Here is a 68039-nt window from a genome sequence, read left to right on the forward strand (position 1 = left end):
GCTCGTTGATAGCCCTAGTCATAGCCCGTGTGGTATATCAAGACGGAATCTCAGATCTGGCGAACGTAGCTTACTTTTTTTTTCTTCTCTTATATTTTTCTCCCGCTTAATCAGTTTTTCTTATACACCTATTTTTGTACGGTTCTTTTATACATTAGATTAGCATGGGAAATGAATGGGAATGATTCAGCTTTTAAGATAGTGGTGGTCAGTTTTTATTGGTACACCGGTTACGTAGAATTGCGTAGAATTGGGGTGAGAAGGAAAGTAGGATTAAGGCCCTTCTAGGTTTATAACCATCTTATGAGTCAAAAAGCTAGGTCTAAACAAATAAGTTTTTTTTGTCTTTTTTAAAGCTATAAAAGCCACTTTTACACCGTTAAGTCAAAAGTTAGGTTAGATAAGTTTTATTTGGCTTATTTGAAAATGAAGGTATGACTCTACCATTAGACTTAATGCTTTAAAGCCATCGGCTTTAATACATATAAACCAAAAATTTAGCTTAAAATCTAAGGCAACAAATCTAAGCCCAAATAAAGAGCCCATAAGACAGTAGAAAAATATATTCGGTTAGGAATAAGTTCATCCAAGGTCCCTTAATTTGTCAACGAATTCGATTTTCATCATTTAACCACAAAACCAGATACAACGGGTCCCTCAACTATCAAAACCGGTGCAATATAAGTGCCATGGCGGTTTGGAGGGTGGTTTTAGCTTACGTGGCGCCTACGTGGCTAAATTGACCCGGTCTTCATCTGACGTGGCATAGATATGGCATTGACATGGCAATTTGATTTGGAAATTAATAAAAAGAGTGACCCCACATGTTAGCTACACCAAAAGAATTAATTAAAAATAGTGGGGTCCACGTTGGCTCCACTTTTCATTCACTCCCCTCATCTTCTTCCTCCTCTCTCTCCCCATCTCCCCTCTCCTCTCTCCAGGAGCCGGCGGTTCAGCGACGCGGCTGGCCGGTGACGGCGGAGCCAGGGATGACCTCGGAGACGAGGACACCAGGGAGCTGCGCCTGTACGGGGACGCTGACGGTGATTGTTGTTACTGGACTCACGCCTCCGTCGCATGGCTTCGCTTCGCTTGCCTCCTGCCATGTTTTTACCATGCCTTCTTCGTCAGTGAGATCCTCTCTATATGTGCCGTTCCTTTGTAGTGATCTCGTCAGAGTTGGTGTTGTTGTTGTTGAGCTCACCGTGGTAGGAGCTGAGAGGGGGAGAGGGAGAGATGGGGCGGCCGCCGTGCTGCGACAAGGCAAACGTGAAGAAGGGGCCATGGACGGCGGAGGAGGACGCACGCCAAGCTGCTAGCGTACACCTCCACCCATGGCACCGGAAACTGGACCTCCGTTCCTCAGCGAGCAGGTCGTGAAAATCAACGATATCGCCATTGTTGCTAATGGGATCGAGCTTGAGGTGCATTTGATCATATCAGATCAGATCAAAATATGGTGTTTTTGTTTATCTCTTCTTTTGCTCTTTCGGTGATGCGGCGTCAAGGGAGGTTCGGCGGCCAGCGACGCCGCGGCGACCCCCCGTCCGACCTCCTCGCCAGCGTCGAGTCGGTCGCCTCCGCCACCTCCCGCAGCATCCACGTCTCCAAGTTCTCCGTCGGCTTCCCCGACGACGACCCGGACTCCGACTTCTCGCCCGACGACCCAGACCTCCTGCGCAACCGCCCCGTCCCCGACCGGCTACTCGTCGTCTCCGCCGGTGTCGCCGCCAACCTCCTCTTCGCCTTCCTCATCGTCTACACCCAGGCGCTCATCGTCGGCGTCCCTGTCCAGGCGCAGCTCCCCGGCATCCTCGTCTCCGAGGTCATCCCTGGCTCCGCCGCCGCCGGCCGGCCGCGTTGCCGAACCGCCGGATGCTGGAGAGAGGAGAGAGGAGATGGGGAGAGAGAGGAGGAAGAAGATGAGGGGAGTGAATGACAAGTGGAGCCCACGTGGGCCCCACTATTTTTAATTAATTCTTTTGGTGTAGCTGATATGTGGGGTCACTCTTTTTATTAATTTTCAAATCAAATTGCCACGTCAATGCCATATCTATGCCACGTCAGATAAAGAATGGGTCAATTTTGCCACGTAGGCACCACATAAGCCAAAACCGCCTTCCAAACCGCCATGGGACCTATATTGCACTGATTTTGATAGTTGAGGGACCCGTTGTATCTGGTTTTATGGTTGAAGGATGAAAATCGGATTCGTTGACAAGTTAAGGGACCTTGTATGAACTTATTCCTATTCGGTTATGTGCCCCTTTTCTCATGGGCTGTTAAGTGTTAACTTGCAAGAACCAATCCTATCTTTCGAGTTGGGCCTTATGCATTAGAGTGGACTTCACTGGGCTTTTGTAAGACCCACCCAACCTTTAGCCATCCAACCAATGAACTTGTAGAATGTTTTTTTTTAACGAACCGACACAAGACAGTGTCAATTTCATTGAATAGAGCATGAGGAAAAAACTTTACAGCTTATACGGAAATTCCCGCGCTTGCATTGTTCTTCTTCTTTTGGTATTCAGTGGTGTGCTCTATGAACTTGTAGAATGTGATGGACTGATGGTGATATTTGCTGAAAGTCATGTATATTCTTGAATGATCGCATCCAAGCTTGTTTAGTCAGTAGGACATTGAACGATTCCCTCATGGTTGTTCAAGTTTGAAGCTTAAATTCTACGGCCCAAATTCGAAGTAGTAATTTCTCCTTTTCGCAGCCTACTACAACTACTACTCTATGATGACTTTCAGCAGGCAGCATGTGGACTGGAAAGAAATGTTCTTCAGAATCTAGAAGCAAAGGCTCAGGTTCAGACAGTCGCCAACATCAGTCTTCAAAGTTGATTTGATGCGACGCCATTAGTCCAAGGTTAACTTTGCAAGGGTCATGTCACTATGAGAAAGAACATTAATTTAGAGAGAGAGAGGGAGAGAGATAGAAAGAACAATGGCAAAGCTTAAGGGCCCCTTTGAATCGCAGGATTGAGAAAACGTAGGAATAGGAAAAACGTAGGATTTTGATAAGAATGTAAGTGTAAAACAAAGGATTGCAAAACACAGGAAAAATACAGGAATGACTGTTTGATTGAACCACAGGAAAAACACAGGAATTGGATAAGAGAGATAGACTCAAAGGAAAGTTAGCAAGAGGTTAAAGCTCTTGCTAAATTTCCTCCAAAATCTCTATAGGATTGTCCATTCCATAGGAATTTCAAAGGATTGGATAGGATTCAATCCTTTGTTTCAAAGGGCTTCATAGGAAATTTTCCTATAGGATTGAAAACCTCTAAAATTCCTATGTTTTTCCTCCAAATCAAAGGGGCCCTAAGTTCTAGAAACAACAGAAAACTATGACGGTCCGTATTCATCTTATGCTAATGTAAACACAAAGGATCCAGGATCACAGAAAGTGATGTAAGTATGGTTAGGGATTGCTAGCCTTGACTAGTACGCAGATGTGACAATATTAGGTCTGAGTTTTTCACCGGTGGCATGGCATTCAGCACAATGTAAACTTTTCAACACTTGTAGTTGTTGGTTTCGCCCTGAACTCCAAGAAGTATGCAACATGGTTCAGAACTCTTGAACAGGTCTAAGTTGTTGTAGATTCGTAGCCTTGAACAGGGAAAAGAAGAGGAGCAGTTCAATACATTAATCTGTTTTGTGAAAATGACAGGATATCCAAATATTCGTAGTTAGAAGGCAGAATAATACAAGGGAAAAAATCAAGTCTTTTTTTTTCATAAAAGAACCCACCCACATGGCCACATCTAACAGACAGACACCAACAGCAATCTAGGATCTGGAGGGGTGTTTTCTAGACAATGGAGCAAATAATCTAGGACTTGAAGGGATGTTCCCTTTAAGATATTGAGATTAAAAAAAATCATGGACCAGTTCAGTACTCTATTGCATTTGGTCCATTCGAGGCACGAGAAAATATAGCGCATATTTCTGATTCCGTCATGTGTTTCAAATTAACCTGTCTGTCATTTGCATCAGGTAAACAAAATTGCAGACAATCTTTTTCACTTGTCAGTTGTCACACACACACACACACACAGCGCACTGCTAGATAGGATCATAAGATATAACTTATCCCCAGTGACTCCAGAGTCTAGAAGCAACAAAAAAAAAGGAATAAGAAAACGCTATAGAAGTCGATCACAGCAAATGTTCTTCATTTTCATACGTAACTGACATGCTAGTCCAGCTATACTTGACAAAGTCATATGTCACAGAGTCTAATAGTCTACGCCCCTCTTGTGTTAATTTGCACTTGTTGACCTTCTGTTCTCTCCTAAACCATATATATCAAGAAAGTAATCGGCACTTCTCAATTAATTTCTTTAGAGCATAGTATGATCTCACTGGCTACTTATTTATGTAAGTAAATAGCCGATCAGATCAGTGAGCATCCATGATCAATCCAATGGTGCACTTGCTATATTTCCTGTAAGCTGACTTTGATTTTGTTGTCATTTCTCCATTCAGAGAACAGAATCTCCATATTACACACTGGTGCTTGAAGTTGGAAGAACTAACCTTAAATGTTGAGTCAATGTTAGAGAAAGATCTCCACTCTGTTTCTTGGACAGCTGATAGAAGATCACCGATGATAGCGAATGGCAGAAAAAAAAATCTTTCAAATGCCGTCATATACAAAGAACTTGGGTTTTCCTTTCCCTATTCCCATGCTGCATTAATTGATTTTTCATGTACAGTGTGTACTCTCAGGAAATATACAATATTGTCTCATTCATGACAATGACATAAATAGTTCAATATTTCAATGTGCTACAGGAGGGCGTTTTGCATTACTCTACTACTAGTATCAACCTATCATCATTCGGAAATTCAGACAGACTATGTGGTTTTGTTTTTTCCCACTCTGATAAAACATTTCGTCATTTTTTTAGCATTACTGGACGCCAACCGCCGTTGTGTCAACATGGGAGTTTTTTTTTTTCTATGGTTGATGCGAGATTGTGCCTTTTAGGGATTTCTTTCTGTGAAGACCCTATGTTTCCAAACAAAACCTTAGAAAATATGATCCCTCTATCGTTGAATGGCACCTTGGACATTCGAGATGGTCACGCATCATCAGGCCATCCAGTAGAAGAGTTCATCATTGCATGCCTTGTGAGCTCCACAATGGTCGTTGACCGTGTTAAGTGAACCGTCTTGTGTAGATTAAACTCTTGGCAAGGCAATCCATTAACCAAAACCAAAAAAAACTCCTGGGAGTCTAGCTAATGATCAACTGATCAAGTTGGCACTGTACGTATACTTGGTACTACCTCTGTCCCATAATAATTGTATTTTTAATATTCGAATTTATCCCAAAATAATTGTCACAATATAGTACTAATGGTCTCATTAATCACTTCTCATTCAAAATTATCTCTATTTTACCCTTAACCACCCTTCCACTTTTACATATACACCATTTAATAAGGGGCATCATAGTTTTTCTTTTCAAACCTTAATATATGCTAAACAATCTAGAATTACAATTATTTTAGAATTGCAATGAAAGTAATTGTGAATTCATAATCCGAACAAAGGCCTTTTAGCAGGTTCAGTGCAAAAGCTGGATGTACTTTCATTGCTCAATGAATTATCCATTACCTAAAAAGAACCAGCCTTTTTAATTATGTTAATTAATGAAAAGAGCGTTTGGCAAGTGGACAGAAAACATAAAGTTTATTGGGCAATATTGGTGCTTACTAGCATGGTTATGTTGAGTTGTTAAGAACTCACCAAAGAGAATGAACATAGACACATTGCGCACAGTTTGTCAACCAACATGTCGCTTGCACGAGAACAACTCACTAGTGCATACAGTGGACAAAGGCACCTATTAATGGTAAGAGCTCGTAAGTTGACTACTTGCAACTATTTGAAAATTGATGACACTGTGTATCTATAATGTGGAGGCTCATCCCATCACCCTTATCTTAAAAATCAATATGAGATCAGGACAGTGGCGGCTAAGAAAACCATTATTATTTATTCACATAATAAAGAGGTTGCCTACGCGATATTTCCGTTGTTGCAAGAAACACGATCTTCGGCTACGTTCTCCATCACATCTGTCTTTGGTGCCATCACCTCGACGATTTTGCACCAGCCATCGTATTCGAGTGACGCCCACATCTATATAAGAAAATAAAAATATAAATCACATGGGTGTCGAGAAAAATTAAAAATAACAAAAAAGTGACCATGCACATGCTCATAAGGGCCACGCACCAGCGACCTGTCCAACCAAGACCCGGCTTGTTGCGATGCGAGCTGCGACGCCCGCTTGCGCCCAGAGCTAGCTCGATCAACGCATGCATCTCACCGATCGAATCGATCGGTTTCTTTCACGGCCTTTGACCCGTCACACGCGGGGTCGATTCGGTGATTTCGATCCCGTCCGCTGCACGCAGTCCCGCTCTCCCACCCGAAAGCCCGCGCCGTGCCGCCTGCGCTAACTAGCTTTGCTACCTGCTGCGTTCCAACTTTTCTTGGACCCACTCGACCCCGGCCGATCCTGCGGTCGAGCCCTTCAACCACGCAGCGCACGCACGCACGCATGCTGCTCGATCTGCTCTGCCCCGGACGAGGCGGGCGGCCAATGCGCCCGCGTCAGACGCTCGGGGTTCTGTGCGTGCCGTGTCGTGTGCTCGTGTTTGTGCTCTCGTGTCGTGTTTCGTGTGTGCCGTGCAGCGACCTGCGCTTAGGGTACCCACAATGGTTATCTATAAGCTCTCTATAAGAGATTCATGTCAGTATATTTTCCTACTTGGAAGATATTAAATGAATAGATAGAGCAAAGCTATCTACTAACTTAGAGATAGTCTATAGAGAAAAACGAGGCAATACATGAGAGAGCTATAGATACCCACGTAGACATACTATTGAGGTGGTTTACTATTAATCTAGTCTATTGCTGAGATGTACATGTTTTATAGATAACACCTTACTTTACCATTGCGGGTGCTCTTATATGCTGTGGACGTCGTCTCGTTCTCCTGGGCTCGCCCTTTCTGTCCCCGTCCGTTCTAGATTTTACTGCCTCCGTTCTTAAATATAAGAGATTTTAGTTGGATATGGCATATTCTAATACAACGAATGTGGATATAATCAAAATCTCTTATATTTAAGGATGGAGGGAGTAGTACTCCAAAGGGACGATACATACCTCCAACTTTACTTGGACGTGGACCCGACCCGATCCTGAAATTAAATTTGAAAAATATACTGTTGATTCTTTTTTTCTTAGAAATATTCGTGATGCAAACTTTTTAGCAGAAATATACCGTCGATCTCGCACAATCGTTGTGCGAAAGTGACGAGAGCGTGAGGACGCATGCGGTATCACGAGATGGAAGAACTAGAGCGAACGGCTCACATAAGAAATCAGCGAGACCGCATGTCTTGTCCATCAGTATTGCTTATTAACAATTTTCAACAGTCGCTATCGCTCATTGAGTGAGCGAGATTGCTCGGTCTCGCGGTTTGGCCGTGCGAGACCGCGTGGTCTGACGCCGCCACCACGCACGTCCTCGATTTCGCAGTTCAGTGCCGCAGTTTCATCGTGCGAGACCGTGCGGTTTCGCGCTATCACCGTGCGACACCGTGCGGTCTCACGCTGTCATTGTGCGAGACCGTTCGCGTCGTCACTTTCGCGGAACGGTTGTATAAGATCGATGGTATATTTCTGCTAATAAATTTACATCCCAAATATTTATGAAAAAAAAACGAATCGAACATTATATTTTCAAATTTAATTCCCCGATCCTGCGGGTTCGAGCCCTTCAACCACGCATCTGCGGCCGCACGAGGCGGGCGTCCAATGAGCCGTGCTGTGTCGTGTCGTGCACTCGTGCGTATGCCGTCTTATCTCCTGCATATGCCGTGGCCTGATCTGGACGCCGTCTCCTGGCTCCTGCAGGTTCCTCCTCACCCTTCCTGTGTCTCCTGCCTCCGTCCGTTGTAGTAGTAAAAAAGGGATAGTACTCGTAACTCGCGAAGGCGATAGGAGGGTGCGCATGCGCGGCTGGTGGCGAGCCGAGCCGGCACCCGGCAGATCGGGCGCGCCTCACGTCTATATAGACACTCACGGGGGCCGCGTCGTCTCCATGCCCTCACCCTCGCGCACTCCCATTCCCATCCTCCACATCCCGCGCCATCGACCTCCTCTCCCCGGGACCGCGTCGCTCGCGCGTTGCCTCCACCTCCAGTAGCAAGTATCAATGGCGGACTCCGGCAAGAAGCGGGACGGGTCGGCCAACGGCGCCGAGAAGAAGGCGTCGCCGACGCCGAAGCCGCCGTCCTCCTCCACATCCGGTTCGTCGTTCGTTCGTCCTCTCCCCTCCCTCCTTCTAGGAACACGCGTGCTGCGGCCTGCGTGCGTCCATCGCCTTTTTGCTTTGTTAATTTCTCGTGTTCAACGCAGCGTTTGTTTCGTAGTACGTCGTCGTAGCCTGTTCGTGATTTGCCACCGCTCCCTGTTTTTACAATTTTGCTGTATAATCAGCTCGGTTGCGGTCTCGATCTCAAGATTGACACTATCTCACATAAATTAATTATGATATGACCGCGTCATTGTTTAAGATCGGCCAACGGGCCGCGAGCCCGCGAGAGGTCGCGCGCTCTTGTCTGCATGCATGTCGATTGTCGGGGTACTCAATGCTGTGACCCCAATGCTTTCGGCGTTAACCATCTGTCCTTTTCGTTCATCCCGAAGCTAATTTATACGCCTCCATCCACGTTTCTTCTGTCCTCGAATAGTTGGAGTTTGCGTGTAGGTCTTGTGATTTTTGGGTGGCTTCATGAACAAGGTAAAAAGGCCTTTCCATCAAAAAGGTAGGTAGTAGTAGTAAAAAGAAAAAGAAAAACCGAAATAACAGGTGCAGATTGACCCGGTGGGCCGGGCGGCTCATAAAAATTAACGCTTCTGACTTGATCACATAAATATCAACAGTTCCGAACAGGTGACACGCAACTGTACACACCTTGATGATCGATAGGGCCTACGGCATTCACGCACGCAAGTACTACTCCTATCTACTTATCTAAAGCTGGCTGTTTAGCCCGAATTTGATTGGGCCACGTGGCTTCAATCAGTTTGCAATAAATCTATGATTTCCTGAGAAAAAAATATAAGAAATTTTTTAAGAGAAGAATCTGGAGCCATGAGGAAGAAAAATCGCAGGCTCCCAGCATGAGGAAGAAAAATCGCATGCTTTAAGTACATTGCCTCCACACGCATGAGCGAATGATGTTGGGTCTTCCTTGGCAGCTGGGCTACACCTTGCCTGGGCCAGCGGGTTGAGAAGATGAGTTACCCAACATCAAATATACTTAAAGCATTACTTATGATTTATATTTTTTTATATTTGTATAATGCTTTTAATAAGAGGAATGGTAAATATATGTATATGTGCGTCAAATATTAAGAATCGGAGTGAGTATTTTGCAAATATTGCACTACTCCAAATGTGGTGGTGCAAGTGTAACGACTTTACGTGCATATGTTCCTTGCAATATTCAAACACTGCTTGCAACAAAATTAATCAGCCGAAACAAGATTATCATGTTTTCAAGCCCATTTTAATTATCACCTCCGTAGGGACTAGAGATAAACTAGCTCATTACTTCAAATCATAATAGTATTGTCAAGACAATTATCACATACTTGGGGATGGGCGTGTTGGTCTTGTGGCAAATGGACATAGTACTGGCCACTTGGAAACGATAAGAAAACTGTCACATCAACGTGATTTTTGTTGCAATGTCGTTGTGAACATATACTTGTCTGTATTTTGAGGTAATGCCAAGTTATATATAGTTGTTCATCGAATAATAGAAGAGGGATGTATTTGATTTATATAGTTGTATGCATTTAAATCTCCAAAGAATGGCATATTAATGTTATAAAATATGTACGTATATTTGCAAACGTTAAAATTTCCACATATTTTTGATTAATCATCTGTATTATGGTTAATCGTTGGACAATGCCTTTTCCGTCCCATGATTGTATTCTGCTATTCTGTCTTCCAGAACGCACCCACGTCCAACTGAGTATATCAAAGCAGTGTGAAGTGTGAACTGCTCCTAATTCTTACAATAGTTTATAACTGCATGACTTTTCAACACATCTTAGTGTCATGTTGTAATGAATTGACCATTGATAAGGATATATTTATATAAATGCCGACATGCGACACTTGAACCTCGCAAAGTCAACGTAGTATCTTATATGACACCTTTAGGATTATAATTACATCATACTCCGTGCTACTCCCTCCGTTTAATATTATAAATAGTTTGACTAAATTTATAGTAGAATTTAGTAATATCTAAAATATCAATTAGTTTCATTAGATCTAACCGTGGATATATTTATTTTGTGTTGAAAATAATATAATATTTTCCTATAAATTTAGTCAAACTTAAACAAGTTTGACTATAAAAAAAATCAAACGACTTATAATATGAAACGAATGGAGTAGATAATAGTAGTATATCAGTACGTAGCAAGGTTTATAGTAGAACCGGTGGTAACCGGCCAATTAACGACTGGTCTGCCAGAATAAATCGGCCAAATAACCAAATTGGAATAATTTAAATCCAAATTGATTTTAATTTTTTTATAATAATAAATTTGATAGATTCATCAATATTTTCAACATACCGATGTGCTTTTTTTAAAAAAAATATATATTGATGTGCCTCTTTTCCTGGCAGGTTTCTCCAAGAATGTCCCCCTCCTCGTGTTTGTGTTATTGCTGGGGCTGCTGTACCGGCAGCTTCAGCCTCCGGTTCCGAAAATCTGTGGAACTCCGGGAGGCCCTCCGGTGACCGGGCCAAGATTGCAGCTCAAGGATGGGAGGCACCTGGCCTACCACGAGTACGGCGTCCCTAAGGATCAGGCCAAGCACAAGATCATCTTCGTCCATGGCTTCGACTCCTGCAGATACGACGCCCTCCAAGTGTCACCTGTAAGTCGCGATCGATCGATTACTGAACACACAGTAATCTGAAAATGCTGAGCCCCTGGGTTACTGAACGGAAGCTGAATGTGTATAACAGGAGCTCGCAGAAGAGCTGGGTGTCTACATGGTCTCGTTCGATCGTCCTGGGTATGGAGAGAGCGACCCACACCCCGGTAGAACGGAGGACAGCATTGCGTTCGACATCGAAGGGCTCGCCGACGGGCTGCAGCTCGGCCCCAAGTTCTACCTCATCGGCTACTCCATGGGCGGGGAAATCATGTGGAGCTGCCTCAAAAACATCCCTCACAGGTATGTATACAGTGTACATTATATACACCAACTGCCGCTTTCTGAACATTGTTGCAGGGAAAATTAACCAAAAGTGAAATTTGTCCTGTACGTGCGCGTGCAGGCTCGCGGGGGTGTCAATCCTGGGGCCGGTGGGGAACTACTGGTGGTCGGGTTACCCGTCGAACGTGTCGACGGAGGCGTGGTACGTGCAGCTCCCGCAGGACCAGTGGGCCGTCCGCGTGGCGCACCACGCCCCCTGGCTCGCCTACTGGTGGAACACCCAGAAGCTCTTCCCGGCCTCCAGCGTCATCTCCTTCAACCCCGCCATCCTCTCCCGGGAAGACTTGACCGTCATCCCCAAGTTCGCCTACCGCACCTACGCCGTAAGCAAACATGATCGATCCATAGTACTCCTACTTTTTTATGCGTGAAAATGGATGGACGATATGTGCTGAATAATTAAATTGCATGGGGGACGGATGAGATGGTTGCAGGGGCAGGTGAGGCAGCAGGGGGAGCACGAGAGCCTGCACCGGGACATGCTGGTGGGGTTCGGGAAGTGGGGGTGGAGCCCGCTGGAGATGGAGAACCCGTTCCCGGCGGGCGAGGCGGCGGTGCACCTGTGGCACGGCGCGGAGGACCTCATCGTGCCCGTGCAGCTGTCGCGGCACATCGCGCAGCGGCTGCCGTGGGTGCGGTACCACGAGCTGCCCACGGCGGGCCACCTGTTCCCCATCACCGAAGGGATGCCGGACCTCATCGTCAGGTCGATGCTGCTCACCGACGAGTGAGATCACCGACCGACCGACCGAGACGCGCATCTCTCTGTTTTTTTTGGTTTTTGGAATTTTGGGTACTGTCACGTACCGACGTACGGTGGTACGCGTAGTTGCTTGCTCCTATTATCCTATCCTATATAGAGAAATGACAATAATATTTTGCGGAGTCATTTTGCCTCGTTTCATCTACCACATTTCTTCGTGACTACTACTGGGTCTCTCAATTATCTGAGCCGGAACGTGATTATGGAGAGCGTTGGGGCCCATGTCAGTTGGGCCGTAAACGGGCCTCGGCTTACGTGCAGCCCCAATATTGGGCCTTACGGATGTGGGCTGAGAGTAGTTCTAGTTGGGCTAGGTGGTTGAGGGGACACTGGGTGACACACACCACCACAGGGAATAAGTTCACTTTGGGTCCCTCTACTTATCGCCCAGTCCGATTTTCGTCCTTGGCCACAAAACCGGGTATGACCCATCCCCCAACTTACGAAAACCGGGCAAACATGATCCCTCGGCGGTTTTGAAGGCGGTTTTGGCTGACGCGTCGCATACGTGGCTTCTTTGACTAGGTCTCCATCCCACATGGCATTGACGTGGCGCTTACGTGGCAACTATATCTCGAAAAAATAATAAAAAGCGTGGCCCCACATGTCAGCTGCAAAAAATTAATTTTAAAATGGTGGGGCCCATGTGGACCCCACATGTCAGCCTCACTCTTCTCTTCTTCCCTCTCCCTTCTCTCTCTTCTTCCCTTCCCCCCTCTCACTCTCCTTCCCGGGCAGAGGACGGCGCGGGTGGGCGGCGGAGCAGGCGAGCTCCGACAGCGGCGGCGGCCATGGTCGGCGCCGGCCCCCGACCGGAGCGCCGCCGGTCCGCGTGAAGGCGAGCAGCGCGGCGGCGCCCTGGAAGACGCCATCGACGCCGCCATCCGTGCCGCCGCCGCCGACCACCCGGACGCCCTCCGCGCGCACCGGGACGACATCACCGAGCGCCTCTACACCGCGCTCGTCGTCCTCCCGCCGCCGCTCCACAAGCCGCCTACGCCGTCTCTCCCCTCCCTCATCTCTCGCCGCTGACGCCGCGCCGCGCCGCTCCCTCTTCTCCCGCCAGCGGCCATCGGGGAGAAGGGCGGCGGACGGCTAGGCGAGCGGCGCGAGAGATGGCCGCCGCCGCCCCACACCGCCATGAGGCTAGCAGCCGACGCCGCAATCCTCCTCCCCCCGCTCCAAGAAACGCTCCTCCTCCTCCCACAGGCCGCGCTCCCTCGCGCTGGCCGTCCTTGCCACCGACGCCTCGGCGAGGAGGGGAGGAGGCGGAGGGGAGCGCGGTCAACGATGACGGATGGCCCCATCCATTGCGCCGCCCTTGCCGCCAACGCCACCGACGGCTCGCTTGCTCGCATGCGGGGAGGAAGAGGAGGCGAAAAGGCCGACGGTGAGCACGCGGGGAGAGGGAGGAGGCGGCGCGGGAGCACGCCGGGGCTTCGAGTCTGCCAAGTCCACCTCCGCGGCCGGCGGGAGGACCAAAGAGTAGCGGCGGCTCGCCGGCCGCCACCGCTCCACTCCCACCTACGGCCCCTTTGCTCCGCCCACCACCCGCCGCCCCTCTGCCCGCCGTCCTTCCGCCCACCGCCCACCACCCGCCACTCGCCGTCGCTCCACCCGTCACCCCCTCTGCGCCGGCAACGCCGCCGCTCGCCCTTCTGCTTGCCATGTAGGGGAGAGAGAGAGGGGGGCATAGAGAGAAGAGGGAGGCTGACATGTGGGACCACATGCGTCCCACCTTTTTTTAATTTTTTTACCTGACATGTGGGTCCCACTGTTTTTTATTATTTTCTCGGGATCAAATGCCATGTAAACGCCACGTCAATGCCACGTGGGTCGACGACCTAGTCAAATGGAGCCACGTCATCTAAAACTGGACACAGTACTGCCGAGGGACCTCTTTTGCACGGTTTTGTAAGTTGGGGGATCCGTTGTATCTGGTTTTGCGACCAAGAGACGAAAATCGTACTGGGCGACGAATAGAGGGACCCGGAGTGAACTTATTCCCCACCACAGCATCGATCTGTACAAATGCGTCGATATCGATGTCCATCATTTTGCTTCCTGGCCTCCTGAACAGTACACATCATCGACATGTTTGATTGCCTCTCTAAACGATTCTGTACATTCAGCACGAAACACCATTTCAGGAAAAAACAAACAAACAAAACTGAGCATATTTTGAAGTTGAGTTACCCTCTCGATTGTTCCATTCATCTGTGCCTCCTTATACATCTCTACCAACCTTACACCTCAAATCATTACCAGGCTATAATCACCATTTCCCAACCACCGCCACAAATGATACAGTACTGTATTAACCAAATGAAATGAAAAGAAATAACCCATTAATTATCACTAACGGGGAGTAACCTAATCATGCCCACGACCGACGGCCATGGCCGGTCAAGCACAAGCGGCTAGCTAATCCTCCATCTCCGCCTTCTTGGGCGGGCCGAACCTCTTCTCCAGCCGCCGGAGCTCCGCCGGAGTGAGCCCGAACGCCCTCTCGAGGACGGCCTCCCTGATGCCGGACCCGAACACCGTCGCCGGGATGCGGACGATGCCGGGGTTCTCGCTGTTGAAGGCGCCGTAGACCGTGGCCGGCGTGTCGCCGACGTTGAGCTGGAAGTGCACCATGGCGCGCGGGAACACCATCACCTCCCCCTGCTCGAGCACCTTGGCGAAGAGGCGGCCGCCGGAGTCGACGAACCCGGCGTACACGCGGCCGGCGAGGACGAGCGCCGTCTCGGTGGCGCGCGGGTGGTAGTGCGGCGGGTTGACGCCGCCGGCCGCCGAGAGGTCGGCGCGGGCGAAGGACATCCCCAGGGTGTGCAGGCCCGGGAACTGCGCCGGGGTGACGGACACGCCGGCGAACCCCGTCTCCGGCGAGAAGTTCCCCGCGGCGCGCACGCCGGAGAAGGCGAAGTCGCCCGCCGTCAGGTTGGCGGGGCTCCTGCACGGGTAGGCCGGGAGCATGGCGAGCTCCACCGGCCGCCCACGCCCGGCGTCCGGCACGCAGAAGTCCTGCACCGCGTCGGGATCGCCCCTTGCCGCCATCGCCGGCAGCAGCACGGCGAGCAAGAGGAGGAGACAACGACGACGATGCGCCATCGATTCTACGCTCGTTCTGTCACTCGTTCGTCGGTGGACAGCTGCTTGCTTTGCACGTAGTAGTACATATGTAGTCGAGCACTGATGTCTTGTAAGGTGAGTTGATCATTGCCAGTAATCATGCAGGTATTGATCCGTAGGTTATTCTTGTATTTTGTCATGCACGAGCAGTTGTAAAGCGTCGATCGGCCGCTTTCCCGGAAGTGCAGAGATGGTTAGAAAAGTTCTCTTTTTTTTCTTCATGCGGAAAAGAATAGGAAAAGTGAAGGGATAGAAATATATGTACATATCAATCTATAGAAAAAAAATTAGAGGTTTGAGTGGATTTTTTTTTCTCTATGCAACTTGTAGGAAAGAAAATATTGTTTTGGCTTTCTCATACTTTATTTTAACAAATCGAATAACTCATATAGAAATTAATCCTGAGAAATCCAAATTCTTTACTTTTCCTCTAAGACCCTATTTAGTTCCCAAAACAAAAATTTTCGTGCCGTCATATCGAATGTTTGAATACATGTATGGAGTATTAAATGTAGGAAAAAAAACCAATTACACAGATTACGTGTAAATTGTGAGACGAATCGTTTAAGCCTAATTATGCCATAATTTGACAATATAGTGCTACAGTAAACATTTGCTAATGATGGATTAATTAGACTTAATAAATTCGTCTTGTAGTTTTCTGACGGAATCTGTAATTTGTTTTGTTATTAGACTACATTTAATACTCCAAATATATATCTGTATATCCGATATGATAACTAAAATTAAAAATTTTCTCCAACTACACCAGGCTAAATCGAACATGCCCCTAGTTCTGGAAGTGTATTGAAGAAGCAGGGAGGGAGGCTCTGAAGAATGGTGGCTTCTGTGGATTTTCAAGTGGACGCTGCACACTTGCACAGTGCGGACTGCGGAGGACCACATGGGCTGGCATTATTGACCGGAAGAGTCGTTCAGGTCGTCGTCAATCGTGCGTGCGTGCATTGAACCTGTAGATAAGGCTTCCAAGAAACTCAGGACCAGGGAGGAGTCATAGGATCCAGCATAGTTGGCCAATAGTTCCCACGACTGGTTAAAACAGAATAATCTGGGAATGATCATGAATAATACCAATAACCGGTTTGGCACTCGGCTTTCAGTTCAGTAGCTTGTGTTTATACATAGAATGCACATCTTTTCTCAACAGTCGACTACCGATGAAAATCTTTCTTATAACATTTGTTCCCTCTATCTTAATTGAAGTGCTCCGAGCAACGCATGTTGCACGGCATATCTATCGTAGGCATGACCAGTTGTGACCTGTATGTACGTGCGCACATCGATCGCCTTTTGAGATCATATATGTGTATGAATCATCTGGGCAGATATAATGATGCTTTCGTGGCGTAGCAGGCTGTCCATGGCCGCCTCCAACCGGCCGGGAGCGCGCCGCCGCCGGATATAGAAAGGGATAATAATCCCTTGCCGCTGACGCAACTTAATCGCACTCCTGCATCATTGCATCTTCGGCCAGCGCAGCCCCTCCTTCACAGAAATAATGCGTTGGAATATCATAGCACAGAAAAGTTATAAGCAGAGAGCTCCATTAGCAAACTGGAGTATAATATTAGACAGGTGATGTCTAATCTTTGTATTAGGTTGCTACATTCATCCAACTGTTATTCACGAAAAGATATTTCATGAATTTTATAGGATTTCTGTTGGATTTAGTCTCATTTCAAGAAAAAAAAACATTTCTTTCCATTCCAAATGAGGCCAATCTGAATCCTATGGAGTTCTTTTCAGTTGATTTCCCTTAAATTTTATTTTTGTAGGAGTTCGACCAACAAGTTTGTCTCATGATCTGTCTAACGGTATTTTGGGCCTCAATTTCGTGGGCTTCTGGCCCACGATAGCACATCAAACAATGGCCATCTTCCAAGTTGCAAACCTTCTGTTAGGCCCCTTTAAATCGCAGGAACGAAAAAACGGAGAAATATGAAAAATATAGGATTCTGACAGGAATGAAGGTGTAAAACAGAGGATTGCAAAACATAGAAAAAACATAGGAATAACCGTTTGATTGGACCACAAGAAAAACATAGGAATTTGAGGAGAGATAAAGAATCAAAAGATTTCTTCCACGAGATTCTACCTCTGGTTAAAATTTCTCCAAAACTTGTATGGGAAAAGGCATTCTATAGAAATTTTATAGGATTCCATAGGGTTCATTCCTTTGATTCAAAGGGCTTTATAGGAAAAATTCCTATAGAAATAAAATCCTGTAAAATTCTTATAAATTTTCTTTGAATCAAAGGGGGCTTACTGTTTTTTTTTCGTTTCAGGTTCTACCGGAGGTTACTTCAGTGCTGCCGTGCCTGGAACTGAACTATCCAATGCTATCGAAGAACAGAAGATTGAAAGTGACTTGTATAAATGGCGGATTGCATGATGCAAATAGAACTGGGTTTTTTTTTTCTGGTGGTTGAATTGCTAGCTTGCATTCCTTTCGAAATCTCTTGAGAGATCATACTTTATTAGTCCTATTTAAATTCAATGCTTTTGTTGGAACGCGGGTGTACCTTTCAAGTTCCTGTTGTTCCATTTGGAGGGTCCGGCCGAACAAATGGCTGACAGCATACCGTCCATTTCTAAGATTTTTAATGAACTAAAAACTGAACTACAATTGCAGATCCCTTAGCACACAAATTACGAGTTTGCCCTGAGTAACCAACGATCTGTGATCACAGAAGATGCATATATTGGCCTTTAATTAATCTCTTCTTAAAATATACTTCCTGCTTAGGTCACTTACAGGGTTCACAGAACTGATGTAATTTTATGAAACTGCTAGGTCTCGATTTGTGAAAACCGGTCGGTATTAGCTGGTTTCTGTACGGTGTTGACTAAAATCATCGGTTTTTACCCGTTTTCGGTCGGATTTCGGTAAAGCTGTGAGGAGTGGTTTCTACTTCGAAATTGAAAGGGTAAACCCTGGTCACTTCATTTATTTATTTTTTTTTGCTTACACGCTTGACCTATTTCTATGAGCAACGAGTACATCTTGTTTTTTTTCTAATAATGGAATTCATGTCGACCTTTGCTTTCAAAAAACTACAACCAATTATGCAAAGATTATAGGTTGAAAAAAAAGAAAATTACAAAACCACAACTTGATTAAAAAATAAGATAACTACTTAGATTACCAACCTAAAGATCAAGATGAAACCATTGGCTTATATGTTATACGTAGTCCTTATCTTCATCACATCGAGAAACAAATTCTCCAAAAATATCAGTCGATCATTACCGATCGAAATCAGCATCGCCGCCGACGAAACCATAACGGAAGATAAAGTCGGAGAGTAACTAAGGCTGTGTTTAAATCTAGGGGTGTAAAGTTTTGGCTTGTCACATCGGATATACAGACACACATTTGAAGTATTAAACGTAGTCTAATAACAAAGCAAATTACAGAATCCGCTTGTAAACCGCGAGACGAATTTATTAAGCCTAATTAATCCGTCATTAGCAAAAGTTTAATGTAGCACCACATTGTCAAATCATGGCGCAATTAGGCTTAAAAGATTCGTCTCGTAATTTACACGCAATATGTGTAATTAGTTATTTTTTCGTCTATATTTAATACTCCATGCATATGTCCAAACATTCGAAGTGACAGGGTGTAAAATTTTGCTAGGGGATCTAAAGAGGGCCTAAGATGTAAAACAACCTTTCGCCCAAATCTTAGCATCACTCTAACTATCGAAATTGGCACTAGGTGCACCAACAAGGACCTCCAATGCTACGCCTTCAAGAAAGTCACGATATTCATGATATCACCATTGTTGTTCCGGACATTTGAAACTAGGGTTTCACCTAAAGTGTCCACTCGAAAGCAAGAAGGTGAGGCAAGATATTGCGACATCGCCTCTAGGAAAGTATGTGGCCCCACAAGCATCACCAATGTCAGGTGTGCGTGCCTCCCCCATGTCACCACCTCAGCCTCGCGCTGTCTCCACCTCCACTACACCACCGGCTTGACCCACAACCACCGCCAACCCCCAACTAGATCCAGCTAGCCCTCCAACTAGAGGGCAACTGGCAAGCATGGACTAGAGGGCAGCTGCCACTAGGATCAATGAGTGCACTTACCCCATCTCTGCCATTCTTGCCATCACGCGACAACAGATACCTGATGATGACATCCTCCACTATTACCCGCCAGCAAAGACGCAAAAGTCGGGCGGCGACCATGTGAGCCTCTGAATAATCCCACCTTGCTTAGCTTGGGAGGAGGAAGCCACCTTAAAAGGGAGAGCCACCCTTCCTCTATTGGACTAGTCTTTTAGAGAGATTGGGCCTTTCCCCGAGTGGGTGTGCCTATGAACTGTTGGAGTCCGGGCAACCTTAAGTTATTGGGCCTCGACCAACTCCACCTGGGCCGGATTGTTATCATTTGGTATCAGAGTTGGGCCCTTGTTAAGGGGGTGGGAATGATGAGGACATCCTCCACTATTACCCGCTAGCAAAGACGCAAAAGTCAGGCGGCGGCGACCGTGTGAGCCTCTGAATAATCCCACCTTGCTTAGCTTGGGAGGAGGAAGCCACCTTAAAAGGAAGAGCCACCCTTCCCCTATTGTACTAGTCTTTTAGGGAGATTAGGCCTTTCCCCGAGTGGGTGTGCCTATGAACTGTTAGGGTCCAGACAACCTTAAGTTATTGGGTCTCGGCCAACCCCACCTGGGCCTAATTGTTATCAATACCATACATCCAGCAGCAAGGAGGTGATACCACCACTACTGGAGAAAGGGGCTTTAGTCCCGGTTGGGAACCCCACCTATAGTCCCGGTTATGCAACCGAGACTACGAATCCGGGACTAAGTCCTGGGAGAAAGGGGCTTTAGTCCCGGTTGGGAACCCCACCTATAGTCCCGGTTATGCAACCGAGACTACGAATCCGGGACTAAGTCCTGGGTGAAATAACTGGGAGTAAAAATCCGGTTGGGAACCCCACCTATAGTCCTAGTTATGCAACCGAGACTACGAATCCGGGACTAAGTCCCGGGTGAAATAACCAAGAGTAAAAATCCATTTTCCAACCGGGACTAAAGATGGAGCTAGGCCAGGTCCGGTTGCTCTTTTTTTTTCTTTTTTCATTGTTTTTAACATCGAATATTGATTTTACTCCATCGCCAAATCATACCTAAGAAATCCCGAATCCTCAAATCGATCATCTCCAAATACATCCCAAATCATCACAGATCAAAAGGATCATCTTCAAATCCTCAAATAGATCATCTCCAAATACATCACAAATTCTTAAAAAAAATACATCACAAGTTCTAAAAAATTCATCACAAATACATCACATATTCACATCACACAAATCAAATACATCACAGGATCATGCAATAAATCACAAGTTCTCAAAAAAAAATGCCAGCAGGGGCGCCGGCCGGCCGGCCGCTGCCGCGCCGCCGCTTCGCCACGCCGGTTGCCGCCGCGCAGGCTGGCCCGCCCTTCTCTTCTCGTGCGCTCGCTCAGCCGTTGCCGCCTCCCCTCCTCCCCTCCGCGTCGGCCGCCGCGCGGCCGACCCACCCTCCTCTCATGCGCTCGCTCAGCCACTCCTTCGCTATGAAGGAAGGAAAGAGGTAAGGCTAAGAGGAAGGAAGGAGATAAGGAGTTAGAGAGGAAAAAAAGAGATACGAGAGAGGAGTTTGTGTGGAGGGAGAAGATGATAAGTACTAGGGATTATATAGTGTGTTTTGATCTTTAGTCCCAATTAGTAACACTAACCGGCGGTTGATAATACAAACCGGGACTTCCCGGTTGGAGTTACCAACCGAGACTAAAGATTCCGGAGGACCCTGACAGCATGTGAATCGGGACTAAAGATCACATAGTCCTTTTCTGCTTATAAACCGGGACTAAAAACCATCTTTAGTCCCGGTTTTTATTGCAACCAGGACTATTGTGGTTTTTAACCGACCGGACAAATATGGTTTTTCTAGTAGTGCACATACATATAATGAGGACAGACGATTGCATCTCCTAACACTCAAAGATACGAATATCAACATTCAACAACAAATTCTGACTTCTCTAAATTTCTATTGAAAATACACGCAAAATTAATAATGGAGACTAGCTAGCAGCAAATCCCTAAGCAACGAACGTGATCAAAGCGCACATCAGTGCAGCGTGTGTAATATTTGGCCATTATATTAGACCATGGTGGTCTGGTGGATGGATAGTTCAGCTACTGTTTTCCTGAGGCTGTATATGCTGAAATATACTCCCTCCGTTTTTTAATAGATGACACCGTTGACTTTTTCTCACATGTTTGACCATTCGTCTTATTCAAAAATTTTATGCAAATGTATAAGATATAAATCACACTTAAAGTACTATGAGTGATAAAACAACTCATAACAAAATAAATTATAATTACGTAAATTTTTTTGAATAAGACGAATAGTCAAACATGTGAGAAAAAGTTAACAGCATCTATTAAAAAACGAAGGTAGTATATTGTTTCCTCATCTAATAATATATATGTATATATGCTGACATAGTTCAGCTACTTTCATGAGGGTGTATAGTGAACGTTCACTATTTACTAAAAGAGTGAACATGGCCATAAATTAGTAGTTAAAGTCTGAAATTATCTGACTTCAATAGCATTCCTGAATGTACGTATTATTCCATGATTGTAAAAAGAAATTGTGAGATCGACCTCTATATAGAGTGAAACCATCTTCTATATAGCCACAGCCCACAGTGGCGGATGTAGACAATACTGTTTTTTTTCTTTTTTGGCTGAGTGCGGCAAGTTTATTTCAAAAAATTTCATAAAGGCCACGAACGTTTTTTCTTTGTTTGAACGTGGAAGCAACTTTCAAGTTCTATTGTTCTACTGGGCAGAATGCAAGCAAACAGGACAAAAACTGTGCCATCCACTTCCAATATCATAATTATGTTTGAAGCATGCATTCTTTTTTTTTTTTTTTGAGAAGGAGAGGCTCACCTCCCTCATTTCATTAGAGAAATGAAAACAGTCCTACAAGCAATCCAAACTACTTACAACCCAACTCCAAGTTTGAAACTTCCAAAAACATCGCACATGACTACCAATCTAAACATTCTGAAAAGAACAGAGAGAACAGATTCCACCCTATTTCTCTAAACACCATTCTCCAGCCTCTTGATGCAAGGATTCCATCCATGACTCGCCTTGTACATATCAGCGGCTACCTTTTTTAGCAGCACAGCTCCCAGTTGCAAGTTTGAAGCATGCATATAATTGAACTCACACTGCACATTAATTCCGTATGCAACACAGACCTGCCATGAGTGCTACATATATATGATGATCAAGTAAAGAGCAAAATTTCATATTGGGTTCAAATCTACGTAGGAGCAAATTTCAGATTGGGTTATTTGAGGACTAAGTTCCATATTTGTTTGGCTAAGTTTCTAATTTTTTTTTAAAAAAAGACTGCGTATATCCAATTGGATATAGAAGCCGGGTAAAAAATATCCTTCTCTAAAAAAATAATAATAAAAGAGCAAAATGTGTGAAAGTTCAATTATATGCTCATAATTATGCATGTTGGAGCCCCAAGTTGTTGCAGGTCTTCATCCTTGCTCTAGATATGACAAATTCCTGCTTTTATATGCTACTCTTTTCGTCTCAAAATATAAGTGATTTTGTTTGGAAGTGACACATCTCAGTACTATTTGTTCAGATTCGTAGTATTAGGATGCGCCCTATTAAACTAAAATCACTTATATTTTAGGACTGATGTAGTAGAAAGCTCCGTTAAATTTTGCAAGATTGGCATCTGCGATTTCACATGCTTTTCTCTGTTGATTGTGAGCTCTAAAAGCAGATACCTCAGATCTGTATATGAATTGATCGTCTGCTCGTACTAGACTGTTCGAGCCATTCTGGCTCTCAGAAACATACATACTTATATCGATTCTGCAGTGGGCCACAACATCCCTGAAGGTCACCAAACCACCACATAAACAGGAAGCACCAAACTTTACGGTGATTCTGATTCAGCTGTTAGTCAAGGTAAAAAGGGGACGGCCACCTCTCAAATTACAGGGGTCGCTATCGGAAGAAAAGAAAACAGGCGCATCAGGAATAGTTCCTTGTGTTTTGTTGGGGGAAATGCCTCTCCTGTAACGTCGCAACTGGACGCAAGGCGGTTACTCTAAATGAAAGGCCTCGCAACCACTCCCATGTACATACTGGTAAGTAAAGATAGATTAATCACTAGTAAAAAATGATTTTTCTGAATGCCGGTCCCGATAGATTCCAGACGGGTCGTAAGCAACTGGCGCCGGACTGTCGCCCACACGAAAAAATGCATTATTCCGTGCGGGCGTTTTAATCCGACCGCATATGATAATCCTCATTATCCCGTGCTGTCGATTTAAGAGGACCGTACGGAAAAATCGATTCTCGCGTGCGGGCCTCTTAAGTCGACCGCACGGGAAAATACCTCTCCCTCTTTTTCTTCTCACGCACTTCAAATTTTTCACATCCTCTCTCTTCCTTTTCCCTTTTATTCTCCCTCATTCACTCCTCTCTCTCTCTTCTCTCTATGCCTTTCCTCTCCTCCCCTTCCCCCCTCTCTCTCCTCTCTCTCTATACCTCTTTCCTCTCCTCCCCTCCCCACCGAGCGCACGAGGCGTCGCTGCCGCCACCGCCGACGGTACGGAAGGCAGCACGGCGGCTGCTGGCAGAGGCAGCGTGGCGGCGACGGCTGACGGTCGCGGCGGAGGCCAATAGCGGCGGCGGCGACGAGGATGACGGCGACCACGAGCGGCGGTGGCGCAACGATGACGACGACGACGGGAGCAGCGGCGGTGTAATGACGGCAATGACGAGGACGACGGTGATCACGAGCGGCGGTTGCGCGACCATGGCGATGACGACGGGTTTTGTTGGGTTTATTTTTCTTTTTTTCGTGCGGGTGGTATAACTTGACCGCACAGGATAATCGATTGTCCCGTGCGGTCGACTTAACAAGACCGCACTTATCCCGTGCGGTTGGGCAGCCCACGCACGAAAATATTGATTTTCACAAACCTCTCTGGGTGCAGACGGGCGCTACCTCCGCACTGAAAAATGAATTATGTACTACTACCAATCTGAATGTAAAAGAAGAACTAAATACTACTATCCATGAGATCATCATAACAAAAACTAGAATTGCCCAGCTAAATAGGAATAGAAATAAATCCAGGGTAACTTGTATCATGAGATGGGTCAATTCCAATTTGAATTCCGTACGGCTACAACTCTTTTTAAACGAGTCGAAGTCCAGTCTTGTCACTTTCCCCCTTTCTTATCCTCTTTTTTATCCAACCTCTTTTATGTATTCTTGAATGTAATCCCTCCAGGGCATGCTTCATTTTTTTCCTTACATACAAAATTAATAGCTACAAGAATTGTTTTCCTTACATATATACAAAAAAATTGTTGTAGCTTTAGCAAGATTTGAACGAAAAAACACTGGTTTCCTTCAACAAATAATTAATTATGTAGTGTTTCCAGCTCCTACCGGCTCCAGCACCATTGCCGTGCAACTATTTGCTGGAAGTTAAGAATTTTTTACATAAAACGTCATTTTTTTTTGGTCTCGATGAGCGATAATTTCTAGGGAAAATCGGAACCATGCCATTATAATTTTGCAAAATTTGAGATATACCATCTTGACCCACATGTCATTGACTCATGTGGGCCCTACATGTCATTGAGATACCGATGGCATATTTCAAACTTTGCAAAATTATAGCAAAATTTTACGGCCATGATTGGTTAGTACTTTGATCAGAAATTTCCATTTTAGAACCTAGAACACCCTTGCAACAGCGAATTGAGAAAACAGGGGATGGAAAAAAAATATTTTGGTAGAAATACATGTATAAAACAAGGGATTGCAAAAATAGAAAAAAATAATAGTTTGACTAGACCACAAGAAAAATACATGAATTTGAGAAAAGATATAGATTCAAAATAAACTTTCTATGAGGTTGGAGACCCATGTTAAATTTTCTCCAATACATCTATGGATTAAGGCATTTTTTTTCGAAACAAGCCGCACTATACAGTGTGAGGTTTTATATTGGTATAGCGATAAGAAAAGAACAAGATTACACCCTATAAGGCTATAATTAGAAAAAGAAAAATAAAACACCACTACGTGTTGACAACTCCTACACACAAACTCGGGGAAAAATCTAGCACAAAGCCAATAGTTATTACACGTGACCAGTGGCTGCTCACCCAACAATAAAGTCACAAACACACTGCCCTACACATATCCAAGCATATAGCCACCGAGAAGTTCCCGGTCATCACCACGGAGATGGGTTTGTCGAGGGAGAGAGCGAGAGAGAAGAAGATACACTCATCCTTCATGCATACCCGATGGCAACATCTAAGAGCACCGTGGTAGACCATATTGATTGAAGGCTGAACCACGGTCTCTTAGACGATGCCTCCAAGGAGGTCACGACTCGGAAGTGCCACCACCGCCCATCTAAGAAACCTTGGACTTGGTTTTCACCTAGAGAAACCTGCTAGGCAGGGAGGGAGATGTCTTGATAGAGCCCACAAGGGAGATCACAGCACCCTAAGGCGTCACCTTTGTTGGACCAAAATTGGGCTAGGCTTTCGTTTGTAACCTCTCTCCTGCCTATGGTCACAACCCTATCGCCTCTCTACCATTCGACCTTTGTTAGCACGCAATTTCCACCACAATGGTGCCCTTCGCCCAGCTAGCCCATGCCCATCTTGAGATGGTCCTTACGGGACCTCCCACTCCTACCACCACCGTATCATCCCCCTCCCCGCGTTAGCACCTCATATCCGCATATTGGCGCTTCACAACCAAACCCTCCTAAACAACACCACATCAAGATTGCCCTCCAAACCACCACCTCCACCCTCACTGTGGAGCTCCCTATGACCAGATCTAGATACACCGGCTATAGGAGGGTATGTTCTCTAAGGAGAAGAAGGGGCGCCTAGCCAGAGAGGGGAGAAGGGCGGGGGAGGGATTCTACACCGCCTGATCTAGGCACACTACACACGGCACCACCATCCCTACAACTAGCATCACTTGTAAGGATGTTGCACGCTGCTGCCATGGTAGTTTCTACACACCAAGATCCAACCGGATCCAGCATCGTCGGCCATAGATCCGGCAACCTCTAGCTACGGCCCATCACCACCACAACCTCAAAGACATCATTGTCTAACCCCCACACGTTGACCCACGTCACCAGCGGCTTGGAGGCACCATTGCTTCACTTTTGCCTTGCAGTTGCCGTCCTAGCTCGCGCCTAGCCTCAGTCGGCTTGCTCTAACGGTAGCGAGGTGGAGGAAGGAGAGAGAGGGGTGGTGGCAACGGCTATGGTTGCCGCCCCGAGCCATCCACACGGGAGCGACGCGGGTGAATAGAGAGCAGCATCCTATATGAAACTCATATGATTCAATATATTATCCGATCCTTTCATAGGGTTATTTAGGAAAAAAATATTGAATTGAGTCTTAAAAAATTCATACACTACTACATCTGTCCAAAAATATAACAACCTATTATTGGATGAGATGTCTAGTACTATGGGATGTGACACAAGTACTATGAATCTGGATATGGTTTGTCCATATTTGTAGTACTAAAATGGGTCTCATCTAATACTATGTTGCTATATTTTAGAATAGATCTAGTATGGTTTTCCACTCATACATCAATCAATAGACCAACCTGGCTTCTATTTTATTTTCTAGATGGTACTACTATAATTTCTCGGAATCTAGACGAAAAGTTAAACTGTTTGGGAAACTTTCGATTCTGAGATAAACTGTAGCTACGAGAGAAACATTGCCCTTGTTTAGTTCTCAAAACAAAAACTTTTCACCCATCTCATCGGATGTTTGGACACATGCATGGAGTATTAAATGTGTACAAAAGAAAAAGAAAACCAATTACACAGTTTGCGTGTAAATTGCGAGACGAATCTTTTAAGCCTAATTGTGCCATGATTTGACAATATAGTGCTATAGTAAACATTTGCTAATGACGGATTAATTAGGTTTAATAAATTCGTCTCGCAGTTTCCTGACGGAATCTGTAATTTGTTTCTTATTAGACTATGTTTAATATTTCAAATATGTGTCCGTATATCCGATGTGACAACCAAAACCCAAAATTTTCCCCAACAAAACAAGGCCTTTGTAAATAGGCTCTGAAGCTCATAGTCAACCTAAAAGGCCTAGAGTGTTAAATTAGGCCTGGTTTATTTCCCCAAAATATTTTCCTAAAAACATCATATCGAATCTTTGGACACATGCATGAAGCATTAAATATAGATTAAAAAGAACTAATTACACAGTTAGTGGGAAATCGCGAGACGAATCTTTTGAGCCTAATTAGTCCATGATTAGTCATAAAGTGTTACAGTAACTCACATGTGCTAATGATGGATTAATTAGGCTCAAAAGATTCGTCTCGCAGTTTCTAGGTGAGTTATGAAATTAGTTTTTCATTCGTGTTCAAAAATTCCTTCCAAAATCCACTCAAACATCTAATGTGATATAAAAAAACTAGCTGGGTGGCCCGCGCAATTGCGCAGCTAGCGCCCAAACAAAATCATATATTTTTTAGTATGATTTTACTTAAAATTTATTAAATACCTATCTCGTTGTCTTAAGACTTTGAATGACCAAATCTTATCATCCCCGTGTTTCTAATTATATAGTTTTTAAAAGTCACACCAATTTCTACCCCTTACTTCTGCCATCTCCTTCTTTATTTGCTTGCTAGATCTACCACTTTCTATTCATTCTCCTTGGAACCTTTAAAAATTGGATCTTATAGATTTTAGAGTCTATTATCTTGTTAGGTTTCTTTTTATAATTTCTAGAAGTCACATCAAACGCTGCCATTATACTACTCTGCGGTTCGTCCAATGTCTTTTCTTTTTATTGTCATTGGGATTTTAAAAATCGAATATAATAATCGTTCGGGTTCATTTTTTACTTTTTAGAAGTCCCGCCAAACCGTTAGTGGCTTTGCCATTGAACTCCTCTGTGACTTATCTGCTGCCTCCCTTCTTTATTGTCATTGAGATTTTAAAATCGAACATGATTATCATTGTTTTTTTTACTTTTTAGAAGTTCCGAACCTTTAAAAATTGGACCTTGTAGTTTTTAGAGTTTATTGTCTCGTTGGGTTTCATTTTTCATAATTTTTAGAAGTCTCGTTAAACGATGCCACTATACTCCTCTACGGCTCACCCGCCGCCTACTCTTTATTATCATTGGGATTCTAAAAATCGAACATAACTACCGTTGGAATTCATTTTTTATTTTCTAGAAGTCCCACCAACCATCGGTGGCTCTGCAACTATACTCCTATACTCCCAGTGCACTGCTTCTCCTTTTTATTGTCATTGAGATTCTTAAAATCGAATATGATTATCAATGTGGTTTATTTTTTTTACTTTCTAAAAGTCCTAGCAACCTCCTTGTCCGTTTGCTTCACGACCTACATGTTGTCCCTCCTTTTAATTCTCATTAGGATTATATTTAGTGTTTTATTAACAGTTATATGTCGTATCAACCGACACCACTCTACTCCTTTATAGGCATGTTATTTAATTTATCTTATCATGTATTTTAGGTGGTCTTTTCTTTCAATAGTCCTTATTTTCTGTCACCAATTAGTTATCAATAAATTGTATTCCTAATGGAATTCTTTTTTTCTTTTTCTAATTTTAGAATTTTTTTTCAAATTTTAACTAATACCGTATAGTGTTCTTTTAATATTTTTATTTTTCAATTCCAGTTGTTTCAAAATTGTATTCCTACTCAACTCTCTTTTACTTTTTTTAATTTTTGATATTATTTTATTTTTCATTCTGAATTTTAATTAATCTCGTATCGGGTTCTTATATGGATTTTTCTTTCAATATTGCTTATTCTTAATTTCGAATTTCTGTTAATTTTAAATTATATTCCTACTTTAACTCTTTTTTTCTTTTTGCTAATTTTAGATTTTATTTTTATTTTTCTTCCGTATATTAACTAATATCGTATTAGGTTCTTATATTGACTCTTCTCTCAATATTCATTATTTTTAATTCTGAATTTCAGCTATTTTTGAATTGTATTTCTACTTGGACTCTCCTTTTTTTTTCTCTGATTAATGTGAGAATTTCTAGCCCCCACAGCGAACGTGGTGCCTCCTTTTAAAGCTATTTTAATAATATAATAGATTTCGCGAGCTAAACGGGAGCCTTAGTGACTTACTCGACGAGACAATTGCGCCCGGAAATGCTAATGGGCGGGTGATCGCTCCCCCGCCCGCCCAACGATCACCCGCCCGCCCTCTCCCCTGTACTACTCCATACACTCCTCCCCTACTACAGTACACCACACAATTTTTTTAAAAAAAACAAAAAGTTAGAAAAAATTATGTATAGAAATACTATATATAAAAAATTTGAATTCAAATTCAAATTTGAATCGGCTATGTAAACTTTTGGCTTATAAACTTTAGGTCTATAAACTTTACGTGTATAAACTTTAGATATATAGAAATACTATATATAGAAAATATTTGAATTCAAATTCAAATTTGAATCAGATATAATTTAAATTCAAATTTGAATCGGGTATGTAAACTTTTGCCTTATAAACTTTAGGTCTAAAAACTTTAGGTGCATAAACTTTAGATGCATAAAAATACTATATAGAGAAAATATTTGAATTCAAATTCAAATTTGAATCAGATATAATTCAAATTCAAATTCAAATTTAAAACGGGTATGTAAACTTTTGACTTATAAACTTTGGGTCTATAAATTTTAGGTATATAAACTTTAGATGTATAGAAATACTATATATAAAAAATATTTGAATTCAAATTCAAATTTGAATCGGATATATAAACTTTTGACTTATAAACTTTTCGTCTCTAAACTTTATATGTGTAAACTTGAGGTGTATAAACTTTAGATGCATAAATTTACTAAAATAGGAAAGTAATGTGGTGACAAAAAAGAAAATCAGGTGGAGGGAGAGAGGGGAGGGGATCGATCGCTACCCCCATCTCCTGGCGATCGATCGCCCGTTAGGATCCCCCAATTGCGCCCCCCCAGTTGTTGGGAACTGGAGACGAGTCAGATCATCGACCCACACAGCGTGATATGGAAGGCCCACCTCAAAAGGTCGCGTCGCGTCCCGCCGAGATTCTGGAAGCGAAAGGCTGAGCGCAATCGCGGGGCGTCCAAGTGGCCCCTGCAAAAAATCCCCCCCGAAATCCCACCACCCCCCCGCGGCGCGGCCGCATCAACCCACTGGCCCTGCGGCGGCCACCCAACCCAACCCAACCCAACCCAAGCCTCACATCTGATCACGACGCCCACCCCCCCACGCAAGATCGCCGCGCCCGCGCCACGTAGCCGGCCAAACGCAGCCACACAGCCCCGGCCACGCTCCCGCCTCCCGCACCATAGGCCGCCCCCCGCGCCCTCGCAGTCTTTAACGTCCCAGCCTCTCGTTTGCCTCGCACTCCTGCCGCCCATCACCCAACCACCGCGCGCCTCTCCTCTCCTCTCCTCTCCCGCCGCGCGAATCGCGATCTTTTCCTAAGCCGCGGCCACGGTTTGCCTCGCTAGCTTGCAGTATCTGTATCACACAGAGGGGTCAAGGGGACGGATCAGCTAGCTCTCTCTATAGCTAGCAAAGCCGGCCATGTGCAAGAGGAGCTGCATGGCGCCGTCCGAGTCGTGCGCGGCGCGGCCGGCGGACGAGAGGCCGGCGGTCTGCAGCTGCGGCGGGGCCGGTGGTGGTCAGGCGGCGGCGGGGACGTCGTCGGACCGCCACCACCAGCTTGTGCTGCTGCAGGCGGAGGCGGTGGAGAAGAAGAAGGGCGGCAGGGGGGCGGCGGCGCCGGACGAGGCGGCGATGGCCGACGGCGGCGGCGGTGGCGGAGGCGCTGGGGATCACCATCAGCAAGCGGCGTTGCTGGCGCCGTTGCCGGTGTCGAGGCGGCCGGCGCCGTCGTCGGTGGCGGCGGGGGAGGAGAGGGAGAGCGCGCGGGAGCGGCTGAAGCGGCACCGGACGGAGATGGCCGGGCGGGTGCGGATCCCGGAGATGTGGGGGCAGGAGAGGCTGCTCAAGGACTGGGTCGACTGCGCCGTCTTCGACCGCCCGCTCGCCGCCACGCGCGGCCTGCTCACCGCCCGCGACGCCCTCGTCGCCGAGTGCGCCGCCCCCGCGCGCCGCCCGCCGCACGGCCCCACCGCCCGCCCGCTCCGGGTGCAGAACGGCTGCTCTTGATCGTGATCGATCGCCTCCGATCTCCATCGATCGATCGATCGAGTGCTTTCGTCAAGTTTTTGCCTCCCCTGGCCGGCCGCCTGCTAGCTTCTTCCAAGTGAAAAGTTACTCGTCTTCTATGCGAAACCTATTCGGGGTATGGATTATTTGATCGATGTCAAGTACTCTACTTAATCTGTATACTACTTTTGACTACTGGTGGATGTAATTAATTAGTTAATTGATCACCATTTGCGGCAAGTTCGATCCATTCTTGTTCGAAGCAATACTCCGTCTGCTCTAATATAAGAGCTTGCTAGCTGTTGATTATTTCATCCGCTCTCTATCCTTCACCTTTACCTGGCCATCCAATCGATTAATTAGCAAAAAAAATTCATGAATAAGCTTCCGATCTCCACATCAGATAGCTGAATTCCCCATCTACACTGCCGAACTTAAAAAAATCCTAATGATTCGGATGAGCTAGCTATCTCCTGATCATCCACTAATAAACAACAACACCTTAATTTGTTCCTGTTCAGTTTAAGTTCAAAATCCTAGCTAGTATCGCATGTAATATGCAGCAGCTTAATTCATTCAGCTCTCTCATCACATAGATCTAATAACAGTAGGCAGAGGTACGGTATCTCTGGAATTGTGCTCTAGGATCGCAGGTTTAGATCTTGAATTCTTGATCGATCTGTTACTATGAGCAACCAGCAAATGATTCTGCATCAACATCTCACCGACGTGGCCTCGTTCCCTTCTTTCGTTGGTCGTCTTTCCATTTGTGGAACAGATTCTTTCCTACCTCCTTTGCTTTATGATGTATATGGAGTATCTGTTAGAATAATTAAATGGGCTAGCATCTATAACAAATTTTGAGAATAATTACTAGAGAAACTCAAGTATGCACTGTACGGAGGGATGTAAGTGGGGTGGCCAAGTGGGCAAGCGAGATTTTTTTTCCGCTTATCACAATTCTACTTAGTTTTATGTTTCAAATTTTGTACTAGCAACTAGAAAATGAATTATTAAGCAGGGTTTTATACTAGTAACAAGATTGTTCAGGAGAAAACATGTATTTAGTTTCACTTTGTTGATTGCTCGTGGAAGGAGAGGTGAATTTTTACCTAGGGAATGTATGGATAATAAATGAGACCATAACATTGTAACGTAGACGGGATGCCGAGTGAAGGAGAGAGAAGGCACGAAGAGAGAAACATTGACTCTTCTTTTTGAAGATTTGATGCGAGGCACAAGATATAAGGGAGAGTTGTGTGTGGGTATTGTGGGAAGAAGGTTAGGGAAAGAGAAAAAATAATGAATAAAAATTTGGTTGTCTTGACTATTAAACTAATAGTGGCTCTCTTAATGGCATATAAAATCTTGGAGTTTGAAGGAGACTCAACGGTTAAAATTGCGTCGGTAATACACAATTACTAGTGACGATATACATAGCTATCAATGGTGATACCTATCAAGTACCAACCATGATACATATAGGTACCAATAATATTATTATTTATTAATTTTAATTTAATACTCTACGATACATCAATGAAAACCTATCTAAGAAAGATGTACAACAAGTATAATAGTAAGATTTTATTGTTTAGCCCAACCACTACTGGACACATGGCTAAGTAAGGCCCTACAAAACGGCGTAGTTTCTCTAACTACTAACTAGAAGAATGGTAACCCAACACAAAAAACACCCATGTCGCCCTAGTGAAATAACCCATCCTGCACCAGGAGTGGGGTAGGGAGGTTATATGTAGTGGCGGTTATAGTCTTCTAGAGGTTTTGGACCACCCTCCATTTTGGTACAGAGTACTCCATCCTTCAAATTTGATAAAAATTTTGACAAAATAGATGTAATGTTGACATTATATAATTTAGAAGTATGGTGTAGGACCACGCCTAACAAAAATTTCTAAAGCCACCACTGTCCTATGACATGGAACATGGGGATACCATTCCAACGTTTGGATGGTGTACTCTGTACCATAGTAGCTCCCTTTTTAGCTTCTCTCCCCCACAAAATACCACCTCAACCTAATTTTCCTTTAATTATCGCACCACCTTAAAATTGTGCTGTAGCAGGGGGTATGAAATTGCCATGGACACCCATTAAAAGTACTCTTTATGATTGCACCACTGCGAAGGAACATTGACTCCAGTTAACACTGACCATTTATTAATGAGACCTTTTGATTCAACAGCTCAAATTGCAGTTACGTGGAGTCGAAATCCCAAACTCGTGCTTAATCATGGGCCTATACGGCCACATGCATTGTGGCCCAACATCGGGTCCTGTCTTGAGAGACGGAGCTAGCCCAGCCCACGGAGAAGAGAGCGGTCCGGATCTGGTTGGTCCACACACTCCGCATGCAGGGCCGAATAGACTTGTTCCCCGCGAAATCGTAGTACGCGACTAGCTAGCCAGCCACCGTCCGGCCCACAACGCCGGAGCGGGATCAACGAGAAACGCGTGCGAGATTCTGGTGCGAGCCGGACGGACGATGAGTCGGATCGGCGTCAGCCACTCATCCTGTCACAGTATCGCCCACTCGATCGGATCCGCACCGACACTACTCTCCCAGCCAGCCACAGCTCGGTGATTCGAGCGTGGGCCGCATCGGTTCTGGCCCATGCCGTCCGATCCGTCCGTAGGCGAGCGCGCGGGTCACCGACCGTGTTTTTTTTCGATTTTGCTATATCTCACTCGAAAGATTTTTTCTTATCTCTCACTCGATTTTCTCACTCAAATTTACAGTGCATTTTCTTGTAAGTTACAGTGTAATTTATGAAACTTACACTGTAACTTTTGTAAGTTACACTGTAATTTTTGAATCTTCACATGTAAATTTTAAATTTTGTATTGGATTTGGTCTTTTTCTCGAGGATATGGTAATTTAATGTTCATTATGGTGTTTCTTAATTGCTTTTTGCTTTTTATTATATCTATCGGATTTTAATATAAAGATTAAAAATCTGTGTGATACGATTATAAAAATCTTTCGAAAGATGTATAGGTACTCCCGTTTTTTTTTCCCGGAGTAGCCGCCGGTGATCAGTGATCTGGATTCTCTGGAAAGCGGTTTCCCTTCCTTCTTTACTGCTTCGCTAATAGTAGGGAAACTATTCTAATCTCTCGAGGGGATGTTCCCTCGTTTGCTCAAAAATCATCTAAACGGTTATGAAAAATTCTGGAAAAATTTGACAATATTCATACAACACATATATACAACTCCACAAAATCTTAAGTCCAAACTCAACTCACACGTCGAGATATAAAAAAAGACAAATTCAGCGTATGAATAGTAGCGCACTGTTTATATCTAAATTTGTCTTTTTTGTTTCTCGATGTGTAGAACGAATTTTAACATGAATTTTGATGGACTAGTAGGTATCATTATACTCTACATTGTCAATTTTTTTCAGAATTTTTCGCAACTATTTGCATCGAATTTATAAGAAAAAGGTATAGGATTAGAATCCACTCCCCTAGTACTAGTCGTCTTTCTCTTTGCCCGTCGCTCTCAGGTTCGGTGATTGTCGCTGATTAATTAGCAGCCGGCGGTTCGCGATGTCCGGTTTCCGTTTCTTTCTGTCGATTTCTCTCTCGAGATCGTACGTGGAGTCAAATTAAGATCGGTCATCAGTCGCCCGCACACTTTTTGCCTCAAGATCCGGTAATACGGCCGCGTGCGTGGTGCCACGCCTGAGGCGCACCATCGATCTGACTCTACGGGAAAAGTCACGCAGGTGCATGTAGGACGATTCGAGCTTACTTGACATATATTACACGCGACAGGACAAGTAGTAGTATAAAGCTCGGGAGGACGGGTTGATCGATATGATTGACTCGGTTGTTACTCTACTTGTATAAGATTAGGAACACGTGTGCTCTTACGTAACACAGCGTGCGTCGTCTACGCACCAATAATCACCCACAAACAATAAGTAGTTAAGTCGTTTTCAACGTGTCAATTATACGGGAGACGACATGTTTCCGTCGACATGTACGGTGCTAGCTTAGCTAGCCCGGAGCTGCTGAGGCGACAGCGAAGGTACGTACGTTGCCGGCAGCGGCAGCGGCAGCGGGGCCAGATTGCCCAGACATGGCGCGGTCAAGAGAGCGGCAGCTGACACGAAGCGGGCTACCACGCCGCTACGCCCACCGGTGCGCGCGCGCGGTGACGAGGCAGCCACCCACAGAGAGGCCTCTCGCACGTACGCGATCGCGCGCCGATACATCATCCGTCTCGATCTCCTAGCTCGCTTCCTCCCTGCTTCCCACCGGCACCGCGGCACGGCTACCGCGCGCGCGCGCGCACACACAAACCAGGCCGCTGTACTCACACGTGCTCGATCGATCGCTAGCTTATATAGCAGCAAAAACTACTAGCTCGACTCAGCTGTCAGCTCCAAGCCTATCCAAGTGGAACGCAACAGAGGCGTCGTCTCCTCCTCTCCTCGACCTCTCGCGGTTGGAGGTCTCGCGCGCGCGTGAGGCAACAAGTGCCCGTTCGATCGACCGGCAAGGATGGCGACGGCAGCGAGAGCGGCGTCGTGCACCCCCGCCGCTTGCGCTGTGTTGGTCATCCCCATCCTAGTCCTGATCATGGCAGGTGAGTTCTTCGCTCAATCTAGCTCACGATCGAGCAGTGCTTCTGCAAATTAATCTCTCCTCGATCCCCCTTCAGCTAAGCTGTCTCGCTTCAAGCTAGCAGCTTATACTGGTTCATCAGAAAGAGACGATGGAAATTTTGTGTGTTTTAGTTGCTATGCATTTCACAATTAAGTTCGTTCTTGCAAATTGGGGATACGATGCTAGCTGCATTTCGTTGGTTTTTATCTGGATTAGCAGGTGCATTTGCCGATATTATATCATGTGATTGTGATTAGTAATGCGCAGCTCTTTAAGACCTCAACTATGGCTAGGTGCTCCATGGCGTAAGACACCGCGCCCACTAAGGCTACAAAACCAAATCACCATATAAAATCCATCTCATTTCTAGAAGATCCTTCTATTGGGTATCAATCTTCAGTTTTCTATCAATTCTTTACAAGCAAAGTAAGCAACAATAGTCGGGTATATTTCCCTTTACTCCGCTCCATTTTTTTACTTTTTCCCCCTCCAATTCTGTTTTTGCTCGTCTTATCTGGTCATGAGCTGTATGTGGTTTTTCTTTCTCCACAAAGTTCCTCTGGAAAGAGCATTTGTTCATCATTTATTATTCGCACCGTACCCGCCAGCTGAATTTGGTTTGATAGGCGAGTTGCAACTTGAAAATATAGGTGAAAACAAAGCACAGGGCTCGACACTGCACGCCGCATTGGAATAATTGAGTTGGTTAGTACGTAGTACTACTATTAGTTCTTGGCAGGATGCCTTGGTGGCTCATCCACCACATGTCCATGTGGTCCAGTGAAATCTTGCTTCCCATTGGATCACGCGCACTGTGTATCTTGTATATTGTATTATATCTAAAATTTCTTTATTCTTCATCCGGGGAAATAAATTCTTTATTCTTCTACAGGATTAATTAGTCCAGGGTAATAATAGTGTCCAATTGTAAACACATTGTATCTTAAGAACTGAGCATAACTCCGTTGACGTGGTGTAAGGTTTTCCCCCAACCCACCTGAGTTTGAATCCTAAACCCAGCATGTTTCTCATGATAGCACTAATGTATATATTACTCCCTCCGTTGTAGGTTATAAGATGTTTTGACTTTAGTCAAAGTCAATCTACTTTAAGTTTGATCAAATTTATAGAAAAAAATAGTAATATTTTTGAACCAAGATAAATTTATTATAAAAATATATTTAATTATTAATTTAATAAAACTAATTTGATAATGTAAATATTGCTATATTTGAATATAAACTTAGTTAAACCAAAACATCTTATAATCTGGAATTTTATAACCTGAAACGGAGGGAGTACTTTTATTCCGATGTGCCTGCATTCATTGCACTCATGATGATAATCAAGTTTGAGCTGAGCTAGCTGTTGCAATCTCAAGGATGACCAAAAATATTACATGAATGAGATTCCGTGTTTTTCACTGCATTCTATTTCTCAGCACCATAGCACATCAGAACAAATAAATGAACAATGATGATGATCACTCGGAAAATTAAACTTGACAAAATGCAGCAAAATATACAGTGGCACATTTTCCTCGCAGACAGAACCATGGCTCATTTTTGCATGTATATATGCGTCTAATGCAATTGCTGGTCACTGACCGTGACAAATCGCATGCATGCAGGGCAAGTGCGAGTCGCGGAGGCGCTGTCCATCGGCGTGAACTACGGGCAGATCGCGAACAACCTCCCGTCGCCGTCGCGGGTGTCGTGGCTGCTCCGGTCGCTCAAGATCAGCAAGGTGAAGCTGTTCGACGCCGACCCGCACGTCCTGCGCGCGTTCCTCGGCACGGGCGTGGAGTTCGTGGTCGGCATCGGCAACGAGGCCGTCCCGGCGATGGCCAGCCCCGCGGCGGCGGAGTCGTGGCTGCAGCTGCACGTGGTGCCGCACCTCCGCGCCGGCGCGCGCATCACCTGCATCACCGTCGGCAACGAGGTGTTCAAGGGCAACGACACCGCCCTCCAGGCCAGCCTCCTCCCGGCGTTGCGGTCCGTGCACCAGGCGCTCGGCGCGCTCGGCCTCCAGGGCCGCGTCAACGTCACCACCGCGCACTCGCTGGACATCATGGGCGTGTCCTACCCGCCGTCCGCCGGTGCGTTCCACCCCTCCGCCGCGCCGCACCTGCAGCCGTTCCTGGCCTTCCTGTCGGCGGCGAGGGCGCCGTTCCTCATCAACTGCTACCCGTACTTCGCCTACAAGGACGACCCGGCGCGCGTGCCGCTGGAGTACGTGCTGTTCCAGCCCAACGCCGGCGTCGTCGACCCGCGCACGAGGCTCGTCTACGACAACATGCTGTACGCGCAGGTGGACGCCGTGTACGCGGCGATCCAGGCGATGGGGCACACGGACATCGACGTGAAGGTGTCGGAGACCGGGTGGCCGTCCCGCGGCGACCCCGACGAGGCCGGCGCGACGCCCGAGAACGCCGGGACGTACATCGGGAACCTCCTCCGGAGGATCGAGATGAAGCAGGGCACGCCGCTGCGGCCGCAGGCGCCCATCGACGTCTACGTCTTCGCGCTCTTCAACGAGAACCTCAAGCCCGGCCCGGCGTCGGAGCGGAACTACGGCCTCTTCTACCCCGACGGCACGCCGGTCTACAACGTCGGCCTCCGCGGCTACCTCCCGCCCATGGCATCACACGAGGCAGCGACCCAGGTAAGACGGATTACTCCCACATTACCATTCTTTTTTCGATTACATGGAAGACACACGTGTGTTGCGACATCATACGCATAGATCAGCGGTAAAATCTTGATTGTGCAAAGTTTTTTTTTCCTTGATTACACGGTACACGCGCACACACACACACCAGTACAAACGCAACTTCACACTTACATCCACCAGTGTTTCCCAATAGAGATGAAAACCAACGTTACATTCTTGATCTCACTAAATTCATATGAAAGCATATTTGCGTAAGTATAATATTTATAACATTGGAATTTAAATCCATAATCTCACCATCACATGACATGTGCTTATTCCATAAAGATCATACTGAAATGACACTCACGTACTTTTTTTTGTCTAAAAAACTTAACCTATGTGAGGATTTGATATAACCTACTATAACGAATCTGGATAGCGTGGGTTGCGTTCAATCATCACCTAGATCAGGCAGTCAGCTATGCTTTCACCTGATTGCTCTCAAAACATTTTACGTGATGTACGTTGTACTACTGAGATAGTGAGGTGGCAATGTGACAGAGATAAAAGGCCGTTGGCATTTGGCAGGCAAGGAATAGAATTCTCCACCAATTGAAGTGTCCCATCCGCTTGCACTTACTAGCAAAATGCATCATCAAACTCAATATTATACTCCTAAGTTCTCTTGTGAACCTGTCCTTTACATGAGCCTTGACAAGTCATCTACCTTTGTGTCTTTTTTGCAGGTGATCCATTGGTTCCTACTTATCGCCACCGCATCGGTCGTTTTCGCCTTATCGTGACAGTATCAGCCACTGTACTTAGTGAGTCGTGACAACTGCAGTTAACGGGGGTGCCATTCAGAAGCTGAAAATGGCTTCGCAGTGATATTAGATTAGAGGATAGATCTAACAGAAATTTGGAAAGTATTAACCCACCAGGCTTGCACTGCCTTTCGTCTTACAGTGTTACAGAGGAAGAGTCATACAGAAGAATTGTCATTGGTCGATAATACATAGCAAATCATCAGTTGTAAGCGTATCACATTCTTTTGGGATTTATAAATGATCTTGTTCTATTCTGGCATCTAAGGTCTGGAATCTGGACGTATATTCTTGCACAGCTCCTATACACAATTACTGTTTCTCACCAATCAGGAATTGATTTTCCCCTGAATGTTCTAACATGCCTGTGTAAAGCATAAGACTTGTGCATGATCACCAGTAAAGTTTCAGCGATACAGAAACCAGAATGACCAAGTCTGATGCCCCAGTAATGGCATAATCTTTTACTTTTCCGGCTATCCTTCTCCATCCATAAAGAATGGTCCCTGGTACCCATGTCGAATTCTGAACTTTGTGGTTCACTGCTCCTGTGCACTGAACTACCTATACAAATATGCTGCTAAACGTTACAGATATGTACATCAGCTGCAGACCTTGATCAATGCAAATTGACTAACAGTTTACACAAAAATTTCAAGGTCGAAATAGTGCGCGCCTATCAATGGGTGTCAGAACCATCCAGTCCAGTTAGACGTTGCGCCACTTGATTTAATGGTTTAGTCAGATATATCCACCAATCAATTGGATGCTGATAAAAATGACCATCCAAGCAGACCAAAGGACCATGAAGGGATAGCATGAAAGCCAAGTATTTCCATCAGTCTGATTCAAGCTCCTTAAATCTCTTTTCCCATTCCTTGACTTCATAATCCTGATCCAAAAGATCCTTTTCGGTAGTGTAGACGATCTCCTCTGGAGTAATTACCTTACGTTGAGCCATGTCGCGTGCACTGAGTAACTGAAAGAGAGGGAAAACCAGCTAAACTAATGCCACTTCAAATAAAAAATAAAGGAGACAAAAGTGCAAAAAAATAAGTACTTTGTTTCATATTATAAGTCATTTTGACCTTTTTAAAGTAAAACTTTTTGAAAGTTTGATCAAATTTATAGAAAAATATAGCAACATTTATAGCACCAAAGTAGTCTTATTAAATCTAACATTGAATATATTTTGATAGTTTCTTTGTTTTGTGTTGAAAATATTGCTATATTTTTCTATAAATTTAGTCAAAGTTAAAGAAGTTTGATTTAGAGAAAAGTCAAAACGACTTATAATATGAAACGGAGGTAGTACAATTTATCAGGTCATGCATACAAATTGTAAAAAACAAAATATGAAGTTGTACCTGTCTTGGCCTCTCAATTTAGTATCTTATCAAATTATTTCTTAAATTCTATATCAATATTTAGCAAGCTGTAACTGACATGAACTCTTCTTTTAATCCAGACCATTATAATTCAGTTGCACCTAGATGGATGTCCAGATTTATTTACTATTTCTCTGATTGGCATGGGAATTTCCTCAGTGTGCAAATATTGGCAAGATATATGAGTTCCATATTCCACTTGCTGTTGAAGGCTAAGCCTTCCAAACTGAGTTTGCTTTAGAACAATATGATGTTAGGAACAGAAGTGACTACTGAATCTACCCATGATTTCAACCTATCAGATTCATGCAAAATGCATCAAACCTATACAACTTTCTCCAAACAGGTCCACGTGTGTAGCAAAAAATCATGTGATGACTGTAAGTTTGCTTTATTTTACAGTGTTTCATTTTCCTTTGTTATGTCCCAATGAAATATGCAGCAATTTCTGTTGTTTTACCTTTCTTCTGAGAGAAGATTCTGGCAATGCAAGTTCCTGAGCTCGCTGTTCTCTGGCCTTGTTCCTCCTTTCAATGTCATTGTTGGTCTTGCGGAGTAGAAACCATCTAAACAACGGTATTGCAAAAAAGGAACCAGCATATACCTACAAAGGGCCACATGTTATCAGTAATCAGTATATCATCAATGCATTCATCATACATTCACAACATAATACAACCAACAGTTTGCACATTATGACTTTCAGATGTTCCCCTCACAAAACCAAGGGTTCATGATTGATTTCAACCAGGTGCTTTTCAACATGACTATAAAGATCAAGGGATTACAACTTTTATGCAACTAAATAGGCCGCATAGAGCCCAGCCATACCTGAAGCAAAGGAAACAGTTGCGCAACAAATGAGATAAGTCCACCAGGTGGCACTGTCATTTGCCTACAAAACAAAGTTTAATGTAAAAAATTAGTAAAAGTGAATTACAATTCAATGGTATTTGAGGGCAGAATCACAATTCCTACTTCAACAGGTTCCCAAGAATGATCACACCAAAAAGATTGAGTCCTCCCAAACCAGCAACCATTGCCCTTTCAGATGCATTTGCTTTGCTGCAAAACGACAACACCACATATGAATATACAGAGGTACAAGACAAACTGCAGATTTCAAAAATAACAAATTGATGCAATTACCCTCTAATGCATCAATACAGACAATTCTCGGCTCCAATGCAGTGCATTCCATAGTGTACTAATGTGTGACTTGATTCCAAGAAAAAATAAATTTACAATCCAAACACAAGTACATGCACATTATAGGGTAACAAAACACCCTTAAGTTAGATTTTGGCATCAGACTGAACAAATATTTCCTTGAATTGAACCAAAATGGACCAAATAGATAGAGGTAGTGCATGGTAGAGAGCTGCACAAGTTAGGATGACGAGGTAGATGAGCTAAAGGCAGGAATTGGAAATAATGGAGCTTCATTTGTCATTTGATCTGAAGTCACAGAGGGTGATGCGGACAGCTTTGATAGTTCGCAGTTGTGTTTTAGGCAGCTTGGGGTATATTTTAGGACCTAGGCCAAAGTACAATGTTGGAAGGTAGAACAGGTTCCACTAGAGTTAAATGCAATAACAGGGAAACTACTTGAATAACTCAATGACAAAAAAATGCTAACCTGAATTTCCATGGTTTCTCCTCTAAGTACTTTTCAACACTGCTAAACATAGCAGACCATTTGTTACCAACATATTCTCTAACCCCACTTCCTTTTGATGAAGCAGTACGTTGCAGTGATGGAAACCTATAAAGAATGTTTCCCTGAATACAAAAACAACATCAAAATACACTATAAGTTGATCAGTTCAATCAAGATGCATTCAAGTTCACTACCAGTTATGTAATGCCACCTTCAGTAAGTGGTGGGATTGATGGTGTAAACATTAAGAACAATGTAGGGATATGTCTTAGTGGCAGTCAATATATGCTTAAATTATGAGAAGAAAGATGGACCTGTTCATCAACTTCTGGGTGTCCCTGGAAGCGTAATAGAACTGGAAGAATAAATGATTCATCATCCTGTAGTTCAGAATATCATATGCATATGATGAGATGAGGCTTCACGCCAACGAACAATCCATAACTTACATGGAAAATTCATCACAGTATTTAATTTATTTAGTAATGAATGGAAAAGTACAAAAAAAACCAATAACAACAAGAAGAATACTAATAAGCATTTTAGAACAGAAGTTATATACCTTGGATTGTTCTGAAATTGGTGGCACATCAAGATACGGTGCTAGTTCTTCTGCCGTGACAACTCCACCATTCGATGAAATATATTGCCCAATCTGTATATTTATTCAAGGAGAAGTTAGAATTTTGTAACAGTACAAACTAGTAACAAATAAGAGCTGATCATGATAGTTAGAAACAGAAACAGCTATATGGCCTATGAAAAGCTTTTACCATCTTCCACCTCTTATCTTCAAGACCATCATTTGGATCACCATCTCCAAATACAAATGAAAAGATCTGCATAATTGATTTATGAACATAAAGTTAACCCACCTACACATGACAGAATTACACCAAGGAAATGAAATATCAAGTCAAACCCTTTTAAATTACAGATTCAATAAAATTCATCCCATCTTCCTTTTCTACCCGCCGCCGCCTCCTGTAGTAATCAGCGTCCAAGTACCTGTTGAAGACATATGAAATATTATTGTGAACGACTGAACGATAGCAATGTGTACAAACTACAAAATTAAAAGTATTCACGGTGCAAAATCAAAGATTGCATTAACAGCTGGATGATTTAGTATCATTTTTCATGCAGTCCCTACATAAGAGTTATTTTCATGTTGATTTACGCATGCTATGCATAGTGAATGCATAAAATACAACTAACACATATGCATGAGTATGACTACGTTTAAATTGATTGTATTTTTGCCAGAGCATTTATTCTGAGATGGTTCGTTTCAGAAGAAATACTAGCACAACAGTTGGCACAGAGCCCAGGCAATTTTCAACCATAAATGTGCAATAGCCGATGAAGTTTAGCAACCCCCCAAACGCAAAAGTAGATGGACATTATAATTGTTTGTGTTCCTTCGCCCAAGAATGCACTAAGATAATCCAGCTATGTTGAAACTCGTCCTAAAGTGACAGGAGACTTACCAAAATAAATCTGTTGGTATGATGATAGTAGAGTCATAGGATCTCCGTCGCCTGCCGCGATTATCTTCATCACTGATACAATAAGAAGTGTTATCACTGGACTGGAAATAAGCAAATGACAGTATCTCTACTAATGTCCCCAAATATATAGAAACAACTAATAATGGCTAAATCTTAGACTATAGAGTGAGATTTTTTATTCTGAATTACATATTTATGGATGGAATTGAGGAGAACGGTTGATAAATATGAAGACATTGTGCCTGAATTGCTTTGAGTAGAATAGAGTATAGTAATTAATTAACTGAAAATCCATCTGGTTATACTAAGCCCACCTCGAGCTTGAGATAATGGCAATGATGGTAGTGTATACAAGCACAATGGAGGCGATGAGCGCTGTCCCAAATGACACTCGCACCAAATATGCACCCACTTCCTGCGAAAAGTTACAGAAAGAAAATTCACAACTGAGCCAACAAAATGACTCGCGCAATTTTTATCAATAAACTTTTTGTTTCATCTCTCCAGCAGTCCAGCACCTTAGTTTTGTCGATCAGCGGCTCGACCTTCATTCTGAACGACTTGCCAGCAAGCTTCGCCCTGTAGTCTTTAGGGAAGACGTACAGCACCTCCCCTTCCTCCGAGACCTACACAAGTCGCAACCGCTTCATGCTTAGACAGCCACAAAAGGCACGGAGGTTAGCAAAACCAAGGACGCGGTGACAACGGAGTACTTAGCAGAGCTAAGGAGGCGCACCTCCAGGAAGCCGCCGGTGTCAGCGGCGAGCGCTTGCAGCGCGCGCTCGGCCTGCGCGAGCTGCAGCCCCGCGCGGGACGCGACGTCGCCGATGGTGACGCGGCCGCCGAAGTGGTCGACGGCCTCCATGGCGCGGTCGCGCACGCCGGAGGGGAGGCGGTCGGTCTCCACGGCGCCGCCGGGGCGCGCGAGCCCCGGCGCCTGGATGGTCCCCGCGCGGGCCCTCACGTCGTGGCGCCACCGCGGCGACGGCGGGTGCGGGTGCCGGCCGTGGTGGTGGTGGGCGACGCGGAGGTGGAGGTGGAGGTGGTGGTGGTAGGGAGAGAGGGGGAGGAAAGGGGCGTGGCGCGGCGGCCTGCCGCGGCGGTGAGGCGGCGGGGGCGGGGCGAGGCGGAGGTGGAGGGAGAGGGAGGCGGCGGGCGCCATGGGTGGGGGGAGGTGGTGGTGGGGGTTTAGGGCGAGGTGGGCATTCTCCGGTGAGAGGAGTGGCTGTGGAAGGCGGAAGGGAAAGGGGGGAGAGAGGCGGTGGTGTGTGCTGGCCGTGGCCACGAGATCGGATTTGGTCTCTCTGACCGGTGGATTTCTGGGTCGGTCTCGTTCATGGCCTGCACTAGCTAGGCACGTTAAGTTCAAGCTCAGCAATAACGCTAAGCAAAATTGGGTGAAAACAGATCGAATAAAGTTAGTTAGACACAGATAATAGACAAAATGGATGATCAAAAGTTCAAAACACTAGAAAAATATCAAAAGTATTGGGTTGAGTGATTAGAGAGAAAAAAAACACGGTTTACAAAGACACTTGTAAGACTATTGCTCCCTCCATTTCAGGTGAGAATTTTCAGAATATACCACAATATGCACTGCTTTTAGGATTTGTCACCCAATTCGTACTACTTTCAGAATACACCACTAGAGTGTGAATTTTCTTCGTTTCGTGCCACTCCGTCCACCCAAAGACGTGCGTCGTCAGTTCATCCATCTCGTGCCATTTGCCTGCACGAATTTGGCCGCCGGCGAGCTCGTCCTCCCCCACGCGTCGTTTGCCCTCACGCATCTGGCGAGCTCGCTCGTGTTGTCCCCGAGCTCAGCCGCCGCCGCACCGGGCTGTCGCCACTGCGCCCTCGAGCCACCGGAGCTCGACGCCCTCCGCCCTCCACTGCTATTCCTCTCTCCTCCGGGCCTCTCCCGCGTGCGCCGATGGTGGCGACGGACAGTCGACGGTGCAACTGACGCGGGCACGACGGACGAGCGATGACGGGGCTGACGCCGGCGGCGACGGACGGGCGACGGCTGGGCTGACGCAGGCGCGAGCAGCGGCGGACTGACGACGGCGGCGCCAGGAGGACGGAGGACGACGGCAGCGCCAAGAGGACGGAGGACGACGGCGCGATTGACGCTAGGGGACAGAGTGGTACGGAATAAAGAAAATCCGCACTCCAGTGGTGTATTCTGAAAGTAGTGCGAATTGGGGGACAAATCCTGAAAGCAATGCGTGTTGGGTGGTATATTCTGAAAATTCTCATTTTAGGTTGCAAGACGTTTTGACTTTGGTCAAAGTCAAATTGTTTTAAGTTTGACTAAGTTTATAGATAAATATAGTAATATTTATAATACTAAATTAGTTTCATCAAATCAATAATTAAATATATTTTCATAATAAATTTGTCTTAGGTTGAAAATGTTACTACTTTTTCTACAAACTTGGTTAAACTTAAAGTAGTTTGACTTTGACTAAAGTTAAAACGTTAGATAATTTTGGTCGACATGACGAATGTGTTCGGCCAATTCGCGGTAGCATATAGAAAATCCATTATCTAAAAAGAATTGCAGTAGCAACTCGAAACTTTAAGAAGGATAGTACCAAGTAACAGATGAATTATTTATGAGATGGATAAAATGCAGTAAAAAAAACACAGCAACGATTTCTTTTTTTAATGGTGAATGTTATGACAATGTTAGTCCCAATCAAGCTACATCTTGATAATGAATCTAATGTATTGGTTTGTTTAATTTTTTGTATGTATACAAAAAGGTTGTGTATTGTATTGTTCTCGTATGTGTGTACATTCCAGTTTTACTATTTTGATTAGTTGGTTATTGTTTATTGGCTAGTAACATGATATGCAGTAGTAATATTCAAACTAACTATGGATATACTTTTTATGTAGTGCATTAAGTTAATGAATCAGATTGAGCGGACTGTTATCTTCTTTATTTACTCATATGCTTTCTGTTTGTAAGTTATCTCAAGAAAATCAAATGATATATCCATAGTGATGGACTAATTATATTTTTTTTAAGTGATGAACGTATTGCATATACTGAGAGTCTATACATAGAATAATGATTGTTTTGTTCATCTTTTTTAAAGATATAAATTTTACGTTAACTTCCGTTATTCATATTTTTAAACTGCTAAACGGTACATTTTTTTTAAAAAAAAACTTTCTATAAATCATCATTTTAAAATATCAAATAAATTTATTTTTAAAATTTATAATAATTAAAGCTCAATTAATCTTGCGTTCATCTTTCATTTTAATCTATCTCAAACACCACGAATCATACTTTGTCTTTCAATCGTTCGCATCAAGAACCAGAACCAGGTTCTTGCAGCGGCAGCTAAAAGGGGGGGTTTTTAACTATTTGCCACTCTTACGGAGTGCCACTCTTGAGATGCCACTCTTTCAAATTTTTTTAAAGAATTACCATAAGAGAGAGAATTAATCTTTATAAATGACCAAATTTGCCTAAGTGGAGGGCTACCTCAGCTCTGTCAACATGAAAGCGGATGTCTAATGACTCTTTGGCCCTTGGTTTAAACATTGTAATAGCTGACTATAACCAAATATTTGAGCAACATTTGAGATTATATACAAACGTATCTAAAAATATGGTTTATCATTTTTTAAAAAATAGTTTATAATGGGCAAATGTTCAGTAATTTGAATAAGTTCACCATAATATAATAATAGATTCAACGAGGTCATATCCGTATAGAAATAAACCATCACACTAGTTTATAGAATATATCAGTTCATATTGAAATAGAAGTCATAGGATCATTAGTCCAGTACATCTGATCTGAGAACTACTGAACTAGTGTGGATGGTCTAGCTCATGGATGTAACCATGTAGAAATGTAGAATCCATTATTTTTATTATGGTGAACTGGTTCAAACTACTGATTTTTTTCCTATGATAAACCCTTTTTTAATAGATAGTATTTTTTTTAAGATACGTTTGTATATAATTTCCCAAATGTTACTCAAATATTTGGTGTACAAGAGTACATGGTCAAACCAAGGGTACAAGAGTCATTTGAATTTAGCTTTCACGCTGGCAAAACTGACATGGCCCTCCACTTAGGTAAATTTGATCATTTGTAAAGATTAATTCTCTTTCTTGTGGTAATTCTGTAAAAAAAAAGTTAGAAGAGTGGCATCTCAAGAGTGCCACTCCGTAAGAGTGGCAAATAGTTAAAAACGCCGCTAAAAGGAAGGGAGCGTATTCTATGCACACAGGCCCTCGCGTGTACACACCGTGTACACCAACTAAAAATTATCACAAAAAATTCTAGGAAAATTCATACATGTACTTTCAATAGTATTACATCTACGTGCAAAGTCGCATCTTCAAATTCATTCTACATAGAGAATAACAAAAAAGATAAAATTCTGACAAAATTGCAACCTTAAAACTGTCAGATTTTTTGTTTTTTTTGTTACAGCTAAAATATAATGAATTTGACGTTAAGATTTTAACCCTAAGTGTAATACAACTGAAAGTATGTGTATGATTTTTTCTAGATTTTTTGGTGATATTTTTTAGTTGGTGTGCACGTGTATATACACGTGAGAGCCTGTGTGCATAGGATATGTTGCGTAAAAGGAATCCACCATTTGGGTTCTTCCCGGGGTAAAATATCGGCCCCTCGTTCCCTTTCGGCCACGTCACCATCTCCCCTTCCGAACAGCTTGCCGCCACCACCACACCACGCCGCTCGCCGCCCTCGCGGCTTCCTGCCATCCGCGACACGCTTCTCCCGCACCGCCGCACACCGTCAAAAAAATATCGGCGGGCGCCGCGCAAAGCGACCTCCTCCCCCCTTCACCTGCGCGCGCGCCGACGAGGACACAGTAGCGGCCAGCCACCCACACAGCCACCGCGCCGGAGAACGGGCTAAGCAATGGCGCTCCTGTGCTCCGCCTCGGCGCGGCCGCCGCTCGCCGCCGGAGCCCGTGGCCGGCGCCCCGCGCGGGGGGCGGCCCGCGTCATCGGCGGCGGCGGCGGCGCGGAGGCGCGCGCGTCGCTGGTGCTGGCGCTCGCCGCGCAGGCCCTCGCCGCCTCGCAGCGCCGGGCGGCCGGCCTCGCCGCGGAGGCCGTCAAGTACGCGTTCCCGCCGCGCCGCTTCGAGCCCCGCACCCTCGAGGAGGCCCTCATGTCTGGTCGGTGGTGATGATTCCGCCGCCGTTGGTGATCCATTCTCGCCCAGAGCCTCTCAGGCTGGCTCTCAGGGGTTTGTGGTTTGCTTTACTGACATTGAATGTGCTCTCGCAGTGCCCGATCTCGAGACCGTCCCCTTCCGCGTCCTCAAGCGCGAGGCGGAGTACGAGATCAGAGAAGTGGAGGTGACCATTTGTTTTCCATCCATCGAATTGTTTGTTTTATAGGACAATGTTAATTGGGAATTACGCGTCTATTGAAAATGGAATCAATTATTCTATTACATGATATCAACTGCCTTCTTGTAAATCTTGACCAGTCCTACTATGTCGCTGAGACGACAATGCCTGGAAGAAGCGGATTCGATTTCAATGGATCATCCCAGTCATTCAACGTGCTGGCGTCTTACTTATTTGGTAAGGTAGTTGATACAGTTCCACCCTGGGTCAGAGTTTCTTCCTATTGTTCCATTGACTAATTGAATTGAACGGGAAATTGTTAGAGGGATTATTATTAATGGTATATATGCTTTTGCCTCTAGAACACGACTTCTGAGCAAATGGAAATGACAACCCCTGTTTTTACTCGGAAGGGTGAACCCGATGGTGAAAAGATGGACATGACCACACCAGTTATAACAAAGAAGGTGGGTGGGTTCTGTATGTTATTCCCATGAGACATTGTTCTGATTTGTCACTTCTAGTGATTATGGAGTCAGGGTCTTAGCATGTATATGTTGAGAAGTTATGCATCCCATTTAATCGATGCTGTCATTTGCAGTCAGCTAATGAAAACAAGTGGAAGATGTCCTTTGTGATGCCATCAAAATATGGTCCAGACCTGCCACTGCCAAAAGACCCTTCTGTGACCATCAAGGAGGTGCCCGCCAAAATCGTAGCAGTTGCAGCCTTTTCAGGTCCTAATTTCATATTCTCAGTTTTGTTTGTGTACCCATTTCAACATGAGCAATGCTACACGTACTAAATTTTTCTTACTAAACTTTTACTAACAATCATCTGAACCGTTTGATTTAAGTAGATGGAAGTTACAAAAAATCTAGATGCACTCATAGCATGACACATCAGTGTTAGTAAGAATTTAGTAAAAAAAAGTTAGTACGTATAGCCTTTTCCTTTCAACATTGGGATCTCGATATGATTTTTGTCGCATTTGCTTATGAACCTATTTGTTTTTCTAAAAATAGCAATCTTCTGCTTATTGGCACTGCCGTTTTCACATTTGTAACCTTTCCATTTCCTCTGCTACTTTAAAAGCACAGGTGTCGTCCTTCCTTTCCCTCCCCCAATCCCACGTATGAAAAACCACTCCAAAAAAAATCCAGTGCAACTAAAAAACTAGCCAACAGACAAAAAAAAAAACACATTCCCCAGATCCCATTGCAAGGGTTGAAAAGATTGAGCCATGTTCCCATATCCCGTTGCAATGCACGGGCACATGACTAGTAATGATAAAAGCTTACCTCTTATCCATCATGTGTTCTCTGGAGAAATGCATAATTGAAACTGATGAGTTTGCACAGAGCGACTTGCATCATTAATTGTACTATGTGGTTCCATCTGGGAATTATTGTCTGATGTAAATTGTATTGTTGTTTCCCATATTCGTACTAATCATCAAAACAATCTGTAATATTAGCTTTTCCGTTATTATAAAAAATAAAAAAAATACCTTTTCTTTTTCAAGTAATGAGACCAGAACAAGGTTCACCCACTTACATTATCATCTTATCAGAAATAATTTAGACTTTATGTTTGATTATGTTTTCAACATACTACAAAATCACCCAAAATTCGATATACATTACCCCTGTTATTTTCAACTTTCCTTCTCAGTACAGAAAGTTTGAAAATGGCATGCATCTCTCATGGTATTTATTATGTTTTGAGCTAAAGGTTAACTCTCTTTCTTTCTGCTAAAGTAATATAAGTTTTATAGATATTGAAAACACCTTGAAAACGTTCTTTGTTGGTTCGAGAGGATACGCAATTATGTACATTATGCACTCCTGCCAAAATGGCAATCATCCACTACACTGACAAGTCATCTTTTATACTCTATTTGCTGTAAAACAGGTCTGGTTACAGATGATGACATAAGCCAGAGGGAATCCAGATTGCGGGAAACTCTCCAAAAGGACTCTCAATTTCGGGTGAAAGATGATTCAGTGGTAGAAATTGCTCAGGTAAATCTTGCTCAAAATAATTGATCAATATTCTAATGTCCTACATAAATAAGATTGATCATTGACTGATCCTGGGTTTTACTGAATCTGCAGTATAATCCCCCTTTCACACTTCCATTCACAAGGCGTAATGAAATAGCATTGGAGGTTAAGAGGCTTGATGCAAACTTCTGATGACCTAGATTAACAAATAAGTTATTAGATTTCAGTGTATATAAAAATGCACGCACCTACAAATTTAGAATTTCAATCTTCTCTTTGCTCATATTGTATATACATATGTATCGTGTATCAGACACAAATTTACATGATTGTAAAATTGAATGTTGAAGTATCATAGTTCATTTTGATATTTTAATTTGTGTATGGTATTTTTTAGCATAGAAGGCCATCCTGTCTTAAGATCTCTGTCACAAAGCTAAAGTAGACCTTTTTTTCCTCGTACAACTTTTGTACCAAACCTAGAAAGTCTTTTTTACAGAAATAATGCGTTCAGCAGAGTTTTGAGCCTGCCATATTTGACACTGATGGGCATATTTTCACCAATTTAGCATGTAGTACATGGGAGCATCAGTAACAGTAGGATATATCATTAATTCATTATGGAGTTCTTGAAGGTTCTTAGATTGGTTCTTTAAGCTGGATTCTGTTTTGGACTCTGAACTTGTAAAGCTGTGATCTTTATGCAGAAATTAAGCAAAGGGGATATATTCTATCATAGTATCATCTAATGATTTGGCTTGTCACTTACATTTACAGGTGATATATTCCTTATATGCGTTCCTATTTCCTTGTTTTTATCGTGAACTAGCATAAACAATTCGCCTAATTGTTGTCCTAGTTGGTTTTTCATTTTGTGTGCGTGTGCACGTTTGTGTGGGGAAGGTGTTTGCCGTTCACTGGTCATGGGCATATCTGTACATAGGATGCTTTTCTCTTGGCATGATTTTATAATATTCTCTTAGTTGGCATCTTGGAGATGAGTCCCACTCATCTTTATATAGTATAAGGTGCTGAGGTGTGAATGTGTGATTATCAGCATAGCCGAGATCAATTTCGAGGTAGTAAAGTGACCTACATTGTTTTTATCAGTTAAATTTATAACTGCTTAGAACAGTTGTCTTATTTTACGTCTGTTACAGAAGTTATGCTATTTGATGGAGCTGGCACTGGACAAGACTGAGGAATTGATGCATTCATCCTGTGATGCTACAAAGAGGACCTTGCTATTTTCTAATTACTGAAAGGGCAAGGCCACTCGGGATCAACACATCAACATCTCTGAACTGGTCTACTTGTCTCTGCAGGTAGGAGGAAGCTAGCTCGTAAAAATACCACAACAGGCCCTATATATCTGTGCTCTCCACTTGTGGCGAGAGAGCAAAACTGCAAGTACTTCTATAGTTCCTTGCACCTAATGATATGAGTTTATATTTCTGAACAGAGGATCAAATGATAAATGGGGACTGCTAAGAAAAGTGCAATCTTTGTTGCACTGCTGTGCACTCACATTCTTGTGAACCATGCATGTGACAGTGGTAAGAATTCTGTTTATCCTTCTTTTGCATTTTTCCTCAGCTAGTCTATTGTTTTGTTGTTTAGTTTATCTTATGATATGTGATTTGTTGACCATCCATGTGACAATGGCACAGATTTTTGCTCTCCCGAGGACTACAACAGAACAACTTTGTCCCTCAAACTTATTTTTTTCTTATTTTTTTATAGTTTTTCAGCTTGTGGCGACCTTTTCTTTACTCGGACTAGAGATGCATTTACCCCTTTACCTCTCAGTTCTTCCTTTGATTCTTTAATAACTACAATTTTGATATTTATATTGAATGGAAGAAAGTCAAGATAAAAAAGTCACAAAATCTCATAAAAATGGAAAAACAATTCAAATTCCTCAGTCATACCAAATATTATAATCATTGTAGAATATCAGATATCAAACTGGATGATCCAAAGATAATAAAACTCAGTGGAAACTGGATGGATCATTGTTACGAGTAATTTTCCTGAAACACCTTATTTCTGATATCTCATATCTGATCTGTATTGCCTTTACCTGAAGCAGATGTGGTATTTGGGTACAGTGGGAGTACTGGTCCAGAGCATTGGGGGAGCTTAAGTCCTAATTTCACAACGTGCTCAAAAGGGACGTACCAGTCCCCAATCAACATTTTGAAAGATGACGCAGTTTACAACCCAAAGTTGGAGCCCCTTGAAATGGATTATACTGCTGCAAACACTACCATTGTTGACAATGTCTTCAATATTGCGGTTTGATCTAAAACAGATGGTTATTTGTGTTAACAAAGAAAATGTGTAGATGCAAGAATAATACTCCTAGTCAATTCTTTCTAGGAGAATATATGATTGTTTTAATATGCTGTCAATTACTTACTCATTCATTCTTTGAATTATCCATTCATGCTGTTCTTTCTGCCACTAGTGCATATGGATTAATACTCTTTGAATTAATACTCTGTTCATTCTTTGAATTAATAGTCTTATCCATTCATGCTGCTGTTTCCGCCACTAGTGCATATGGATTTGATCTCCAATCTATTATAACTATAATAATAAATTTACTACAAAATGGAAATATGCTTTGTCCAACTTTGTCTACGCCATCACCTATTCAAGTAGAGGGTATGTAAATTCAAAATCATCTGGGTTTAAATTGTGGTTGATTGATGTAGCTACGTTACAACGACACTGCTGGGACTGTGAAGGTGGATGGGAAAAAGTATAAACTGAGGCAATTGCATTGGCACTCTCCCTCAGAGCACACCATCAATGGCCAAAGGTATCCATGCACAATGCTGCATACAACCTGGTGCATTGTGAATCATGGTTATCTGTTATTCTAATTGTGTGGACCATGTCATATCATGATAGGTTTGCAGTGGAGCTCCACATGGTTCACCATTCTGATGATGGCAACATTACTGTCATTGCAGTCCTTTATCGACATGGGAAACCTGATCCATTTCTTTTTCAGGTGAATTTTTGTGACACCCTGATAGGACATAGTACTCGCTATAATGATCAAAACACTGTACTCTGTAGGACTCTAAAAATCAGATCCCCCACTTCAATCAACTAAAGTCCTTTTCCATTTTAAGTTTTAACCCTTTTTTTTTTGGCATAGATCAGATTAGCAGGCTGTCCTCAGTACTGACTAGATATTGTATCCTTCAGACATAGGAGTAGGCTTGAGAACAATAACCTGCTCACAGCTGGAATTGATGCCATTAAAATGTGTACTATCTATGAAGCAGATCAACACTGTCGCCTGGCGTTTTTTTTTTTTGACATCATTGGATTACCTTTCTCATATACTACACCTCATAATCAGCATATGCATACTTTAGCTATTTGCTATGTTGGTGTCTTGGTGACATGCAGATAAAGGATAAGTTGGCTGCATTATACTTAGAGGGCTGTAAAGCGGAGAAAGGCGAACCTCTTCCTGTTGGACTCGTGGATATGAGGGAATTGAAGAAAGGCGCGGATAGGTATTTCAGATACGTTGGATCCCTCACGACACCTCCATGCACCGAAAATGTTATCTGGAACATTTTTGGAGAGGTACTATTCCCCTTGCAGAGTAATAGAAACATCATGAAAACTTCGTAGTGAGTTATGTTTTTATACTCACTGGCGCTTCTAATTTTGCAGATAAGAGAAATGACCAAAGAGCAGGCTGCTGCTTTGAGGGCCCCTTTGCACGGGAGTTACAGGCACAACCGCAGGCCGACACAGCCACTCAATGGTCGCACCGTGCAGCTCAATTACATGTAACCCCATAACGGTAATCCAAAAGATGCTTTATCCTGCGGCAGCTCATCTATCTGCAGATAATAATGTGCTTTAGTATGTACCCAAGTTCAGGAATGTCAATGTAATCGGCGCCATGGACTGCAATAAAACCTTGTTCATTGTCATGGTTCACATCATTCATTTTTCTTTTGTGAGAAGTCTCCGAAAGGGAGATAACGGCATGGATGCAGGGAAGACGAAGACCCTGAATGTATGAATTCTATGCATAGGAAGACAGCGGCATCGAGGGAGGACATGACCATGACCTCATAGGAATTGTTTGATCTTCTTTTTAATTGAAATGAAGTGAGGAATTTAGAATGGAATAGAAGCAGGTTCGCTTAACTGTTAATCACTTGCAAATGGAGGAATTTATCCCTTATGGCTTCTTGTTGCTGCCTGTTCTAGACGAGGAGAACTGGGACCATTCACATTAATTTAGCAATCAGCATTAGCAAATCAGTAAGGTTCTCTTAAGAAATAAGCAACTGCAGGATATTGATTAGGGCATTAGGAATATGTCCATGACGTGCTCCTCATACGAAATTACGAAAGTATGGATGAAAACGAACCGCAATAAGCTTCAATATGATATCCTGATCCAGTACTCTAATGTACTCTCTCTCCATCGCACAGAAGTATTTTTTTTAGTGTTTAAAATTTATCCCACAAAACGTTTGGTTATTTGGAGGTGTTCACCAATGGCAATAAAATCCTGCTTAGGATAACTAAAAGGCACCACAAATTAGGCGGATTTGAAGGAGGACATCAACGTCTTTACACCATGATGTGATGTTAATATGTGTGAGATTTTCTAAAAATCAACTCTTTGTGTGATGGATGGAGCATTCGAGGATAAACATTCAATCAATTCTTTGTGGGACAGATAAGAGTATTAAAATGAAGATATGCCAAAGTGTTTAAAGAAAAGGAGAAAAAAAAGAAAATATAAGCATGCCAAAGTTTTAGGGATTAGAGGATAGACCACTCAACTCAACGAGATTAGGGGAAAAAAATAAAAAGGCAATTAACTAAGCATGACAAAGTTTGGAAAAGGAAATTAGGGAAAAGGGAAAAAAATATACATGTTAAAGTTTCAAAAGGGGGAATTAGGGAAAAAGAAGAAAAATTGAAGTCAAAGTTTCAGAAATGAAATTAGGAAAAAAAATAGAAGAAAAAAGACATGTCAAAGGTTAAAAAAGGATATTAGCAAAAAAAATAAAAATGTCAAAGTTTCAAAAATGAAATTAGGGAAAAAATTAAAATGAAAATTAGGGGAAAATTTTAAAAATAAATGAAATTAGGGAAAAAATTAAAATGAAAATTAGGGGAAAATTTTAAAAAAAATAACAATAAGGGCCCATCCGGGTTCGAACCGGAGACCTCTTGATCTGCAGTCAAATGCTCTACCACTGAGCTATGGACCCTTTGCTGAATTTATTTTGGATTTTAGTTTACTCAAAGAAATTTAATGGCAGTCTTTTCTAATTATTGTGAGATGGTGATATAATCAATGCAAATTTCATAAGGTCACTGTCACTATACTAAATAGAGCCTATATTTCTTCCATGACGACTGCGCTTACGCTTGAGAGTGGACTTGATCCTTATCCAAAAAGGACAAACAGAAACGCACGCACACAAAAACAAGAGAAAAGGAGCCACCTGAATCGAAACACAGCCGCCAGATCGCCTCAAAAACAAAGAGAAAATTCCACGCGTGAAGCGTTTAGACTCGTGTCCATCGATATTGCGGCGCGAAAAGCACCGGGCGTCCTCCTCCCTTCAACAAACTACAAACTACAGTATGTATACTATTAGAGCAGGTTTAATAATAGCGCCTGCGGCTGGCGATAATTTTTTCCACGTCAGTTAGAATCAAACTAATAGCTAACATGCACAATAAATAAACTGTAACATATCTGCTCATCAATTTATAGATACTATTTTCTTCTTTAATTATCTTACCCTCTCTCTTCCTTTACTTTTCTCGACCAATGACTGTGATTATCAGCCTCTGTAGTGCATAGCAGCGGGCCCACTTCTCTCGGGTTGTGCGTGTAGCCCGGCGACTGTTTAGTCGCCGACTTATCCCATTTTTGCTCTTCTCTCCGCGCCAGCTCAGCATCCAAGCCAACGTGGCATTTTTATCGCTGGCTTTCATAGCTTATTGCACCTGTTCTTACTAGCTCGTGGAATACAGGAATAGCCTCGTACTATACAGGAATAAATGCCATTAGCAAATTCAACATTAGTCGGCCGGTCCACTCATTGAATAGCTTCGAGTGTTTCAAGAAATGAGTATATATCGCATTTAAGCTCTAAAGTTTAAAACGGTGACATAGGCTGTGTTTAGTTGGATCCAAAGTTTGGATTTTGGTTGAAATTGGAGATGATGTGACTAAAAAGTTGTGTGTGTATGATAGGTTGATGTGATGGAAAAGGACTGAAGTTTGGATCCAAACTTTGGATCTAAACACAGCCATAGCTTAGAATATAATTGTTGCAAGTCATTATATATATAGGACGAGCGCGAGATTTTGAAAAGCAGCTAATGAGGAGGTATCTGCTGAGTATATGGAAAATGTGGTTTTCCTAAGTTTTTAGTTATCTTTTCAGATTCTGTTTAGAATATGGGTGAGAGTATGAATTATTTGAGATATCTTGAGTTTCTAGGAGAACCTGTAATTGCGAAAAGCTTCTCCGAAATCTGTACATGGCTATAGTTAGACTATCCAATGATCACTAGTTACTTCGTCGGTTATGACAGAAGGTAGATGAACTTTCATCATTGTTGTTTTAGCTATGGCAAAGCAAATAGATTTAGCAAAGTTCATTCAATTACAAATTTTAGCATTGATGCTAGTAAATATCTTTAAAAAATATTGTTGGCCAACATAGAATAACTCATACAAAATCGACAATTATTTGTAGACGGAGAAACCAAGTTTAATTGGTTTCAACAATGGAGCATGACATCTATCAGTGTTGAGCCTGCGCAGCTACCGTACGTACAAGTAACTAATCTGGTTTAAAAATTTGTGATATATCATGTCAACAAATTATTTACTCCCTCCGTCCTATTTTAAGTGTAGCCATGAGTTTTCGTGTCCAACTTTGATCGTCCGCCTTATCTGAAATATTTTTGTAATTAATATTTTTATTGTTATGAATAGTACTTTACTCGTGACTTATGTTTTTAAATTTTTTTCAAATAAGACAGACGATCAAAATTGGACGTGGAAAACCATGGTTGCACTTAAAATGGGACTGAGGGAGTACCACATAAGCAGGAACATATTTTAGCTAAGTGAGTTAACGAGTGAGTGGCTGGATAGATAAAAAAGGCCCCCGCGTTGCCCCACGCAGGTGACACGGCCGTAGCCTACCTTAGTCCCCACCACCCCTTCGACCCTCCTCCTCCACTTCGCTGCCACTTGAGGGACCAAGCGAAAACCGTACGACGAATTAGGATGGCTGCGATGGGGGCAAAAGCGCAATCCAATGCCCAGATCTGGCGCGGAGAAACGAGGAAAAGGCACAATGGTGCATTGGCGAGGAGTCTTGGTGCGGTGGATAGGGTCACCAAAGTGGAGCAGTGGCGTGTTGGGGCAGCTGAGATAGAGCGCGACGGAAGGTCATGACTAGGCCTCCTCTGCGGGCTTGGTGGCTAGATTTATATGGATCTGGCATCCCCTCTTAATCGGCTAGAGCAACACGAGCAACAGGCGGGTTGCTATGGCGGCATTAGTTTTCTGGCATGGATGGAGGCCGTCAATATTCATGCAAAGGGTTTCGGTGACAATGGGCAAGGTGGAGGTTGGTGCCTATAAGGACGGGCATGGGCAGAGCATACTAGCATAGTGAAGTGGATACTATATGGGATGGAGCTGTCCAACGGCGAGGAGTTGCACAGTCAGTGTCTTGTCAAGGAGGCTGAGTCAATGGTGAAGGCATGGAGATCATCAAGGAGTAACAGTGGCCGGAGGTGGCCGCAAGAAGTGGGAGGTGGCACCTGTTGGGTCGCACGGGGAGACAACCGTCGGGCTGAACGATGAGGAGGTGATGGGTGATGTGACTTCAACTCAAGATGGCAGCTCGATCAGTCGTCACAACAGGCACAATTGGTGGATCAGATGGTGACGGGGTGGTTCTCTCTTCCATCTGCTAGGCCTCCTCCCTCTCCTTGAGGGCAAGTACTATAAGCCTCTACACACTTGCTCCTGGGTGCCATGTAAACTCACATGATGAGGTGGATGAGAGAAATGAAGAGAGAGAGATGATGAGCCACCTCTTATGCAAGAGGCAATCTCTATTCAAACTCCAAAAGAGATGAGATCAAGAGGTCAATAAATTAATAGGAAACAAATAAAGTAAATTTAATATGGTGTATTGGGACAAGTGTGCTAGAGGTAATTTATTGTATATATTGACTCTTAATTAATGAGTTGATGATGTGAATAAGATTGGGAGGCTATTAGAGCGAGTACAATAATAGGCTACAAGTCAGCTGTAAGCACATGTGGAGTAGAGAAGAGAAGAGAGAGAAGGAAAGCGGGCTACAGATTCGTAGCCAACTGCAGCACAAACTCCAATATGTCGTGTGTACGAGAGGTGGGACCATATATTAATAGTGTAGTATATGGTTATAGATAACTATTGTATGAATAAGCTATTAGATTGGATACAGATGAATTAGAGCTAATAGTTGGTTGTACTGTTAAATTTGCTCTTATCACCCCTACTTTAAAACTTTGCTCTGTAGGTGTTCCCCCTCTATTGGGAGAAAATTGACATTTAGCCATATTCAGGATGGGGTTTCGCTGGAATGCCACTCCCGAATATGGCTTCGTTATAATGCCATTGTCAAATGAAGCCAACGTGCTATAATGCCATTTCAACCATTTTAACTGATTTCCAAATGTTTTCCATCATTCTCTGACATATTTGCCCCTAGTCATTTTGTTGACTTTGCAGGGGAAAGGAGAAAGGGGATCGATCCCCATCCAGTCGCCGGCGGTGGAGCGTAGCGGCGGCGGCTGCGGCGACGGGGCATAGCTGCGAGTTGGTGGTCGCCGGCTCCTCGTCCTCATCACCACCACCACGCCAACATCCGTCGGCTCGCCGTGGGCATGACGGAGAGGGCGAGGAGAGAGGAGCGGAGCTCGCCGTGCGCGCGACGGAGGCGACGAACGTGGTGAAGTGGTGGGGAGTTGCGGGAGGGAGGCATAGGGGACGCCGGCGAGGCACTCGAGGAGGAGGTCGTCGAGGAGGATGGAGATGGGGGTCGGCGATGAGGTGGGCGGTGCCGGCGTGGCTGGCGACGGGGACGGCGCCGACGTGGGTTGGGGAAGGCTGCTCGGCTCAGCGGCGCCATCTGCATCGGCGTAGGAGAACATCCCACCAGCCCCAACCATGTCGGCGCCGCCGCCGTCCCCGTTCCTAGCCATGTCGCCACCGTCCCCGTCCCCAGCCATGTCGTCGCCTTCCCGTCCCCAGCCGCGTCGCCACCGTCCCCGTCCGCACCGCTGCCTTCCCCATCCCCAGGCGCGCCGCCGCCTTCCCCGTCTCCGGCCGCGCCGCCGCCGTCCCCGTCTCTAGCTGCGCTGCCGAGCCGAACGGAGAGGAGGAAGACAGACCGAGCCGAACGGAGAGGAGGAAGACAGAGAGGAGAGATGAGATAGGATCAAGGGTATTTTGGTCATCTCAACAAGAAAAAACATTACAAAAAACATTAAACTGAGAAGAAATGGATGGAATGGCATTGCAACAAGTTACCCCTGTTTGAGGGTGGCATTTTAACGAAACCACTTTTGGGAGTGGCATTTCAGCGAAACCCCGTTTTGAGAATGGCTAAATGTCAATTTTCTCCTCTATTGGAGGGTGTTCAGACATCCGTTGCGAATAAACATGAACTCTTGTCTTCCTCCTCCTAGAATTTACCTTAAAAAAGATTAGCCAAGTGAGGTAGTAATTCAAACTTCCCTTCCATCTATTTATCGTGCAGAGTACTCGATGCAAAAAAAACAAGCAGAAAATAACACGGCTTGGAATCTCGGGGAACGAATTAAACAAACGCCATTAGCTTCCAAATTAAGCGACAATCCAACCAACCCGTCCTGTCACTGGCACTGTCACTGCCGCCGTGCCACCGTTTTTCAAATCCCCATCTCCAAACCATTGGCGCCTCCCATCACACCCGCAAATTACCCATTCTACCCCTCCATTCCTCACCTCATCTCACCCCTCTTCAAAACCAAACCTCCATCAAGTCTTCGTCTACATCACACACTACACAACCAAAGAAAGAAAGAAAAGCGAGATGCCACCGCTTACTCTCGATTCCCTCTTGCACGGCGGCGGCGGCGAGCCGGAGGACGAGTGCGAAGACGAGTTCTCCGGTTCCGACGACGACGGCGAGGACGGTGGCGGTGGTTCTGAGGAATGGGGCGGCGACGTTGATGGCGAGTATGACCCGTACTCCCCAGCGGAGTCGCTGTGGCTCAGGATCGGGGAGGACATCGACTGGAGCGAGGTCGGGGCGGTGCTGGAGCGGGAGGACTCCACCAAGGGCGCCTCCAACCCCAAGTCGGCCGCGGCCTGCAGCTGCGCCGGCGCGCCGGCGGCGAGGATGCCGACGTGCGCCGGCGGAGGCGGGACGGCGAAGGCGGTCGTCATCGCGGGGCTGCCCGCGGCGGCGCGGAAGGCCTCGCGGGAGCACGAGCGGCGGCGGCGGCTCGGCCGCGCCCGAGCCCGCGCGCGGGTGTTCGCCGGGGACGCCGTGGAGGTGGCGGAGCCCGGGTCGCCCAAGGTGTCCTGCCTCGGCGGCGTCCGGTCGCGGGCGCGGGCGCAGCAGCCGTGCTGTCCCGCCGCGGCAGCTGCGGGGAGGCGGCGGTGGTGGTGCGCGCCGTGGTTGGTGAGCGCCGCGTGCCGCCGGTGCTGGAGCGCCCCGCCACCGCGCGTGTAGGTACGGTGGTGGTTGCCGGTGGAAGCAAAGGTGAGGCGTCGCCGTCGAGTTCAGAGGCAATTTGGCGAAGGCGACGCCGCGACGGCGGACGGCGGGGTCAGGGGTCGTGCAACCACGTACGCGACGGCTGACCGGCGAAACGTACAGTTTGGTCAGGAATTGTGGGCCCACCTCCTCGATGAATGTCTATCTGCTTTAAGTTCCCTGTGACTGTACGTGAAAGCTGAGTACGGTGGCCGTTCAAATTGGAATTCCAATGGGCCTCGATCCATATGCCTCTCCAATGTCACGCTCTGTTTTGTTCATCTTTTGTGCTAAATGTTTCCCAAATGTTGCTGTACAAATGCATTGATACGAAATTACAGAAAGAGGTGCACATAATACGCCGCCTTATCACGAGAAATATTTGCATATATGTCATTGTAAAAAAGTTGGCTTCGTTCATATGCATCACTTAAATGAGCTTAGAAAAAATATCACTCTCAATCGAGGAGTCTTCGTTGAAATGTCATCCTGAACTATTTTGTCATTGGCCTTTTTCTTTCTCCCTTCGACACAGACCTCCCTTCGACACATAAAAAGCTCATCGGCAGCCACCGCAAGCTCAATACCATGTTAGGACCTTGTTTGTAATATGAAGGAAGCATTATATTCGGTATAACGGTTAATAAATATAATTAAAACTCAACCATAAGGGACGGAAAGTTGTCATTTTCTTATTTTTGGTCTTTGTTATGCATAGTGGCTCGATAGTACGGCCCATTTAGAAGACGAGAAGTTACTACTACACCATCCGTTTATATTATAAGTCGTTTGACTTTTTTCTAATCATTTTTTTTTCAAACTTTGATCAAGTTTGTAAAAAATATACTAATTTTTTAAATACAAAATAGGCATATTATTAAAATATATCAATGTTAAATTTAATGGAACTAGTTTAGTAATCGTAGATGTTGCTATTTTTTTTATAAATTCGATGGTACCTAAACTGACTAAAAAAAATCAACGTCTTATAAAAAAACGGACGAGCGAAAAAACCGGACGAGCGAGAAAAAAAAACCGTAAATGTCTGATAAAAAAAAGGGCGAAAAAATAATCCGATTGCGTGTCAAAAAAGCGAAAAAAAATCTCTATCTCTATCTCTGTCTCTACTACTTAAAAAATAATAAAAGATGTTTCCATCGTCTGTAAAAAATAGCTAAAAAAAATAAAAAAAGGTCTGACTCCTATCCGATTCCCTCTCAGAAACAGAAAAAAAGTCCGACTATAGATCCGATTCTTAATCTATACCGTGATATCTTACACATCTTGGTGAAACAAAATGATGAGCAAGATTAAAGATCTGTTTAATAAAACAGAACCTACAGGTCGAGAGCATTCCATTTTTATATGATTTTAATTTTTGGGTTTGTACTTTTGCTTTTGAGTCCCTATAATTTTTATATTTACATTTGAGTTCCTATAATCTTGCAATAAAGTACTTGAGGTCGTTTTTGTTAAAAATAATAATAAAAGAGAGAACAAAAGCAGAAAAGTGCATAAAAAGAAAAGGAAAGCTGCAAAAAAAAGGAAAACAACAACAACAAAAAAAGTTCCGTTTCCCCTATGTGGCAAAAAAAACCGTAGATCTGAACGAAAAAAAATACGATTCCTATAAAAGGTAAAAAAAAGTGAAAAAAATGCTAGATTCGATTCCTTTAAAAACAGGAAAAAAAGTCGGATTCCTATAAAGGCGAAAAAAAACAGAAAAAAAATCTTAAAAAGTTTGTCCAATTCCCTAAGAAAGTGGCGAAAAAAATGGTTTGTAAAAAATAGAACGCTTGTTCGTATAAAATAAAAAATACACACATGAAAAAAAAAATAGAAAGGGCGAAATTTCTAATCAATATATATCTCTACTCTATCTCTAATATAATCTAACTATTTTTAAAAAAAATGCACGAGAGAATAAAAACGGTTCAAACAAACGCGTGAGAAAAAAGTCAGAAAAAAGCAAAAAAAACACGCTAAAAAGGTTTTCCATCTTCCATAAAAAAAATAAAAAAACGCGCGAGAAAAATTATTTCCATCGTCGGTAACTTTTTTAAAAAATAAAACATGCGAGGAAAAAACTGTCAGAAAAAACGCGCCATTTTAACCAATGGTTTTAAAAAAACCGCACAAGAAAAAAACACCGTCTATTAAAAAAATCGCTCTGAGTCGGATAGGATCCATCGATTTTTTGCCATCTACTACACGGCTTTTATTTCGTCTATATTCTCTTGTTTTTAAAAAAAGCAACAAAAATAACATTTGAAAAAAAACAAGCAAAAAAACACGCGAGAAAATAATTGGCAAAAAAAGGCAAAAAACACACGAGAAAAGAAAAGCAAAAAATGGAGAAAAATATGGTTTTCGTTATAAAGAAAAAAGCAAAAAGATCTTGTTAGAAAAAAAAACTTTTAGAAAGAAATGCGTCATTTCTGAATGGTTTGAGAAAATCGCACAAGAAAAAAAACACCGTTTGTATAAAAACAAGCCGCTCATTAAAATACAAACTCATTAAAATACAAACATTGCCATTGACATAATTATTCATGAAAAACGTATATTATCATTAGAATTTTTTCACCCGTTGCAACGCACTTGCATTTTTGCTAGTAACATATAAAACGAGGGAGTACCTCTCGCGGTAAGTACTTTTTGTATAACGGCCTTTCCGGCTGTTGCAAAAAAGGGCGGCTTTTTTTCTGAAAAAAAAACCTACTCAAAAGCTGCTCTTAGAAAAAAACTGATCCAGCCGTCAAACCGGCAATCACTCAATAGATTAGCACTCAGAGCAATCTCTCATTATCCACCATTATTTATGTAGTTTCAACTGAACATTCACACAAGTTCGAAAAAGACATCTGGAATTTACACTGGCATATATGATGCGTCACAACACAAGCAGGTACATTTCCCTTTTACAGAGTAGCTCCTACTAATTCACATCAGTAAAATAAACACACCCCAGGGGCATGCTGTTATTTATTTCTTGACTCCTTTCCCACTGTACAGAAAAAAACTTTAAAAGAGTACTTAGCTACTAGTATCTGCGAATCAACATATCAGAAGCATTCAAACAGAACACCAGCACCGGATCGTGTGATTGATCATCAGTTTCACTGTCACCCAGCGGATCAGGTTGGGCGAGCTTCCCCGCCCTTCTGCAATCAGCCGCGAAAAAACACAAGCAGACCGTGTGGATCAGTTCATCATTCATTCATAACCCAGAAATTAACCAAATACTCCTAAGTTGGAGGAGATCAAGACCGGCTAATTGGTTTGTTTTTAATTTCACCTTATCCCCTTTGGCGGCGGCCGCCCTCTTCGCTGCATCGGCCTTGTCCTTGTCCGCCTTCCTCCTCTCCTTCTCCAGCTTCTCCCTCTCCATCTTCTGCTCCACCAAATCATGATCAAATTCGACATTCAAACGTCGTCAGTCACAAACAGCAGTAGCGATCAATGATCAGGTGACCACCAACCTGTATGTAGACGCTCTCGGCGGCGCGCTCCTCCTCGCTGAGCACCCTGCCGGTGCCGTCGCTGAAGTAGCGCGCCACGCGCCGGCCTCCCTCCATCCTCCTCGCCAAAACTGCCGCCGCCCACGCGGGTTGATGAGGCGCCACCACCCTCGCCACGGCCGTTCTTGTAGCCATCTTCTTCTTGCTCCCCAAGAACGTCTTCTTCTTCCTCTTCTTGCTCCCCAAGAGTAGAGTACGACGACGACGCGTGGATGATGACTCGCGAATCGCGATCCCTCTCGGGAGCTTGCCGACCTCGACGTGGGGGCGGGGCGCCCACCTATTTCTAGTTAGGTTTTTCACTTTGTCAGTGTCCGTCGGATGCTCTCATCCTGACCATTTTGCGGCGCGAAACCGAAGATAAGGATGGGAATATGGGATTGAGATGAGAACGCCGGAACTAACCGGATAAAAGAAAGAAAGCCAAGTGGTTTGGAAAGCAACTCGAGTAGTCTGGGCCTAAACCATCCTAGTTTGGGCCTCCCGGCTCCCGGCCCGGCCAAACCCGATCCATCGGAAGCACGCGAGGCGAAGTGATTCGTGCAGCGGGTTCCACCAACCGCGCGGCGGATCGGACGGTGGTGCGCGCCTCTCAGCCGCCGAGTCCACGGCGACCACCGCCTCACCAACCCACGCAACCAATGCCATGTGAATAACAGAATAAGTGCGAGTAAGTGAGCCCTGCGGCGCCGACTCCTTTTTTTACGCTCCTCTGCCATTTCCACCCTCTTGGAGTTGGAGGGGAGCACGCGCCGAAGCGACAGCGCGAGGTCGAGCAGGTGAAGCGAGTGGGGAGGGAGGGAGATGGCGGGGGGCGGGGGCGCGGGGAGTAAGGTGTCGGTCGCCGCCGTGCAGTTCGCCTGCACCGACGTCGAGTCCGAGAACGTCGACACCGCGGAGAGGTATGTTGTCCGGTATCCCTAACCCCGTCCCCGTCCCCCCGCCCCCCCCCCCCCCCCCCCCCCCCAAATTGTAGGGGTAGATTGCCCCGAAGGAAGGAACCGAGCGCGGCGGCCGCTTAATTGTTTGGTCTGATCGCCGATGTTCTCGCTCTGCTATGCTTAGTGATTCTGACTATTAGAATTGATGAATGCTCTGGTATTTTGTTCCTGAAATCCTGAATGCTATGAAGGTTCCGGTGATTATGTACTACTGAATTTTGAGCGGTTCTCGTTAACTGAGTCACAAGTGACCTATATTAATTCCCGCAAAAAGAAAGTAACCTACGCAATTGAGTTCATTTTCGCCATGAGATGGCTACACTGTCAACAAATTTATAGCCCGAGCATACTAGAAGATAAAAAAAAAGAAGGAAAAAGATAGCTAGAGCAGTACCTCAATCCCTTCCTGGATTGCACAAACTGTTAAGATTGAATCTGAAGCTATCTTTCTCTTCTACTTGGTCGCAAAGCTGTGACCCTTATGCCAGTTAGTGTTTCTGATTTTGCAGAAGCCGTTGCCGTTCTTTTCACATTCTACTTTATTCTTTTCTCATGGAGATATCTGAGACTGTTCCCTTTGTTCATTCAATTATTGAGGCACCTTCCTTCACATTGTGATTGTGTTGTGTACCTTTTGGTTCTGTGACGCTGATAAGAATAATGCCTCTTTTTTTTTTTTAACTTTGTCACATCTATTGCTATCATTAAACCAAATAGAATGGCAATAAGTTATACCTCTCTAGTTAATAGCTTATACTAACCACAAATCTGAGTTATAAACTTTTAGTTACATCATTATTGTAGTTGTAACTCTGACTTCTGACTACACCGTGAAAACTGAAGCATGTTTTTCGACATAACTTTCAATAAATTAACTATATCAATGTACACCGAGTCAACTTTCCTTTTCATAGCAACAGAGAAGTTCAATGCCATTTGGAATTTATTTTGTGGCACTCTTGTGGTTAAAGGCTTTATATTTCAATATTGACCAACTTGATAGGCTGCGATGTCTTATTTTCTTGATGATAAATGTGAAGAAAAGAAACCCAAAATTGTTTGGCCTGATCATCTTACTCTCTCTCTCTCGCCCCCCTACGTTTCTTTCTTATACCTTG

At 44.0% G+C, this 68039-nt stretch overlaps 10 protein-coding genes and 1 non-coding gene across 12 annotated transcripts in view; 7 read left to right on the plus strand and 4 right to left on the minus strand.

Annotated features, from left to right (window-relative positions):
- Positions 1 to 8141: 8141 nt before the first annotated feature.
- Positions 8142 to 12280, plus strand: LOC4329550 (uncharacterized). Its single transcript, NM_001416640.1, has 5 exons — positions 8142 to 8349; positions 10756 to 11009; positions 11101 to 11312; positions 11416 to 11677; positions 11789 to 12280. Exons 1-5 carry the CDS (start codon positions 8256 to 8258, stop codon positions 12083 to 12085), a joined length of 1119 nt encoding a protein of 372 aa, NP_001403569.1. The 5' UTR covers positions 8142 to 8255; the 3' UTR covers positions 12086 to 12280.
- A 1959-nt stretch (positions 12281 to 14239) lies between these two features.
- LOC4329551 (germin-like protein 2-4) lies at positions 14240 to 15366 on the minus strand. The gene has a single exon (NM_001416641.1). The coding sequence runs from the start codon at positions 15229 to 15231 to the stop codon at positions 14542 to 14544; it is 690 nt and encodes a 229-aa protein (NP_001403570.1). The 5' UTR covers positions 15232 to 15366; the 3' UTR covers positions 14240 to 14541.
- A 15359-nt stretch (positions 15367 to 30725) lies between these two features.
- On the plus strand, positions 30726 to 31825 carry LOC4329552 (uncharacterized). Its single transcript, XM_015768415.3, has one exon. The coding sequence runs from the start codon at positions 30998 to 31000 to the stop codon at positions 31583 to 31585; it is 588 nt and encodes a 195-aa protein (XP_015623901.1). The 5' UTR covers positions 30726 to 30997; the 3' UTR covers positions 31586 to 31825.
- A 4041-nt stretch (positions 31826 to 35866) lies between these two features.
- Positions 35867 to 39962, plus strand: LOC4329553 (glucan endo-1,3-beta-glucosidase 14). The gene is made up of 3 exons (XM_015770728.3): positions 35867 to 36201; positions 37852 to 38885; positions 39623 to 39962. The coding sequence occupies exons 1-3, from the start codon at positions 36117 to 36119 to the stop codon at positions 39677 to 39679; spliced, it is 1176 nt and encodes a 391-aa protein (XP_015626214.1). The 5' UTR covers positions 35867 to 36116; the 3' UTR covers positions 39680 to 39962.
- LOC4329554 (uncharacterized protein At5g03900, chloroplastic) lies at positions 39786 to 45591 on the minus strand. The gene is made up of 13 exons (XM_015770727.3): positions 44996 to 45591; positions 44778 to 44885; positions 44574 to 44674; positions 44239 to 44310; positions 43684 to 43756; positions 43522 to 43587; positions 43311 to 43403; positions 43063 to 43128; positions 42728 to 42870; positions 42067 to 42153; positions 41920 to 41983; positions 41549 to 41692; positions 39786 to 40679 (listed from the first exon to the last, which is right to left on the minus strand). Exons 1-13 carry the CDS (start codon positions 45419 to 45421, stop codon positions 40539 to 40541), a joined length of 1584 nt encoding a protein of 527 aa, XP_015626213.1. The 5' UTR covers positions 45422 to 45591; the 3' UTR covers positions 39786 to 40538.
- A 3356-nt stretch (positions 45592 to 48947) lies between these two features.
- Positions 48948 to 52002, plus strand: LOC4329555 (heme-binding-like protein At3g10130, chloroplastic). The gene is made up of 7 exons (XM_015770729.3): positions 48948 to 49443; positions 49556 to 49626; positions 49761 to 49862; positions 49983 to 50087; positions 50222 to 50357; positions 51535 to 51644; positions 51738 to 52002. The coding sequence occupies exons 1-7, from the start codon at positions 49185 to 49187 to the stop codon at positions 51816 to 51818; spliced, it is 864 nt and encodes a 287-aa protein (XP_015626215.1). The 5' UTR covers positions 48948 to 49184; the 3' UTR covers positions 51819 to 52002.
- Positions 52003 to 52662: 660 nt separating this feature from the next.
- Positions 52663 to 55601, plus strand: LOC4329556 (alpha carbonic anhydrase 1, chloroplastic). Its single transcript, XM_015770730.3, has 7 exons — positions 52663 to 52951; positions 53089 to 53182; positions 53719 to 53924; positions 54347 to 54453; positions 54546 to 54648; positions 55056 to 55238; positions 55329 to 55601. The coding sequence occupies exons 2-7, from the start codon at positions 53104 to 53106 to the stop codon at positions 55449 to 55451; spliced, it is 801 nt and encodes a 266-aa protein (XP_015626216.1). The 5' UTR covers positions 52663 to 52951; positions 53089 to 53103; the 3' UTR covers positions 55452 to 55601.
- A 1223-nt stretch (positions 55602 to 56824) lies between these two features.
- TRNAC-GCA (transfer RNA cysteine (anticodon GCA)) lies at positions 56825 to 56896 on the minus strand. Its single transcript has one exon. It is a non-coding gene; the product is annotated as a tRNA-Cys (tRNA).
- A 4853-nt stretch (positions 56897 to 61749) lies between these two features.
- LOC4329558 (uncharacterized) lies at positions 61750 to 62848 on the plus strand. Its single transcript, XM_015769782.3, has one exon. It carries the CDS (start codon positions 61791 to 61793, stop codon positions 62433 to 62435), a length of 645 nt encoding a protein of 214 aa, XP_015625268.1. The 5' UTR covers positions 61750 to 61790; the 3' UTR covers positions 62436 to 62848.
- Positions 62849 to 65241: 2393 nt separating this feature from the next.
- On the minus strand, positions 65242 to 66238 carry LOC4329559 (uncharacterized protein At2g27730, mitochondrial). Of its 2 annotated transcripts, none has more exons than NM_001416646.1 (3): positions 65942 to 66238; positions 65758 to 65853; positions 65242 to 65620 (listed from the first exon to the last, which is right to left on the minus strand). In NM_001416646.1, the coding sequence occupies exons 1-3, from the start codon at positions 66113 to 66115 to the stop codon at positions 65597 to 65599; spliced, it is 294 nt and encodes a 97-aa protein (NP_001403575.1). In that variant the 5' UTR covers positions 66116 to 66238; the 3' UTR covers positions 65242 to 65596. The 2 variants fall into 2 exon arrangements, with proteins under 2 accessions (NP_001403575.1, NP_001403574.1); NM_001416645.1 differs by having other exon boundaries at positions 65242 to 65623.
- A 425-nt stretch (positions 66239 to 66663) lies between these two features.
- LOC4329560 (N-carbamoylputrescine amidase-like) overlaps positions 66664 to 68039 on the plus strand; it is a 3554-nt gene continuing 2178 nt past the window's right edge. Inside the window, exon 1 of the mRNA NM_001416644.1 lies at positions 66664 to 66882. Within this exon, the coding sequence (NP_001403573.1) occupies positions 66785 to 66882 (98 nt within the window). The 5' untranslated portion in view covers positions 66664 to 66784. The remainder of the gene's footprint in view (positions 66883 to 68039) is intronic.

The sequence above is a fragment of the Oryza sativa genome, chromosome 2 (genome assembly GCF_034140825.1).
Source record: "Oryza sativa Japonica Group chromosome 2, ASM3414082v1".
NCBI lineage: Eukaryota > Viridiplantae > Streptophyta > Magnoliopsida > Poales > Poaceae > Oryza > Oryza sativa.

Bases quoted from the DNA above. Each gene is read 5' to 3' on its own strand.
- LOC4329552 (XM_015768415.3), top strand. From the start codon at position 30,998: ATGTGCAAGAGGAGCTGCATGGCGCCGTCCGAGTCGTGCGCGGCGCGG.
- LOC4329555 (XM_015770729.3), top strand. From the start codon at position 49,185: ATGGCGCTCCTGTGCTCCGCCTCGGCGCGGCCGCCGCTCGCCGCCGGA. The intron at 50,088-50,221 runs GTGGGTGGGTTC...TGTCATTTGCAG, and splicing joins CACCAGTTATAACAAAGAAG to TCAGCTAATGAAAACAAGTG. The intron at 50,358-51,534 runs GTCCTAATTTCA...GCTGTAAAACAG, and splicing joins AGCAGTTGCAGCCTTTTCAG to GTCTGGTTACAGATGATGAC.
- LOC4329551 (NM_001416641.1), bottom strand. From the start codon at position 15,231: ATGGCGCATCGTCGTCGTTGTCTCCTCCTCTTGCTCGCCGTGCTGCTG.
- LOC4329554 (XM_015770727.3), bottom strand. From the start codon at position 45,421: ATGGCGCCCGCCGCCTCCCTCTCCCTCCACCTCCGCCTCGCCCCGCCC. The intron at 44,311-44,573 runs GTGGGCTTAGTA...TTATTGTATCAG, and splicing joins GCCATTATCTCAAGCTCGAG to TGATGAAGATAATCGCGGCA. The intron at 42,154-42,727 runs GTTAGCATTTTT...GTCGTTTTGCAG, and splicing joins GAGAAACCATGGAAATTCAG to CAAAGCAAATGCATCTGAAA.
- LOC4329559 (NM_001416645.1), bottom strand. From the start codon at position 66,115: ATGGCTACAAGAACGGCCGTGGCGAGGGTGGTGGCGCCTCATCAACCC. The intron at 65,854-65,941 runs GTTGGTGGTCAC...TTGGTGGAGCAG, and splicing joins CCGAGAGCGTCTACATACAG to AAGATGGAGAGGGAGAAGCT. The intron at 65,624-65,757 runs GTGAAATTAAAA...GGCTGATTGCAG, and splicing joins CCGCCGCCAAAGGGGATAAG to AAGGGCGGGGAAGCTCGCCC.
- LOC4329550 (NM_001416640.1), top strand. From the start codon at position 8,256: ATGGCGGACTCCGGCAAGAAGCGGGACGGGTCGGCCAACGGCGCCGAG. The intron at 11,010-11,100 runs GTAAGTCGCGAT...TGTGTATAACAG, and splicing joins ACGCCCTCCAAGTGTCACCT to GAGCTCGCAGAAGAGCTGGG. The intron at 11,313-11,415 runs GTATGTATACAG...GTGCGCGTGCAG, and splicing joins CTCAAAAACATCCCTCACAG to GCTCGCGGGGGTGTCAATCC.
- LOC4329556 (XM_015770730.3), top strand. From the start codon at position 53,104: ATGGGGACTGCTAAGAAAAGTGCAATCTTTGTTGCACTGCTGTGCACT. The intron at 53,183-53,718 runs GTAAGAATTCTG...TACCTGAAGCAG, and splicing joins GAACCATGCATGTGACAGTG to ATGTGGTATTTGGGTACAGT. The intron at 54,454-54,545 runs GTATCCATGCAC...ATATCATGATAG, and splicing joins CACACCATCAATGGCCAAAG to GTTTGCAGTGGAGCTCCACA.
- LOC4329553 (XM_015770728.3), top strand. From the start codon at position 36,117: ATGGCGACGGCAGCGAGAGCGGCGTCGTGCACCCCCGCCGCTTGCGCT. The intron at 36,202-37,851 runs GTGAGTTCTTCG...GCATGCATGCAG, and splicing joins CCTAGTCCTGATCATGGCAG to GGCAAGTGCGAGTCGCGGAG. The intron at 38,886-39,622 runs GTAAGACGGATT...TCTTTTTTGCAG, and splicing joins CACACGAGGCAGCGACCCAG to GTGATCCATTGGTTCCTACT.
- LOC4329558 (XM_015769782.3), top strand. From the start codon at position 61,791: ATGCCACCGCTTACTCTCGATTCCCTCTTGCACGGCGGCGGCGGCGAG.